General features: G+C 49.6%; 3 protein-coding genes and 1 non-coding gene across 5 annotated transcripts in view; 1 reads left to right on the forward strand and 3 right to left on the reverse strand.

Annotated features, from left to right (window-relative positions):
• LOC133351896 (uncharacterized) overlaps window positions 1–13,055 on the reverse strand; it is a 14,835-nt gene extending 1,780 nt beyond the window's left edge. The window contains exons 1-4 of the mRNA XM_061567475.1: window positions 12,913–13,055; window positions 8,045–8,566; window positions 6,343–6,618; window positions 5,677–5,833 (exon numbers count right to left, since the gene is read on the reverse strand). Coding sequence (XP_061423459.1) covers window positions 5,677–5,833; window positions 6,343–6,618; window positions 8,045–8,479 — 868 coding nt within the window. The 5' untranslated portion in view covers window positions 8,480–8,566; window positions 12,913–13,055. The remainder of the gene's footprint in view (window positions 1–5,676; window positions 5,834–6,342; window positions 6,619–8,044; window positions 8,567–12,912) is intronic.
• Window positions 13,056–34,415: 21,360 nt separating this feature from the next.
• Window positions 34,416–43,262, reverse strand: LOC133351952 (mucin-3B-like). 2 transcript variants are annotated; one of them, XM_061567573.1, is made up of 4 exons: window positions 42,965–43,262; window positions 38,099–38,620; window positions 36,397–36,672; window positions 34,416–35,888 (listed from the first exon to the last, which is right to left on the reverse strand). In XM_061567573.1, the coding sequence occupies exons 2-4, from the start codon at window positions 38,531–38,533 to the stop codon at window positions 34,821–34,823; spliced, it is 1,779 nt and encodes a 592-aa protein (XP_061423557.1). In that variant the 5' UTR covers window positions 38,534–38,620; window positions 42,965–43,262; the 3' UTR covers window positions 34,416–34,820. The 2 variants fall into 2 exon arrangements, with proteins under 2 accessions (XP_061423557.1, XP_061423558.1); XM_061567574.1 differs by having other exon boundaries at window positions 43,190–43,239.
• A 2,733-nt stretch (window positions 43,263–45,995) lies between these two features.
• On the reverse strand, window positions 45,996–46,068 carry TRNAR-CCU (transfer RNA arginine (anticodon CCU)). The gene has a single exon. It is a non-coding gene; the product is annotated as a tRNA-Arg (tRNA).
• Window positions 46,069–47,735: 1,667 nt separating this feature from the next.
• Window positions 47,736–52,411, forward strand: LOC133351897 (dual specificity tyrosine-phosphorylation-regulated kinase 2-like). The gene is made up of 6 exons (XM_061567477.1): window positions 47,736–47,838; window positions 50,069–50,217; window positions 50,428–50,561; window positions 50,811–50,957; window positions 51,462–51,600; window positions 52,403–52,411. Exons 1-6 carry the CDS (start codon window positions 47,736–47,738, stop codon window positions 52,409–52,411), a joined length of 681 nt encoding a protein of 226 aa, XP_061423461.1.
• The last annotated feature ends 19,470 nt before the right edge of the window (window positions 52,412–71,881 follow it).

The following is a 71,881-nucleotide window of genomic DNA, read 5'->3' on the forward strand; positions in this document are numbered from 1 at the left end:
CAATGAACCGAGTACTCATTTAAGGCCGAACTGACCTAAGGGAGGCTCCCAAGAATGGTTTATATTTCGAGTTGCCGCTGTTTCTCCCCGTCAGAAATTAAATTACCTTCACGCATCTTCATGTGGCGTCTCCTTGAGACGACTGTAACTGCACGAGCTAAGGCGTGTCTTTCTGTAAGCGCCACACTGCCTTACGCGAGACTTCAGTTTTACATTTTCCATCATCTACTCCTTTAACGGATGTAGAAATTTAAACTAACTTCTTTCGCACCGTACGTAGCCAATGGTGCTAATCTGATGTGCGGAGCAAGAACAAACACTAAAACACAAAACGCACGCGCATGTAGGCCGTGCTATAAACAATTACCTTTGATTTCCTGTGCGGGCAAGGACGATACAGTCCACTAAAACTACGAGCACGCGGCACACCACCAGCGGCCACGTCTCCTGCCGCGTGTGCAGGCGGTTGCAACTGCACGGGCCCACACGGGCGGGGAGTTGCTGCAGTGCCATGCCACGTGGAGCAGAGGGGGGCATTGGCAGGCTTCATTCTTGTGTTTCTTGCACCAGAACCAGACTCTCACACAGAGACCCAGATACTCTCACACAGAGACCCTCACACAGAGACTCTCACACAGAGACCCAGAGACTCTCACACAGAGACCCTCACACAGAGACCCAGAGACTCTCACACAGAGATTCTCACACAGAGACCCAGAGACTTACACAGAGACCCAGAGACTCTTACATAGAGACCCAGAGACTCTCAACAGAGATTCTCACACAGAGACCCAGAGACTCTCACACCGAGACCCAGAGACTCTGACACAGAGACCCTCACACAGAGACCCAGAGACTCTGACACAGAGACCCTCACACAGAGACCCAGAGACTCTTACACAGAGACCCTCACACAGAGACCCAGAGACTCTCACACAGAGACCCATAGACTCTCACACAGAGACCCAGAGACTCTCACACCGAGACCCTCACACAGAGACTCTCACACAGAGACCCAGAGACTCTCACACAGAGACACAGAGACTCGCATACAGAGACCCTCACACAGAGACCCAGAGACTCTCACACAGAGACCCAGAGACCCTCACACAGAGACCCAGAGACTCTCACCCAGAGACTCAGAGACTCTCACCCAGAGACTCAGAGACTCTCACCCAGAGACTCAGAGACTCTCACACAGAGACCCAGAGACTCTCACACAGAGACCCAGAGACCCTCACACAGAGACCCAGAGACTCTCACCCAGAGACTCTCACCCAGAGACTCAGAGACTCTCACCCAGAGACTCTCACACAGAGACCCAGAGACTCTCACCCAGAGACTCAGAGACTCTCACCCAGAGAATCAGAGACTCTCACCAGAGACTCTCACACAGAGACCCAGAGACTCTCACCCAGAGACTCAGAGACTCTCACCCAGAGACTCTCACACAGAGACCCAGAGACTCTCACACAGAGACCCAGAGACTCTCACCCAGAGACTCAGAGACTCTCACACAGAGACTCTCACACAGAGACCCAGAGACTCTCACACAGAGACCCAGAGACTCTCACCCAGAGACTCTCACACAGAGACCCAGAGACCCTCACACAGAGACTCTCACACAGAGACCCAGAGACTCTCACACAGAGACCCTCACACAGAGACCCAGAGACTCTCACACAGAGACTCTCACACAGAGACCCAGAGACCCTCACACAGAGACTCTCACACAGAGACCCAGAGACTCTCACACAGAGATCCTCACACAGAGACCCAGAGACTCTTACATAGAGACCCAGAGACTCTCAACAGAGATTCTCACACAGAGACCCAGAGACTCTCACACCGAGACCCAGAGACTCTTAGACAGAGACCCTCACACAGAGACCCAGAGACTTACACAGAGACCCAGAGACTCTTACATAGAGACCCAGAGACTCTCAACAGAGATTCTCACACAGAGACCCAGAGACTCTCACACCGAGACCCAGAGACTCTGACACAGAGACCCTCACACAGAGACCCAGAGACTCTGACACAGAGACCCTCACACAGAGACCCAGAGACTCTTACACAGAGACCCTCACACAGAGACCCAGAGACTCTCACACAGAGACCCATAGACTCTCACACAGAGACCCAGAGACTCTCACACCGAGACCCTCACACAGAGACTCTCACACAGAGACCCAGAGACTCTCACACAGAGACACAGAGACTCGCATACAGAGACCCTCACACAGAGACCCAGAGACTCTCACACAGAGACCCAGAGACCCTCACACAGAGACCCAGAGACTCTCACCCAGAGACTCAGAGACTCTCACCCAGAGACTCAGAGACTCTCACCCAGAGACTCAGAGACTCTCACACAGAGACCCAGAGACTCTCACACAGAGACCCAGAGACCCTCACACAGAGACCCAGAGACTCTCACCCAGAGACTCTCACCCAGAGACTCAGAGACTCTCACACAGAGACTCTCACACAGAGACCCAGAGACTCTCACACAGAGACCCTCACACAGAGACCCAGAGACTCTCACACAGAGATTCTCACACAGAGACCCAGAGACTTACACAGAGACCCAGAGACTCTTACATAGAGACCCAGAGACTCTCAACAGAGATTCTCACACAGAGACCCAGAGACTCTCACACCGAGACCCAGAGACTCTGACACAGAGACCCTCACACAGAGACCCAGAGACTCTGACACAGAGACCCTCACACAGAGACCCAGAGACTCTTACACAGAGACCCTCACACAGAGACCCAGAGACTCTCACACAGAGACCCATAGACTCTCACACAGAGACCCAGAGACTCTCACACCGAGACCCTCACACAGAGACTCTCACACAGAGACCCAGAGACTCTCACACAGAGACACAGAGACTCGCATACAGAGACCCTCACACAGAGACCCAGAGACTCTCACACAGAGACCCAGAGACCCTCACACAGAGACCCAGAGACTCTCACCCAGAGACTCAGAGACTCTCACCCAGAGACTCAGAGACTCTCACCCAGAGACTCAGAGACTCTCACACAGAGACCCAGAGACTCTCACACAGAGACCCAGAGACCCTCACACAGAGACCCAGAGACTCTCACCCAGAGACTCTCACCCAGAGACTCAGAGACTCTCACCCAGAGACTCTCACACAGAGACCCAGAGACTCTCACCCAGAGACTCAGAGACTCTCACCCAGAGAATCAGAGACTCTCACCCAGAGACTCTCACACAGAGACCCAGAGACTCTCACCCAGAGACTCAGAGACTCTCACCCAGAGACTCTCACACAGAGACCCAGAGACTCTCACACAGAGACCCAGAGACTCTCACCCAGAGACTCAGAGACTCTCACACAGAGACTCTCACACAGAGACCCAGAGACTCTCACACAGAGACCCAGAGACTCTCACCCAGAGACTCTCACACAGAGACCCAGAGACCCTCACACAGAGACTCTCACACAGAGACCCAGAGACTCTCACACAGAGACCCTCACACAGAGACCCAGAGACTCTCACACAGAGACCCAGAGACCCTCACACAGAGACTCTCACACAGAGACCCAGAGACTCTCACACAGAGATCCTCACACAGAGACCCAGAGACTCTTACATAGAGACCCAGAGACTCTCAACAGAGATTCTCACACAGAGACCCAGAGACTCTCACACCGAGACCCAGAGACTCTTAGACAGAGACCCTCACACAGAGACCCAGAGACTTACACAGAGACCCAGAGACTCTTACATAGAGACCCAGAGACTCTCAACAGAGATTCTCACACAGAGACCCAGAGACTCTCACACCGAGACCCAGAGACTCTGACACAGAGACCCTCACACAGAGACCCAGAGACTCTGACACAGAGACCCTCACACAGAGACCCAGAGACTCTTACACAGAGACCCTCACACAGAGACCCAGAGACTCTCACACAGAGACCCATAGACTCTCACACAGAGACCCAGAGACTCTCACACCGAGACCCTCACACAGAGACTCTCACACAGAGACCCAGAGACTCTCACACAGAGACACAGAGACTCGCATACAGAGACCCTCACACAGAGACCCAGAGACTCTCACACAGAGACCCAGAGACCCTCACACAGAGACCCAGAGACTCTCACCCAGACTCAGAGACTCTCACCCAGAGACTCAGAGACTCTCACCCAGAGACTCAGAGACTCTCACACAGAGACCCAGAGACTCTCACACAGAGACCCAGAGACCCTCACACAGAGACCCAGAGACTCTCACCCAGAGACTCTCACCCAGAGACTCAGAGACTCTCACCCAGAGACTCTCACACAGAGACCCAGAGACTCTCACCCAGAGACTCAGAGACTCTCACCCAGAGAATCAGAGACTCTCACCCAGAGACTCTCACACAGAGACCCAGAGACTCTCACCCAGAGACTCAGAGACTCTCACCCAGAGACTCTCACACAGAGACCCAGAGACTCTCACACAGAGACCCAGAGACTCTCACCCAGAGACTCAGAGACTCTCACACAGAGACTCTCACACAGAGACCCAGAGACTCTCACACAGAGACCCAGAGACTCTCACCCAGAGACTCTCACACAGAGACCCAGAGACCCTCACACAGAGACTCTCACACAGAGACCCAGAGACTCTCACACAGAGACTCTCACACAGAGACCCAGAGACCCTCACACAGAGACTCTCACACAGAGACCCAGAGACTCTCACACAGAGATCCTCACACAGAGACCCAGAGACTCTTACATAGAGACCCAGAGACTCTCAACAGAGATTCTCACACAGAGACCCAGAGACTCTCACACCGAGACCCAGAGACTCTTAGACAGAGACCCTCACACAGAGACCCAGAGACTCTCACACAGAGACCCAGAGACTCTCACACAGAGACCCAGAGACTCTCACACAGAGACCCTCACACAGAGACTCTCACACAGAGACCCAGAGACTCTCACACAGAGACACAGAGACTCGCATACAGAGACCCTCACACAGAGACCCAGAGACTCTCACACAGAGACCCAGAGACTCTCACCCAGAGACTCAGAGACTCTCACCCAGAGACTCAGAGACTCTCACCCAGAGACTCTAACACAGAGACCCAGAGACTCTCACACAGAGCCCCAGAGACCCTCACACAGAGACCCAGAGACTCTCACCCAGAGACTCAGAGATTCTCACCCAGAGACTCTCACACAGAGACCCAGAGACTCTCACCCAGAGACTCAGAGACTCTCACCCAGAGAATCAGAGACTCTCACCCAGAGACTCTCACACAGAGACCCAGAGACTCTCACCCAGAGACTCTCACCCAGAGACTCAGAGACTCTCACCCAGAGAATCAGAGACTCTCACCCAGAGACTCTCACACAGAGACCCAGAGACTCTCACACAGAGACCCAGAGACTCTCACCCAGAGACTCAGAGAATCTCACCCAGAGACTCAGAGACTCTCACCCAGAGACCCTCAAACAGAGACCCAGAGACTCTCACCCAGAGACTCTCACCCAGAGACTCAGAGACTCTCACACAGAGACCCAGAGACTCTCACCCAGAGACTCTCACACAGAGACCCAGAGACTCTCACCCAGAGACTCAGAGACTCTCACACAGAGACTCTCACACAGAGACCCTCACCCAGAGACTCACACAGAGAGCTATTCATCATGGAGCAGCCATCCAGCCGAGTCTTGAGGGATCTGTGGGTCCTCTTGATTTTCATGGGGTGGCGCTTGCCCCGAGCCAATTTCCACATGGATCCTCTCATGTGGCGGCTTCGGTAAACTCGTCCACGTTGCGATGACTTCTGTTTAAAACCGGAAACAAAATCAGTATGAGAGGCAAGAGATTGCAGTCTCCTTCTTCCCCTGTTGGTCACATCCACTCAAATATTTTTTTTCACTTGCCATCTACCACACCACCACCATTGATTGAACACGGGTGTTGTACTTGCCTTTCAGTCGCAAATATCGGACAACTATTTGTAATCCACAGCATGAACAATGTGTGTGCTTGTAATAAATGTGTGCGACTTTGTCGAGGGTGTGAGTGTGATTTTTTATTGTTTGGTGTTGTAACGTTCTAACCTGCCTCTCCTTGACATCTGTGAAAAATAGCTTAATAGCTCATCGGATTCCTCCAGTATAAATATTCTTATTCTGATTTGTGTCATCTATGCATGTGAGATTATGACATTTGCCTGAGTGATCTATATCCACGATGCCTCTCTGGGTGTGGTGTCTCTGTGTGTGTCTGTTGTGGTGTCCTGCTGATTCTCTATGTGACAGTGAAGCCAGCACACTCTCTCTCTCTTACCAGTTGATTCTTCCGCCAGACTCTTAGGCTGGTAATGGTGATCCCCGTGCTCTCCACGTGGTAAGTGATGGCCACCGGCCCACTGTGCAGCATCTTCATCAAGGTCGTCCACCTTGAGGGAGACGGGTATTCTCCATCTTGCGGAACCGTCATCCAACAGCCTAAAGAAGAAGCTGCTTGAGGTACCATTTCGGCCAAGTTCGACCGAGCCTTTTGTTTCGGGAGGTTGGTGGTGTGGACGGCCATCGCTGGCATGGCAGGAGGTCGCGGACGCCACTGTTGAAAACATTGCACAAGTATTTGTAATGTACAGCACGACAACAAGTATCTTTCCCTCTCTTTAGTTCAGCCTTGACTAACAGCTGGATTCTCGGCAATAAACAAAAGTCATTGGTCACGTGCCATGGCCCTGCGTAGTTTGATCCTCTGGTTTTTCCCTCCACATTTAGAAACATTTATTTCGATAATTTAGATTATTTTGCTGCTATGAATGTCCAAATGATGTCACTTTGTTGATCTATCATTTGTGACCAGGTTCCGTCTGAAAAATAAGTTAGTACCTCAGTGGGCTTTGTATGATGGGGATGGTTTAGTTTTATTTGTTTGTTTTTGGGTGATTTGTTAACCTTTCATGTACTTTGCACTATTATCATGTTTTTGTAGTATTTGTTATTGTAATGTTCTTACCAGCCCCGACTGGACATCTGTGAAAAAGAGCTTCATAGCTCATCGGATTCCTCAACCATAAATAAATAGTATTATTCTGACTCTACTGGCTGGGGAAATAGTTCTGTCCGCACCAGGGCAACTCACCAACGCCGCACAAGGACAGCTGAGTCCAGCACATGTCCCAAATGCCACGCTGCCAGTAACAAAAAACACCCTTAAAGTTGCAGTGGATAATATTTAAGCATAATTAATTGAGCAAGGTGTTTGCGACTTTGTCTAGGATGTGTGTGTGGATGTCATATATACTTGTGTGTGTGGTGTATGTGTAGGGGTGTTACGGGAGGGTGAACAAACACACGAGGGGTGGTTATGCCCGCACGCGGAAGGATGCTTATATTCACGTCCGCATCGGTTAGCCCTGGGGGGCTGTAACGGCGCTGTGATCTCCCACGGCCCCACCCCTCGTGGGGGAGTTGCTATATAAGGCGGTGAGCCGGTGGGCACGGGGTTCAGTATTCAGCCTAACTAGTGAAGAGTGAAGACCGGCTAGATAGGCCCTGGGACTCCCCTGGATCGCTGTCCTTCTAAGGACCGACCAGGGCAAGCCAGTGGCGTGGCCCCGAGAGCCCAGAGCCGATGCTCTTGTAAGAGCTGGTCTGGTGGCTAAGGGTGCCGTGATCCTAGCTTGGCCAGAGCTGGATCAGCTAGCCTCCCCTAGCTCTCGAGTGGAGGACCTGGGAGTAGGCTAGCCGGGCTAGAGTTAATGGGGTCTCCCTGTTAGACGGGTGAAGGGACCGTTACCCCTTCGAGTGTTGTATACATTGGCCTGTGCTGAGTGAAACATTATAATAAATAAGTGTGCCTCCGACTACGTCGTCTACGTCTCATTGAACCTACTACATATGCGAGTGAGATTCTTATATCTACGTGAGTGATCTGTACGCGTGATACGTCTCTGCGTGTGGTGGCTCTGCGTGTGTTGTCTGTTGCGGTGCCACGCTATGGTCTGTGTAATCGTGAAGCTGGCACTCACCACTGCATTCTTCAGCCACACTCCGAGGCTGAGGAGGGCGATCCCTGCACTCGCCACCTCGTAGGCGATGGCCACCGGCCTGCTGTGCAGCATCTCCATGAAGGTCTTCCACCCTAAGGGAGCTGGGTCGTCGTCTTCTCCTCCTCCTCCTTGGGGAACCTCCACGCCATGGCTGGGAGAGGAAGCGACTCGAGGCTCCCTCTTGGCTTCGTGATCTGCGAGCCGGTCGCTGATGTGGACAGCCACGGTCGCTTTGGCGAGAGGTAGAGGCTGCCCGGCCTGTGGCGGTTGGACCTCCCAGGCTCCCCCCAGGTTAACCAGCCAGTTCGGGGAGAAATTCTTCTCCTCCGTGGGCCCAGACGTGAGGAACGCGTAGCTCGTCACGAGCAGCGCCACGAGGGTGCGTGAGGTACTGCGCAGCCCATGAGCCTCCATGGTGACTGCTCCGGGAGAGGCTCCAGGAGGCTTCGTGCAGAGAGGCGCTCCTCAGCACGCAGCTCGCAGCGTGGCTCCAGCGGCACACTGGGCGGAAGCGGATATGACGTCACGGCCCGAGGACGGATATATGTTGTGTCTCATCTGTGTGTCTGTATGTCTGTGTGTGTGTGTGCGGTACCGATCCAGCTCCTGACAAAGGAGTGGCAGCCTCTCCTCCGCAGTGAGCGTTCGAACATTCCACGTGGCCATCCATAGTGGCTTTCGTTGTTTCTGGAGGAGCCCCGAGGGTGAAGATTTAATCTCCTGGCTCCGCCAATTGGGGTTTGGCCAGGAGATGTTATAGACGCCTGTCCCCCCGGGGCCTCCGGCACAAGCTTATTAGTTACATATTTATGTTTAATTCGTAGTTTCGTGGTAATAAATTGAAGGTGGAGGGGTTACCAGCCCATCGCACCCGTCCAGAGCCCCCGTTTAGCCACTGTGGTGGTCACAGACGCCATGAGGGGAGAGGCCAATGGGCATTGGCTCTCCCCCCACAGCACTGTCCACGACAGTGTTGCCCATTCAGGCACCGCGAGGAGGTAGGGGGTTGTTTTGCCGGACAGTGATGGGGCAGTAGTGGAGAGAGTGGAGAGTTTCCCACACCTGGGCAGTATGCTTATGACCCGCTCCAGTGTAACAGCAGAGGTCTCACTCCGAATCAGTCAAGTGGCAATATCTTTTCATCGGTTGCGTAATGCTGTGTGGAAGCTACCTGGTCTGTCGCTCCGCACGAAGCTTCAGGTTTTCTCGGCCACAGTCATTCCCTCCCTTCTCTACGCTTGCGAAACGTGGACCCCCCTAATGGAGCATCTTTGCCGGTTGGAAACATTTAGGCTGGCCTGCCTACGATCCATCCTGGGTTTAACCAGGCTGGATTGTGTGAGGAGCTCACAAATCCTTGAAAGATCTGGGTAAAGTCCCATTGGTGAGCTCCTCCGGCAGGCAAGGCTGCGTTGGCTGGGTCATGTAGCCCGCATGCCCAGCCACCGCATGCCTAAACAGCTTTTGTTTGGCCGGATTGAGGGGGCTAAACGGGCACAGCACGGGCTAGAGAAGAGATAGGGTGATGTGGTACAGGAGGACGTGGAGCTGAGTGGACTTGCCGATGACTGGTACCAGCAGTGTCAAGATCGGCCTCTGTAGAGGAGGCTCGTGAAGGACACTACTGGGCAGTTGGAGGCAGTCGCCCTCCAACAACAACGGAGGGCGGAGGAGCGACGCTCACAACAACGAGCGGAGCACCGTGTGGCTAAAGCACAGCAAGTTAGTACAGTAGGGGGCACAGGTGGTGCATTAGCCAGTCATCTCGGTCATCTCAGTCAGTCAACCCGTGGCACCTGGGTCTGCCCCGTGACCTCCTGCCAGCGGGCGTTCGACACTTCACGTGGCCTCAAGGTGCACATGGCCTGGCACAAGCGTCGTGGTGACGTCACCGCCACTTAGTGGCGAATGGCGGTTGTTGTTGTGTGTCTGCACCTGGTCTGTAGTGATTGAAAGGCATGGGCCAGATCAGTTCAATAACAACGGTAGGAGGCTGCTAGATTTTTGTGCAGCCAATGATCTTGTAATTACCAACACGCTGTTCCGGCATCGGCGCATCAACACAACATCACGGATGCATGCTGGATCCAAGCAAGAACATCTGCTAGACTACATAGTGACGGATCAGTGGATGCGAGCCCATGTCCTTGACACCAGGACCTACCGTGGAGCTGATCTGCCCTCTGACCATCGACTGACTAGTCATCTGTAAGATGCGCCTGCCATTCTTCCACTCCGGTGGTGGATGTACATCCAAGACCCCATTCCAACCTAAGGTGGCCTGGTCTCAGTTAGCTTATGAAAGTTGCAAGCGAGAATTTCATCAACGCTTGCGGCTGGGGTTGGCATCGTCCCCCACTCCTGATGTCGAGAGTAAATGGGCAAGGTTTAGGACTGTGACTCATGCAGCTGCAATGGCTGCTTTGGGAACGTGGTCCAGACCTCCCCAAAGACCCTGGATGACAGAGGAGGTGTTCAGGATGGTTGAGAAAAAGCGAAAGGCCCACTCTAATCGTCTACAGCATCCCACATCAGAGAATGAGGAGGCTTACCGCAGCCTTCGCTCGGAGGTTCGGAGAGCCGTGAAGCGCTGCAAGGATGGGTGGTGGTCACGGGTTGCTGAGGAGATAGGAGTCTGCCTCAGTGGCCCGCAAGAACAAATCGCTCTTTAATTTCATGACAAAAGTAACCTGCAGCGCCACACCTATTACCATCATTAGGGGAAAGAATGGTGATCCAATCTCCGACCCCCAGGAACAAGTTTGCAGATTTTCTGAGCATTTCTGTGAGGTCCTAGGGTAGGGGAAATCCCTTACCCAGGAAAACAACGTGGGACAAAGTGGGGATGACCCTGCTGAGGCTGCGGTGCCTCAAATATTGGAAGTCACCCCCTGTGAGTGGCTGGCTGAGGTGCCATTGGTTGAGGAAGTACGGAAGGCGATCCAGAGTCTGAGACCAGGAAAGGCACCGGGCAGAGATGATCTCCCAAGCAAAATGCTGAGGGAGGGTGGCGTTTGTGCACAGACTGCCCTACATGACATCATAACAACAGTCTGGACCACTGGACGGGTTCCATAGGACTAGAAATATGCCCTGGTGGTCCCCCTCTTTAAGAAGGGGGACCGCACAGACTGTAACAACTACAGGGGCATCTCACTCCTCAGTATGCCGGGAAAGGTCCTGGCAAGGATTATTCAACATCGCCTTGCTAGGCACGCTGAGAGGCTTGCGGAGCCCCAATGCGGTTTCAGGAAAGGGAGGTCTTTCACATATGCCATATTTTCTGTCTGTCTGCTACAGCAGAGGTGTAGGGAATTCCAACAAGACCTACATCTCTGCTTTATTGATCTGGTCAAGGCCTATGATACCATCAGTAGGCCTGGGCTCTGGGTTGTTCTTCGTGCTTTCATAGTCCCTGACCCTCTGCTCACGATCATTAAGGACCTTCATGTTGGTGAGTGGGCCCGGGTAAAACTACGTTGCCGGGAGTCAGAGCCATTCCCTATACACCTTGGGGTGCGACGGGGATGTCCTCTGGCTCCCACATTATTTAACATCTATTTTGACCACGTAGTTCGTGAAGCCTTCAATAGCTGTACCGGGGGAATTTCCATTTGGTACAGATATAATGGGAGACTGATTGATGCCCGGGGGCGGTCAAGGGATTGCTCCCTATTGGTCAACCACGTTATGTATGCCGATGATTTGGTAATTGCTGCTCATTCAGAGGAGGAGTTAGAGACGCTTCTGCTGAAACTGGAATGTGCCACTAAGAGGTGGGGCATTACCATTAGCCCCACCAAAATTAAGCACCTGCCTGGGTATTTTGTACCATCAGACACTCCACCCCCACAACTCTCAATCGGTGATGGGGCAGTTGTGGAGAGAGTGGAAAGTTTCCCATACCTGGGCAGTGTGCTCATGACCGGCTCCGGTTTGGCAGCGGAGGTCTCACTCCGAATCAGTCGAACAGCAATATCTTTTCATCGGTTGCGTAACGCTGTGTGGAAGCTGCCTGGTCTGTCACTCCGCTCGAATTTTCAGGTCTTCTCGGCCACAGTCATTCCCTCCCTTCTCTACGCTTGCGAAACGTGGACCACCCTAATGGAGCATCTTCGCCGGTTAAAAACATTTAGGCTGGCCTGCCTACGATCCATCCTGGGTTTAACCAGGCTGGATTGTGTGAGGAGCTCACAAATCCTTGAAAGATCTGGGCAAAGTCCCATCGGTGAGCTCCTCCGGCAGGCAAGGCTGCGTTGGCTGGGTCATGTAGCCTGCATACCCAGCCACCGCATGCCTAAACAGCTTTTGTTCGGCCGGATCGAGGGGGCTAAATAGGCGCAGCACGGGCTAGAGAAAAGATGGAGTGATGTGGTACAGGAGGACGTGGAGCTGAGTGGACTTGTCGATGACTGGTACCAGCGGTGTCAAGATCGGCCTCAGTGGAGGAGGCTCGTGAAGGACGCTACTGGGCAGTTGGAGGCAGTTGCCCTCCAACACCAACGAAGGACGGAGGAGCGACGCTCACAACAACGAGCGGAGTGCCGGGTGGCTAAAGCACAGCAAGTTGGCACAGTAGGGGGCACAGGTGGTGCATCAGGCAGCCATCTCAGTCATCTCAGTCAGTCGACCCGTGGCACCTGGGTCTGCCCCGTGACCTCCTGCCAGCGGGCGTTCGACACTTCACGTGGCCTCAAGGTGCACATGGCCTGGCACAAGCGTCGTGGTGATGTCACCGCCACTTAGTGGCGAATGGCGGTTGTTGTTGTGTGTCTGTGTGTGTCTGTGTGTTTGTGTGTGTCTGTGTGTGTGCGGTAGTGTAGTGATTAGCGCGCTTCGCTAGGAACCTTGCCACCCAGGGTTCGATTCCCGCTCACGGCCACCAACACTGGTGTCGCGTGCCGTGCCGGCCTTCATCGGTGCTGCTCGCTACGGCTACACGGGGAGGCCCAGGAGCGGCTGAGGTAATCGTCAGCAGTGTTGGTGGCCGTGAGCGGGAGTCGAACTTGGAGGGCAGCGTGGTGTTCACCACAATAATACTGCCCGCTCCCCGACTGGTACACGGTACGTACAGTGCAGGGTGCACAGAACTCGCGGCGTCTCTCACACGGTCCGGGTCTCTGCGTGGAGAGCGGGAGACGAAGGCGAGGGTCACACAGGGTCTCAACACGAGTCACGTCACATCACAGACTCATCCTCACCGTTAACCAACATCATCAACACAAACCCACATCATTAACACGGACCCACATCATTAACAAGAAACTCACATCATCAACACGAGCTTACATCATAACCATTCACCCACAACACTGCACATCTGTGAGAAAAAGCTGTATAGCTCATCAGACTCCTCCAGTATAAGTATTCTGATTCTGACATGAACTCACATTGTCACCACTCACAACACACCACCACTATCAGTAACACCACTAACACCACCATTCCTCCTGCCAGTACACTACACAGACACACACACGTCCTCACCACTCACATCACCACTCACTCACAGGTTTTTTTTCCGGTAAAGTCACGTAGGTAAAACATCAAAATTAATAAAAATAAAACAAAAATCACGACGTTTCGGAGGCAACACAAGTCTCCGTCATCAGGTGGGACCGTCACAGCCGGATTAGCTGCATCAAGTGAGGCAATGATTCAAGATGTAATCCCTTAAAAGCAAGTTGAGGGGGAGGAGAGGGGGGGGGAGCTCATCAGAATGTGGTAGCCAATGAATGGAACGTATCGGGAGGGAGGGGGGCGGGGCTCAAAGACGGCACGGAGTGCCACGTACAACGCATCGGGAGGGGGAGGTGAGCGGGGCCAAAAGAATGGACGACGGCGTGGACGCGGTTGCTGTTGCACAACGCCAACGCATTGGACAGAGAGGGGGAGGGGAGGCCTGATACACATGATAGAAAAAGAACGAAAATGCCCATGTTTATACCAATGCTGGCTGTTCAAGGAAGAGAGTACTGTTAAACACTGGGGATGTTAACACTCGGTAAAGTAAAGTAAAATAGTGCCTGTCAGATAAGATGGTCAAAAAAAGTGTAATTAAGTCTTTTTTGCGTGGTTGATCACATCTTTCCAATGATTACTAAGTTTGTACCCATCATCACGGTTGAAATTATGTCTGTGTTTGTATATTTGTATGGCTTCGTGTACAAACCTTTGATGGTAGCCGGGAGGTTTGCAGAGAACCTTGGTCTCGGAAAAGACAATTTCATGAGAGACATTTCCTCCAGAGTCGCCGCCTGTGACAAATAAAAATCGCCAGAAGTGGGGGCGGGGCCCGGTGAGCACGCCCTCGTGACGCAACAGCCCGTAAGCCCCTCCCCCCCAGTACCTTCCCCACCCCGACGCCCCCCTCCCCCCACGAACACCACCAAAGACAAAGCTCCCCCGTAATAGCCTTAACAGACCACCACTAACACCACCACTAACAACAATCCCACCATTAACCACCACCACTAACACCCCCACCACCAATAACAACCCCACCACCACTAACACCCCCACCACCACTAACACCACTACTACCACACCACCACTAATACACAGCTCGGATCCACTCCTCTCGGCTGATCTCCACACGCGATGCTGCTGCTGCTGCTTCTGCTGCTGCTCTCTCCGCGCTTTTCGACCGCCGCCTTTCGTCCAAACCTATGGGTGAGTACATGTGTTTGTATACATGTTTTTTCGTGCCTGTGTGTTGCTGTTAAAGGTTATATTGGTTATGTTTGTATTTTGTAATTCACAGGTTCACAGATTTTTGGTTCGCCTGCGTACCTTGCCCCAGAGGCATACCTGGGCCACATGTCATCTTTCCCGGTTGACATGTGGGGGCTGGGGTGTACAGTGGCCGAGTTGGCTACCGGGCGCATCCTCTTTCCGGCCATCAACAAACACGACCAGCTCCCGTGTTATATGGAGGTATTGCCCACACAGCAGTAACACTGACAATTCCGTTATTGAGTGATCAATTTCATGACCAATTTGCTCTTGAAATCGCGCAACTCAGTCATTGCTTCTAACCATATTTTTCACTTCTCATCGAGTATTTCCGCATCAAGGGTATTAAAATAATATTCAGAATTGGTATGACCAATTGAACATGCGACAGGAAATACTTCCTTACAATTCCCTGAGCAGACCACTTGAGTCGTCTCTTCTGTGAGAAAGAGGCGTACGACTGCTCGCGACTGGTTGCATGGTTGTCCACACACAAGCTACTGAGTTGGATACAACCGCATGACAGAACCAATTACTCAGGCGTAGACCTGTCAAGGTAACTGTGAGCGGAACGCATAGATTTTTAGAGCTGGTGTTATGACTCGTGATAGATTATTGCATGAGGCCACGGATTGGCCAAATGTAACCCTACACCACCTGCAAATAATTTGAATTGTCAGATGAACGAGCATTTATCGCGCCAATTATTGTTGTTTCATCTCAACTGCTTGTAATGAAGAAAATTCTCACAACCATATAAGCAATTTCAAATGACGCCACGGGACCCATTACCTCCGCTGTGAATGAGGCAGATGGTGCATAGTATTTTGTGGTTTAATACCGCAGTAAAGACCAGGGCAGTCACTGGGATTGATCCGTGAACTTCTGCAACGTGCGGCGTTCGCGGTTTTGCTGGGCCATGCCAATAACACTGCCCCGTGCCTGCATGCGAGAACCATCGGGAGCGGTAGCCGAGTGGTTAGCACCCTGACCGTGTGGTGTTGAATGTTGGACCAGTCCTTGGCCTCTCAAATATCGACTCAGCATTAAATCAATACCTGGAGTGATTTGTAAAATAGTTGCTGTGGTGTGGCCTTGGGTGCTGTGCCATCATCAGTAGGTGCTCACAAACAGAACTTTCCACACAAGTGTGTCAATACTGTATGGGTGATCATTGTCTCTGTGTGAATTGTGTGTAGATCCTCGGGATGCCGCCTCAGAATTTGATTGATGACGCGCCTGAGAGAAACAAGTACTTTGGTGAGTGAAGGGGCGTGCGGGGGAATCGCGTTAAGTTTGAGGGGGAGCTGGGTCCGTTAAGAGTCTAGTGGGGCATTACTTTGTATATTCAACTACTTCCACATGTGTTTTGGCAGTCAATATGATTCGTAATGCATTTTGCATTTTTGGGGATGTCTGTGTGAGGCTGTGTGTCTGTGTGAGATTCTATGGGTCTATTTGCAAGTATATTGTCCCTGTGCGAGTCTTTGGGTTTCTGTGTCAGTCAATGTCTGTGTGTGATTCTATGGGTCTTAGTGCAAGTATATTGTCTGTGTGTTTCGATGGGTATTTGTGTGAGTCAATGGGTGTCTGTGTCTCTGTGCGAGTCTGTGTCTCTGTGTTTGCCAATGTGTCTTCCTGTGATTCTATGGGTCTTTGGGCAAATATAGTCTTTGTGTGAGCTATGGGTCTCTGTGTGAGTCTATGGGTCTATGTGTGTGTCTATGGATATATGTTTGAGTCTATGGGTCTCTGTGTGGGTGTATGGGTCTATGTGTGGGTGTATGGGTCTATGTGTGAGGTTATGGGTCTCTGTGTGAGTCTATGGGTATCTGTGTGAGTCTATGGGTGTCTGTGTGAGGCTGTGTGTCTGTGTGATATTTTGTGGGTCTAATTGCAAGTATATTGTCCCAGTGAGTGAGTATTTGGGTTTCTGTGTGAGTCAATGGGTGTCTGTGTGAGGCTGTGTGTCTGTGTGTGAGTCTATGGGTCTTAGTGCAAGTATATTGTCTTTGTGTGAGTTTATGGGTCTCTGTGAGTCTATGGGTCTCTATGTGATTATATGGGTCTATTTGCAAGTATATTGTCCCTGTGTGAGTCTTTGGGTATTTGTGTGAGTCAATGGGTGTCTGTGTCTCTGTGCGAGTCTGTGTCTCTGTGTTTGCCAATGTGTCTTCCTGTGATTCTATGGGTCTTTGGGCAAGTATAGTCTTTGTGTGAGTTTATGGGTCTCTGTGTGAGTCTATGGGTCTCTGTGTGTGTCTATGGGTATATGTTTGAGTCTATAGGTCTCTGTGTGGGTGTATGGGTCTATGTGTGGGTGTATGGGTCTATGTGTGAGGTTATGGGTCTCTGTGTGAGTCTATGGGTATCTGTGTGAGTCTATGGGTCTCTGTGGGATTTTTTTCTCTGTGTGTGTCATTGGGTCTCGGTGTCTATGGGTCTGTGTGCAAGTATATTGTCCCTATGTGGGTGTATGGGTCTCTGTGTGAGTCTATGGGTCGCTGTGTTAGTCTATGGGTCTTTGTGCAAGTATATTGTTTCTGTGCGAGTCTTTGGGTTTCTGTGCGAGTCAATGGGTGTCTGTGTGAGGCTGTGTGTCTGTGTGAGATTCTATGGGTCATTGTGCAAGTATATTGTTCCTGCGTGAGTCTTTGGGTTTCTGTGTGAGTCAATGGGTGTCTGTGTGAGGCTGTGTGTCTGTGTATGATTCTATGGGTCTTAGTGCAGCCGTCCTCCCCTAATTAGCGCGAATAATCGAGAGTCTACTGTACTTGGCTCCCATTGCCACTGCTTTGCAGCACTGAGTAATGAGCGAAAGCCCACGAGCACAAGGGGACAACATTCACAGGGCCGCACAGACAAGTCACGTGCCCCAACTTTCTATACTGCCATCTTTCAGCCCCATGAGTTTACAGGCACGTGCCACCACCTCGGTCAGATCAGTAAATGCAATCACGTAAAATTGTCCATTGCAATGATTGATGTTGATTGACGTGGCTCTGTTGCTGTCCCCTTTGTGGGCCGAGTCGTCTGCGCGGGAGCAGGAAATTGTTATCATTGAGCACGCGCATCGATCTATCGTGAGTTCTACAATTTTAGTTTAATTCATTAACAACTCAATTTTCTTAACTTAAACATAACTTATACCACTATACTTTAGTGGTTTTTGGCATAGAGATCCACGGAAGATGAAAATTTGGGATTATCCACGATTTTGAATTATCCGTGGCCATCCTCCCGGTCATTAGTGTGGAAAATGGAGAGTCTACTGTAATCAACAATCCTTTTTTGGCCCAATATTGAATAATCCTTTGATAAACACATGCTTGGTTTTGTTTTTCCAAGGTAAGTCCCAAATAGCAATAGGATTCATACCAACCCCTCTTGTACATTTGATCACCTTTTCAAGTTGCTGCGATCCCCAGTCGGTCGCACAGAGGTGATGCGTAAAGTAAAGGCCGACCGAAATTCGGTTTCGGTGCCGAAAGTTGGCAAATGGCCGCTTTCGACATACGTTCGGTTTCGGCCGAAAGTAAATTTTTTACTTTCGGTTTACTTTCGGTTACGGCCGAAACTGATATTGACTTTCGGTCAACCGAAGATCTATTTTTAGAATATAACGCTAGTGCTACGTTTATCTCTCTGCCTATCGGCCGGTCAGTCGGCGCTAGGCAATCCTGCGATAGGCTGCAAAAACACATCAGCAGCAGCTTGGGAGCGAGGTTACAGCCGCAACGATGGTCTGTTAATGTCAACAGACGGCAGCCTGCTTTTGCATCCGTGGGTGGAGTCTCTTTGGCGGGACGACAACAAAGTGCCGTTGTTGTCTGTTCCCAGCCGCCTGCCCGCCTTGGCTTATGTGTTGCGTTCTCTTCAGTCTATACGCGTGTTGATACCGAGATTCGAAGTCTGACAATATTCTTCTTGGTTCTTTCGGTAAAGTCACTTAGAAGGGAAGTAATAAAATAATAAAAATAAAACATAATAAAAAAATGAATTCTTCACCTGAGGACAGCTGCTTGCGTTGTGGCCGAAACGTCGTGAGAATTGTTTTATTATGTTTTATTTTTATTATTTTATTATTTCCCTTCTATGTGACTTTACCGAAAGAACCAAGAAGATGAATCCCTGCAGTCACGAAAGCTTTAAATCGAAATCTGACAATATTGTTATTCAGTTAGTTAATAGTTACGTAGCGAATTAGTGATAACAAAATTACGAATCTGAGTGAAGTAGAAAATTAAACTTAATAAACGGAGCAGTTAATCACTAAAGTCGATTCTGATGCAAGAAACAGCAACCTGCTGGGCGAGAATGCGGAAAAACTGGTATTTCTTAACTACAACATTCGTTTGTTTAGATATAATCACTAAGTAACACCTAAAGATTTGATATTTAACGACTCTTACTGCAGGCTCTGAATGATTAGTTCTAGATACATATTTTATTAAAGTAGCATTGCATCATGACCTATATATAAAAAATGAAAATTTGTGAATGTGTCTGTTCAAAATGTTTAGCGTACTTCCTGACATGCAACAAACTTTAAATTTGCCATGTGGGTACTTTCCATACTGTACACCATGCATACACTTTGGTATTATTTTTTGGGGGGGGGGGGGGTGCAATAATGCATATATTTTGCACGGCAAGCGAGCTGTGACGTCACATCTGTCATGTCACCCGCGCATGTGTAGCGCTTAGCGCTACGAACATGGCGTGGTGCTGGCCACCCACCCCCTCGTGTGCCATGCCGGCCTTCATAGGTACTCGCTAACAGCACTTGCCCCCTACAGTCTCACAGGCTACATGGTGGATTTTTGTCCTTATCCTGTGTGTATGTAGGGGGGGGCAGCGACTGCGTAGCGATTCGCGCGCTGCGCTACAAACCCGACGACCAAAGTTCAATTCCCACTCATGGCCACCGCCGGTGACGATTATTTGAACTGGTCCTGGGCCTCCCCTAGGTCGACTCAGCCTCAAACGAGTAAGTGGTGTGTCAACATCGCCACTGGGGAGACAAAGGCAGCCGGCCGTGGTGAATCCAAGTCCCGGGCGAAGCCGGGTAGTAAAGCTAGTATTTCATAAATCTTGTGTTCGGTAACTTTGGTTATAAACCTTTCTGTTTTGGTCTCGGTCGAAAGTGTAGTTAAACTTTCGGTTTTGGCCGAAAGTGAAGTTCAACTTTCGGTTTCGGCTTCGGTTTCGGCCAAAAGCCAATATTTAACTTTCGGTCTGGTTTCGGTTTGGGCCGAAACCAGAAATTCAGTTTCGGTCATCCTCTAGCGTCAATGCTTCAGCCTACAACACGCCATGGCAACGTAACTGGTACTGGGCAACTATCTGAACGCTGGAATAAAAAAAACCCGTCTTTCTTGCAACCAAAAACGGCAGGATGGATATGCATGGTGTGCATGCATAATGTGAATGTATGTCTGTTGATTATCCTATGAATAACCCAACCGATATTGGATATCCATTGTAATTTATATGCATTTATAACCTCCCCCCCCCCCGGCCTTCGGCCTAATTGCGCCACAAGTGAGACATCACATTTATCTCTTGAGAAATCCTCCTGCTTCGCTCTTAACAACCCTGGCTATCGCCTGTTGATGTGAGTTGGAATTACTGACAAAACGTCGTACTCGAATTGTAAATTTTATTTTATACCTACGTGACTTTACCAAAAGAACCAAAGAGTATTGAATTGTAAATGTTGGGGGTTTACTCTCGAACACACCAGTGTGCTGAACTAGTAACGAATTAGCACGTTTTGATTACGTGACAAACCTCACTACAGTAATTGGCTGTGTTGGCGGTGGCGGGTTGAACGACACATTCATATTTACGTCGTCTAACCCAAAACCTCGATTTGGATAATGGTCGTGAAAGCTTGAGGTCTTCTTGGGGTAAACAAACTTATGAATATTTATGTTGAACTTCTTTCGCACCGTACACAGCCAACTGTGCTAATCGGAGGTGTGGAAATAGAAAAAGCCTTGGTTGGGAACGCAGCTAAAAGGCCTGGTGACAGAAGTGACCTGTCTGCTATTTTACATCTCTAGGTTTCAATCAACTCATTGCCCAGCATAAATTTAAACATGAACTCGACTACGGGAACAGACCTGAATCTGACCGTCAGAACGGAGGCTTTGGATTCGGGCCGTGGCCCAGGTGCAGTGGTTTGTGCTGTACAGAGCCCTCGATAAGATCGGTGCCAGACGCCAGCGCCGCGGCCGCCCTGCGCGAGCGACCGCTCGGGGTAGAGCGGCCGAGGCTTCCCACCAAATCGCTCCTCCAGCATTTCCTTCAGCCTGCACGCCCCGCACACACAGGCCGCAACGCGATGTCCACACACAATAACAAAAAATGCCACACTCCAAGTGCTATGAGGCTCCATCCACACGGTGGCGCTGCTACACAAAGCAATGAAGCACGGCTGTTACGAAGACTTAGGGAGTTTAGTCATTTGTGGAATTGTTTTTTTAACTTGTCATGGGACCTTGTTGTCAGCATCGAAGTATAAAGAATAACAATAAGTTTTACCCTTTCTGGCAATAAAACATGTCTTAAGATGTTCAAACACCAAATAGATCACGTTACATTTTTCATGAATGGAAAACTTGTTTCTCTAGTCCAGCGGTCGGGAACCTATGGCTCGCGAGCCATATATGGCTCGCGAGCCATATATGGCTCTTCCGGTGACGGCATATGGCTCCCAGACAATTTTGAGTTGGAAAAAATAATAATAATAAAAAATCAGTTTGGAACTGATTTTAAAATACTTGTGATATTGTTTAATAATACTGTGTCATTTTAAAGTAAACAGAAATTAGTTTTGAAGATAAATTTCACGGGTCACGCCTGCATGAAGCTCAACCTCACCACGTATGAACCAGACTACAAGGCCATCAGCAAAACCATGCAGCACCAGAAGTCGCATTAAAAGTAAGACATATTTAATTTATTATACGTTAAAAATACTATATGGCTCTCAATGAAATATATTTAGAAATATTTGGCTTTTATGGCTCTCCCAGTCAAAAAGGTTCCCGACCCCTGCTCTAGTCCATACCACGAGCCACTGGTCCAACATTCCTCGTAACATTCAGCAATTCCCTTTCTGCCACGCAACATGCTGCAGGTCAACGTTTTGGAGGGCGTTGGCTCTGCATAGGCTATTGAGGCCCAGAGTCCTGGGCTGGGCAACAGTCGAGACCGCCGCGGGTCATTGACACGGAGCGGCCCCAACGAGTCACAACGCCGCTAGAGTGAAAGCTCGCGATCGAGAGTCGCCGCGCCATCTGAACGAGCCATGTTCCACATGGTCAGGGCTGTCAACGTTCTTGCCCAACTCACGGCGGCTCGCTTTGACGCTGCTGAGCACGCTTCCACGCATGCTCGGAATGGAGGCGGGCCGTTAACGCTCCGTGTAGAGCAAACTCTAGCGCTTCCATGTAACTCGGCTGTCTGCGCCGCGATCTACAATGTTAGCTGGAGTGCAGACTTACTGAGGATCTGATAAAGCAATCTTGAGCAATGCCACTATGTATTGGGCCTGCCTTCATTGCACCTGTGCACGTTGCGCCCACGCGAGTGGTGCCTGTATGCTTGTGGGTAGGGGATGGGTGAGGTTTGTGGGTAGGGAGTAGGGAAGGGTGAGGATTGTGATAAGGGAGTGGTGAGGGACGAGGCTTGTGGGTAGGGAAGGGTGAGGCTTGTGGGTAGGGGGTGGACACTGGGAACTGTGGGTACTCTGTGCCCGCCCTATATAACTTTATCTGCAGCGTGTTCCGCAGGCCGCGAAGGGAATTTCTGAACCTTGTGAATGTTGGACGGTGGCTGGCAGTATAGTGTCATGGTGGCGTGGTATACAGGAGGGCGTGGGTTCCATCCCGACCCTGACGCCTGCTGTAAATTTGGAGTTTGCATGTTCCCTCCGCAGTCGCGTGGATTTTTCTCTGGGTCCTCTGGTTTTCCCCTCTACATTTAGATTCAAGATGCCTTAATAGTATTTGGCTAATTAAAATTTGCACATAAGCCCCTTCGTTGAACTATTATTTGTAGTGAAATGAGAGCGTAAATGGGGTTTGCTGCTGGGCTCTGGCCCAATCACACGGCCCGGGTTATTGGGGGGCGGAGCCCGGTATGGGGGGCGTGTGGGAGGGGCCGCCGTTCACCTCGGCTCCAATTGGAAGCGAGGTGAATGGGGGTGGAGCCAGCAGGGCAGTATGGGAAGGCCGTATCTGACGATCCGGAAGGGGAGGAGTCAGGGTCACGTGGGGGAGAGGATAGAAGTGGGAGCTCGGAAGAGATCGGGGGAGTTGCGGAGTAAAGAGGCTGAGCCACGTTGGGTGGTGAGAGGAGATCCGCGCCATCGGCCACGTGGCCGAAGGACCTTCAGCACGCCGTCGGCCAGCGGAGTGCGGGAGTGGAGGAGCTAACGGAGGAGCGTGCGTGGGCGCGCGCGAGGAGACGCTGGTCCCCTGTCAGGACTAGCGGGGTGTGAGGAAGAGTGGAGGAGCCGATGAGGTCGCGCGTGCGGGGCGCGCGCTAGACGACGCTGGTCCGCGGACAGGACCAGCGGGGTGCGGAGAAAGAAACTAAATAAAAGGCCAAAGGAGACCAACAGTGACCAACGAAGTCTTTTATTACAGTAGCCAGGTCACTTCTGAAAAATAGCTATATAGTTCAGTAGGCACTTAAAATAAAAAAGTTTAGTTTATAGCAGTTAGTATAAAAAAAAGAGAAATGCAATAAACATGTCACCACGCATTATCGCGCACACGGAGATGAGCCGAGCGGCCGCAGAGGCGAGGGGGAGAGCGGTCATGCTCACGTGGGTAGGAAATTTCCAAGCGCTTCGTCGGGCTGCAGGTAGAAGGAGGCCGGGGACCTGACGAAGGAGACGAAGGTGTGAGTAGGCGTCATCGCAAAACACCAATACCGCCCCTAGCCACGGGGCTAGACACAACACAGATACCCCCCCCTAGCCACGGGGCTGGACACAACACAGATACCCCCCTTGCCACGGGCCTGGACACAACACAGATACCCCCCTTGCCACGGGGCTGGACACAACACAGATACCCCCCTTGCCACGGGGCTGGACACAACACAGATACCCCCTTGCCACGGGGCTGGACACAACACCAATACCCCCCCTTGCCACGGGGCTGGACACAACACAGATACCCCCCTTGCCACGGGGCTGGACACAACACCAATACCCCCCCTTGCCACAGGGCTGGACACAACACAGATACCCCCCTTGCCACGGGGCTGGACACAACACAGATACCCCCCTTGCCACGGGGCTGGACACAACACAGATACCCCCTTGCCACGGGGCTGGACACAACACAGATACCCCCCGTGCCACGGGGCTGGACACAACACAGATACCCCCCTTGCCACGGGGCTGGACACAACACAGATACCCCCCTTGCCACGGGGCTGGACACAACACAGATACCCCCTTGCCACGGGGCTGGACACAACACAGATACCCCCCTTGCCACGGGGCTGGACACAACACAGATACCCCCCCTTGCCAGGGGGCTGGACAAAACACAGATACCCCCCCCCCCCTTGCCATGGGGCTGGACACAACACAGATATCCTCCTTGATACTGGGCTGAGTGCATAAGCAACTGAAGTAGAATTTTGTTAAATAAAGTACATACAGTAAAAAACTCATGAAATAAACTTAAATGAAGAAAACTAGCAATAGAAACATGGGGAAAAACAAGCTCTCAGAATATAAAACAAGCAATGACATAATGCTACGAAATGAAAGATTTACATAAGACGACAATAAATGCCTTAACCCTCGTGGAGCTCAAGCGAGGCGTAAGGTTGCCCCTCGCCTTACGTCTCGCTCCACGGTATTCATCCGCAAACCTCACTGTGCTGCAATATTTGCGCTTATGTAATTAACGCAAGAATGTCTGCATATCGATGTTTTATTGTTACATGATTTATGGAAGCATTCCCATTAGGTTAGATTTCCTCAAGTCAGATATTTCGCAACCTGTGGACTGTCTGTACATGAAGGAAGATTCGCATTGCCGTTTACGACAGATGCTGGTTAGTGAAGAGCATTCCAGATTGTAGAATGCCGGATAACAATATATTTTCCTGTATTTTAATACATCTTTACTTTCCAACGATGAGCTGTACTAGTCATGAATTGGCATGTTTTGGTTACGTGACAAACCTTACTAATTGACCGTATTGGGTGGTGCCGGGATTAACGACATTTATTATATTTACGCAATCTAACCCAAAAACCTCGATTATGGACATTGGTCGCGAAAGCCTGCTACATATTCAACTGACAGCTTGGTAGTGTACCATTAAAATGTCAAGCAGCAACATTTTCAAAAAGAGAAAGCGTACAAAAAAGATGGCATCACCGTTTGTCCCTCTCCGATTGCTTGCCAAATACAAGGAAACTATTGCAAACGTGGCAGAGTGAGTAAAACTCGTAACTGCAAATCACAGACAGAAGCAAGCGACATCTTGTGTCGTTGACTCGGATTCATCCATTCTGGTCCCTTGCAAAATGTTTTTGACAATGCCTGAAAAACTTCGCTTTCACTGTTAACAAATAAATCTTTGGCTCATATTTGCAGGTTGTTTTATCCACTGCAGTAGCACCCAGTTACACCACTGGGGACTTCACACGAAACCAGCCGAGAGGCGTTTTGATAACACGTTCACATACAAAAGACAAAGATCCCCCGTGTAGCCTTAACAGACTGTTGGGGCAAGTGCCGATAGTGAGTAGCATCCATGAAGGCCGGCACGGCACGAGAGGGTGTTTGGCCAACATCAAGCCCAGCCGCCTTTGTCTCCCCAGTGGCGTTGTTTACACACTGTACCAGGTACTCATTTGACGCCGAGTCAACTTTAGGGGAGGTCCAGGACTGGTTCATATAATCGTCACCAGTGTTGGCGGCCATGAGCGGGAATCGAACTCGTGTCGCCGGGTTCGTAGCGCAGCGTAGCGCTAACCGCTGCACTATTGTGCACATGCAGGCAGATACAAACACCCTGACATACACACTCGTACACAACGTGGCCATACGACTGTCGTAGCTGTACCTTGCAGGTCGGGCACACAAACTCGCAGCCCGCGCGTGCCTTTGTCCTGCAGGCATGCTCCACACAAGACGCGTGTCCGCACACCGGCAGCAGGTAGGGGCGGCTGCGTGACGCGTCCCAGGCTCCACTGGGAAACAGACATTTTTTAAAATCCCAACCAAGGCATGGGATCAGAACAAGTGCTAAGGCAGCACCTGACGCGCAAAGACAGCGTCGACTTTTCCCATTTGAAAGCGGCCACTCCTCGTCATCATCACAGATTAAGGGGTCTGTAATTATGACGATAGACCTGATTTTCATTCAATCAGGTCTATAATTGAATGACAATCGTAGACCTGATTTTCATTCATTTAGGATTTTCTTTGGACGTCAGCTAATAAAGTAGATTATCGATTATTCGTGCTGACAGGGAGGACAGCCGCGGATAATTCAAAATCGCGGACATTAGATTACTTTTATTTAAACTATGAACTTCATACATTAACAGTACATCTAGCAACTAATTTACCTGGTGGTATTGAAACAATTCTTACATGCTTGTGTTGAACCAATGCCGCTTGAAATGATACAACAGCAGGCGTTGACGATGAAAAGCGTAAAAAACTATTCTGAGTTTATTGTCCCTTATTTTATGGCCTGCTCAGATCTTCTTTCGGGGACTCAATTCGCTACTTTTAGCTCTGAACATCAAGCGTAGCGAGTGAGCCTCTATGAAGGCCAGCAGCGTGCTGTTAGTGGTCGTGTAAGCAGAATCACAGCCGTCTTTGTCTCCCGAATCTACACTCGCAATGAACCGAGTACTCATTTAAGGCCGAACTGACCTAAGGGAGGCTCCCAAGAATGGTTTATATTTCGAGTTGCCGCTGTTTCTCCCCGTCAGAAATTAAATTACCTTCACGCATCTTCATGTGGCGTCTCCTTGAGACGACTGTAACTGCACGAGCTAAAGGCGTGTCTTTCTGTAAGCGCCACACTGCCTTACGCGAGACTTCAGTTTTACATTTTCCATCATCTACTCCTTTAACGGATGTAGAAATTTAAACTAACTTCTTTCGCACCGTACGTAGCCAATGGTGCTAATCTGATGTGCGGAGCAAGAACAAACACTAAAACACAAAACGCACGCGCATGTAGGCCGTGCTATAAACAATTACCTTTGATTTCCTGTGCGGGCAAGGACGATACAGTCCACTAAAACTACGAGCACGCGGCACACCACCAGCGGCCACGTCTCCTGCCGCGTGTGCAGGCGGTGCAACTGCACGGGCCCACACGGGCGGGGAGTTGCTGCAGTGCCATGCCACGTGGAGCAGAGGGGGGCATTGGCAGGCTTCATTCTTGTGTTTCTTGCACCAGAACCAGACTCTCACACAGAGACCCAGATACTCTCACACAGAGACCCTCACACAGAGACCCAGAGACTTACACAGAGACCCAGAGACTCTTACATAGAGACCCAGAGACCCTCAACAGAGATTCTCACACAGAGACCCAGAGACTCTCACACCGAGACCCAGAGACTCTGACACAGAGACCCTCACACAGAGACCCAGAGACTCTGACACAGAGACCCTCACACAGAGACCCAGAGACTCTTACACAGAGACCCTCACACAGAGACCCAGAGACTCTCACACAGAGACCCATAGACTCTCACACAGAGACCCAGAGACTCTCACACAGAGACCCTCACACAGAGACTGTCACACAGAGACCCAGAGACTCTCACACAGAGACACAGAGACTCGCATACAGAGACCCTCACACAGAGACCCAGAGACTCTCACACAGAGACCCAGAGACCCTCACACAGAGACCCAGAGACTCTCACCCAGAGACTCAGAGACTCTCACCCAGAGACTCAGAGACTCTCACCCAGAGACTCTCACACAGAGACCCAGAGACCCTCACACAGAGACCCAGAGACTCTCACCCAGAGACTCTCACACAGAGACCCAGAGACTCTCACCCAGAGACTCAGAGACTCTCACCCAGAGACTCAGATACTCTCACCCAGAGACTCTCACACAGAGACCCAGAGACTCTCACCCAGAGACTCAGAGACTCTCACCCAGAGAATCAGAGACTCTCACCCAGAGACTCTCACACAGAGACCCAGAGACTCTCACCCAGAGACTCAGAGAATCTCACCCAGAGACTCTCACACAGAGACCCAGAGACTCTCACACAGAGACCCAGAGACTCTCACCCAGAGACTCTCACCCAGAGACTCAGAGACTCTCACCCAGAGACACTCACACAGAGACCCAGAGACTCTCACCCAGAGACTCAGAGACTCTCACCCAGAGAATCAGAGACTCTCACCCAGAGACTCTCACACAGAGACCCAGAGACTCTCACCCAGAGACTCAGAGACTCTCACCCAGAGACTCTCACACAGAGACCCAGAGACTCTCACACAGAGACCCAGAGACTCTCACCCAGACTCAGAGACTCTCACCCAGAGACTCAGAGACTCTCACCCAGAGACACTCACACAGAGACCCAGAGACTCTCACCCAGAGACTCTCACACAGAGACCCAGAGACTCTCACCCAGAGACTCTCACACAGAGACTCAGAGACTCTCACACAGAGACCCAGAGAATCTCACCCAGAGACTCTCACACAGAGACCCAGAGACTCTCACACAGAGACCCAGAGACTCTCACCCAGAGACTCAGAGACTCTCACACAGAGACTCACACAGACTCTCACACAGAGACTCTCACCCAGAGACTCAGAGACTCTCACACAGAGACCCAGAGACTCTCACCCAGAGACTCTCACACAGAGACCCAGAGACTCTCACACAGAGATCCAGATACTCTCACCCAGAGACTCAGAGACTCTCACACAGAGACTCACACAGACTCTCACACAGAGACTCAGAGACTCTCACCCATAGACTCAGAGACTCTCACACAGAGACCCAGAGACTCTCACCCAGAGACTCTCACACAGAGACCCAGAGACTCTCACACAGAGACTCAGAGACTCTCACACAGAGACTCAGAGACTCTCACACAGAGACCCAGAGACTCTCACCCAGAGACTCTCACACAGAGACCCAGAGACTCTCACACAGAGACCCAGAGACTCTCACACAGAGACCCAGAGACTCTCACACAGAGACTCAGAGACTCTCACCCAGAGACTCTCACACAGAGACTCAGAGACTCTCACCCAGAGACTCGGAGACTCTCACCCAGAGACTCTCACCCAGAGACTCTCACAGAGACTCACACAGAGACTCTCACAGAGACTCTCACAGAGAGACTCACACAGAGGCCCAGAGACTCACGCGGCAGCGACTCCGTGAGCAGTGATGGCGGCGCGAGACCGCGCGCGCTGGGTGACACCACGTGGTGCTGACACCACGTGCCGAGTGCGCACGCCGAGTCACGTGGGGGCGGGCGGCCATCTTACCTGGGGACAGTGCTGCACTGTAACAGTGGGGAGCGGCGGTGCAGCGGTTAGCGCGGCGCTTTGTGTAAACATCGTCACTAGGGAGACAAAGGCGGCCGGGCGTGGTCCTGGCTACCCACTCCCTCGTGTGCCGTGCATAGGTGCTCGCTAACAGCACTTGCCCCAACAGTCTGTTCAGGATATACGGGGGATCTTTGTGAGTGAGTGAGTCTGTGTGAGTGAGTGAGTCTGTGTGAGTGTGTGAGTCTGTGTGAGTGTGTGAGTCTGTGTCAGTGAGTGAGTCTGTGTGAGTGAGTGAGTCTGTGTGAGTGAGTGAGTCTGTGTGAGTCTGTGTGAGTGAGTGATTCTGTGTGAGTGTGTGAGTCTGTGTGAGTGTGTGAGTCTGTGTGAGTGAGTCTGTGTGAGTGAGTGAGTCTGTGTGAGTGAGTCTGTGTGAGTATGTGAGTCTGTGTGAGTGAGTGAGTCTGTGTCAGTGAGTGAGTCTGTGTGAGTCTGTGTGAGTGAGTCTGTGTGAGTGTGTGAGTCTGTGTGAGTGTGTGAGTCTGTGTGAGTCTGTGTGAGTGAGTGAATCTGTGTGAGTGTGTGAGTCTGTGTGAGTGAGTGAGTCTGTGTGAGTGAGTGAGTCTGTGTGAGTATGTGAGTCTGTGTGAGTGAGTGAGTCTGTGTCAGTGAGTGAGTCTGTGTGAGTGAGTGAGTCTGTGTGAGTGAGTGAGTCTGTGTGAGTCTGTGTGAGTGAGTGATTCTGTGTGAGTGTGTGAGTCTGTGTGAGTGTGTGAGTCTGTGTGAGTGAGTCTGTGTGAGTGAGTGAGTCTGTGTGAGTGAGTGAGTCTGTGTGAGTCTGTGTGAGTGTGTGAGTCTGTGTGAGTGAGTGAGTCTGTGTGAGTGAGTGAGTCTGTGTGAGTGAGTGAGTCTGTGTGAGTGTGTGAGTCTGTGTGAGTGAGTGAATCTGTGTGAGTGTGTGAGTCTGTGTGAGTGAGTGAGTCTGTGTGAGTGAGTCTGTGTGAGTATGTGAGTCTGTGTGAGTGAGTGAGTCTGTGTGAGTGAGTGAGTCTGTGTGAGTGAGTCTGTGTGAGTGTGTGAGTCTGTGTGAGTGTGTGAGTCTGTGTGAGTCTGTGTGAGTGAGTGAATCTGTGTGAGTGTGTGAGTCTGTGTGAGTGAGTGAGTCTGTGTGAGTGAGTGAGTCTGTGTGAGTATGTGAGTCTGTGTGAGTGAGTGAGTCTGTGTCAGTGAGTGAGTCTGTGTGAGTGAGTGAGTCTGTGTGAGTGAGTGAGTCTGTGTGAGTGAGTGAGTCTGTGTGAGTCTGTGTGAGTGTGTGAGTCTGTGTGAGTGTGAGTCTGTGTCAGTGAGTGAGTCTGTGTGAGTGTGTGAGTCTGTGTGAGTGAGTGAGTCTGTGTGAGTGAGTGAGTCTGTGTGAGTGAGTGAGTCTGTGTGAGTGTGTGAGTCTGTGTGAATGAGTGAGTCTGTGTGAGTGAGTAAGTCTGTGTGTGAGTGTGTGTGAGTGAGTCTGTGTGAGTGTGTGAGTCTGTGTGAGTGTGTGAGTCTGTGTGAGTGAGTGAGTCTGTGTGAGTGTGTGAGTCTGTGTGAGCGAGTGAGTCTGTGTGAGTGAGTCTGTGTGAGTGTGTGAGTCTGTGTGAGTGAGTGAGTCTGTGTGAGTGAGTGAGTCTGTGTGAGTGTGTGTGAGTTTGTGTGAGTGAGTCTGTGTGAGTGTGTGAGTCTGTGTGAGTGAGTGAGTCTGTGTGAGTGTGTGAGTCTGTGTGAGCGAGTGAGTCTGTGTGAGTGAGTGAGTCTGTGTGAGTGTGTGAGTCTGTGTGAGTGAGTCTGTGTGAGTGTGTGAGTCTGTGTGAGTCTGTGTGAGTGAGTGAGTCTGTGTGAGTGAGTGAGTCTGTGTGAGTGTGTGAGTCTGTGTGAGTGAGTGAGTCTGTGTGAGTGAGTGAGTCTGTGTGAGTGTGTGAGTCTGTGTGTATGTGCACGTGTGGATCACCACACAAATGTTGTGAAACTCCCCGTGGTCGCTAAGGTCGCCATCTCCTGGCCTATCCAGGGTCTGGAAGCGCAGCAAGCGGAGACATTTCCATCTCGAGGGGATTTAATGTTTCCCCCTCGCACGCGTTGGTTCTCTCCCCTCACATGCATACTCGCTCTTGAATGGAACTGGGCAAACATATGCCATGCAATGGGGCCCATTGCTTCAAACATCGCCCATGATATATTTTCCTCTTAAGGCAGCCGTGGTATTAACGAATGTGTTCATTGAGTTTTATTTGTGCACCATTGCCAACGCGTTATCGACAAATTATCCCAATGTAGGACCACAGAGCTTGGGGATATTGTTGGTCGCGCCGGTTTCTGGCTGGCTGCAACACCAATGCACAACATACAGCACTAACATACAACATGTATGTTGAACTTCTATCGCACCGTACGTAGCCAACCGCGATAATCGGAGGTGCTGGCTGCTGGTGAAGAACAACAAACTAAACACAAAAAGCAGTTCTAAAGAAATGGGTTGTCAAAGACATTTAAAAGTGCAGAGCTCCAATGGCTTCCAAATATCGGAAGGAAGAGCGATGGCCGCAGAAGCGCATCTGAAAGCGGCACGCGATGAGGTGCCCGCACCCCTCCTGACCCCCCCGGGATGCACCCCAGAGCCCCCCCCCAACCCCCCTCGGACCCCCTCGGCGAAGACAGCGCAGAGTGCCGCAGCTGCCTCGCCCGCACTGTGGCACTGCAGTTGTACCACGTGGCCACACGGCGGCGGTGGAGATTACTGATCGGGCGTCCGTGTTGGTGAGCTCATTGAGACGAGCAGGGGTCCCCAACCCCCGGGCCGCTGACCAGTACCGGTCCGTGGCCTGTTAGGAACCGAGCCGCACAGCAAGAGGTGAGCGCCTCTTTCCCGCACTGCGCACTTGTCTCAGTCAGCTTCTTTGAAAAGGGGGAAAGACCCAATCATGACCCCCCCCCCCGTCCGTGAAAAAATTGTCTTCCATGACACCGGTCCCTGGTGCCAAAAAGGTTGGGGAGCACTGATTTAGAGGACGTCCATGTTGGTTAGGTTATTTAGAGGACGTCCATGTTGGTTAGGTTATTTAGAGGACGTCCATGTTGGTTAGGTTATTGAGAGGACGTCCATGTTGGTTAGGTTATTGAGAGGACGTCCATGTTGGTTAGGTTATTTAGAGGACGTCCATGTTGGTTAGGTTATTTAGAGGACGCCCTTGAATTACGTCACGCACCTAGGGGGGGGGGGGAGTCAGACATTTGTGACGATGTGTGACGAGGGGGGGGGGGTTGAGAAATGTGACGTCACATCAAAATGCGTAACTTTAAATAAATATAGTCAACACGTTCTACTTAATTAAATATACTTTGAATAAATGTTTTATCCTACAACATCATAGTGCAGCGGCACATTAAATACGCACTACAATGACAATACTTTAAAGCTATTTGAAGCGTGTTTTATTTTTTGTGGGGGGATGGGGGGCAGAGCTTTGTGACGTCATATTTGAGGGGGGGGGTCTGACTTTTCGTGACGCCGTGTGACGAGGGAGGGTGGGGTCAAAAGTCGTCCAAAATCGCGTGACGTCATTTATGGACAGCCCCTTAGGTAATTTAGCTCATGAGGTTTTGGTCTCATTGCCACCTCCACCATGAGCAGAGGCCGCGGGTAGAGGCCACGCACCGACACTCGGGGCAGTCGTCCCAACTGTTGAAGTGGCGAGCTGCCGGCTTGGACAGGAAGGCCATTGTCCGAAGCGTCGCCTGTATGTGTTCTTCTTTAAAGGCCGCCGGGTTATTAACGAATGTGTTGATTTTGTTTAATTCGGGATTGTGTTCGTGCGCCACTGCCATCGCAGCCAGAGATTCACCCAGGAGAGGGTGCCGTGTATCCGTGCACTCCAGTGACATCCGCAGGGCCAGGCTCGAGCCAGTGCGTGACAGAGTTATTTGCTGAACTTGATCCATGTCTATCAGAGTGGGTCCCTGCCAAGAGGACCTGGCAATTCATCAGTGTTGGTTCAAGCAAGCCTGACTGCTGATTAGTCACCAAGTGTCCAATCCTCACCAGGATGCTGCTTGTGTTGAATCAATGATGCTGCTGAGATCTACTCTCAGAAGGCTGACGGGATGAGTAGAACCACTCGCATTGTTTATGTGGAGATACGGCTATGAGGAGGCAGTTATTGAGAGATGTCAACTACCTCGCCTGGTATACAGGGAGACGTGGGTTCGATTCCGACCCCGACACCTGTATATTTGGAGTTTGCGTGTTTTCTCCGTGGTCGCGTAGATTCTTCTACGGCTCCTCTGGTTTTCCCCTCCACATTGAGAAACATACGTTTCTAGTATTTGACATATATTTTCAGATGATGAGCCACTTCATTGAGATATTATTTGTGACCAGGTAGCTTCTGAAAAAGAGCTATTGGACCAGTGGGCCTTACCTGGTAAATAAAAAGTTTAGTTCGGGCCACCTCCCGCACCACGCTTGTGAGCACAGGGACACCGCGTGCTCACCTCCAGACCGCATCACCAGCTTATACCTCGAGCTCACACCTTGAGCTCACGCCTTGAGCTCGAACTTTCAGTTCACACCTCCGGCTCATCACCTTCTGCTGAGCTCCACCAAGCACGCTCGGCTCAGGTTCTTTAATCACGAATACAGCAGCCGCGTTGTACAGACTCCACCAATATTCAGGGACATCTCCACCGCCACTCAGGGACATCACCACTGCTCAAGGACATCTCCACCACTCACAGCAGGGGCAACGGACACCACCGTTGACATTTCACAGATGTGATTGAGATGGTCAGCTGTGATTTCAGGTGCATTTTGATGACTCCATGAGAACCGTTCTTGATCTGCTGAAGTAGCAGCGATAATCCTCGTGCCACTTTTTTATTTCGTCCCAGAGCACCCTGCACCGACCGGGTCGTGACAGTGACAGCAGCAGTAGCGACATCGTGGCGCGTCACTGACACGGCTAAACACACATGAGCGGAGATGTAGTGGCGGCTGCAGGCAAAGCGCATCCCTCACATGAACAATAAATCAAGCTACACTCTAGCCCACAGATATGTCAAAGACAAAGATCCCCCGTAAAGATTTAACAGACTGGCATGCGAGGTAGCCTCAGCTAAATGAGTACCAGGCACTAATTTGAGACTGAGTCGATCACTGGTGTTGGCCATGAGCGGAAATTTAACTCCGGTCGCCGGCTTCGTAGCGCAGCACGCTAACATGCAAAGGGTGCAGCGATGTTGTAATGTTATTTATTTTGTATTATTTCTTATTTGGGGTGGTGGTGGTGTTGGTAGGGGTCAAGGTGTTTATAGAGTTGGCGTTTGTAGGATAGGTAACGTTGATAGGACTGTTGTTGGGAAGAGTGATGGTGTCGGTTGGGGTGGTCGTATTGGTAGGAGTCATTGTGTTGGTAGGATTGGTGCTGGTAGGGTTGGTGTTGGTAGGGGTAGTATTAAGAATAATGGTGTTGGTAGGGTTGGTGTTGATAGGGTTGGCGTTGATAGGGTTGGTTTTGGTAGGAGTGGTGGTGTTCGTCGGAGTAGTTGCGTTTGGTCAGGGTAGCGGTGTTGGGAGGGGTGGTAGTGTTGGTAGGTGTGCGGATTCTAAAGGTGGTGGAGTTGGGAGGAGTGGTGGAGCAGGCATTGATCCGGGCCATGAAGAGTGGTCTCTTTGCCCTCATGATCACGAGGCGGGACTCACGCTCAGCTGGGGTGATGATGTGGGAAGGAGTGGTGGTGAGGGTAGAGGAAGTGATGTTGGTCAGGGTTGGGTTAGTAGAGGAGGTAGTGTTAGTAGGTGTGTGGTTGGTAGAGGTGGTGGAGTTGGTAGGAGTGGTGGAGCAGGCATTGATCCGGGCCATGAAGAGTGATCTCTTTTCCCTCATGATCATGAGGCTGGACACATGCTCAGCTGGGGTGATGTGGCTGGGAGTGGTAGTGAGGGTAGAAGAGGTAATGTTGGTAGGCGTGGGATTGGTCGAGGTGGTGGAGTTGGTAGGAGCGGGGGAGTTGGTGGTTGAGCTGGTAGGGATAATTGAGCTTATTGTAGTGCAGCGGGCATTGGTGCGGGCCATGATCATGAGGTGACACCACTCACGCTCAGCTGGGGTAATGGTGTCGGTCCTGGTGGTGGTGAAGGTGGAGAAGATGTTGTTGGTAGGGTTTGTAGGGGTGGAAGAGGTGGTGGTGTTAGTCAGGATAGTATTGGTAGAGGTGGTGGTATTTGAAAGTGTGATGGTGTTAGTCGAGATAGCAATGTTGGTCGGGGTGGGGTTTGTCATGGTGGTGTTGGTAGGAGTGGTGCTGTTGGTAGGAGTGCTGGTGTTGGTAGGAGTGGTGCTGTTGGTGGGTGCGCTGTTAAGTGTTGGTGAGCTATTCATCATGGAGCAGCCATCCAGCTGAGTCTTGAGGGATCTGTGGGTCCTCTTGATTTTCATGGGGTGGCGCTTGCCCCGAGCCAATTTCCACATGGATCCTCTCATGTGGCGGCTTCGGTAAACTCGTCCACGTTGCGATGACTTCTGTTTAAAACCGGAAACAAAATCAGTATGAGAGGCAAGAGATTGCAGTCTCCTTCTTCCCCTGTTGGTCACATCCACTCAAATATTTTTTTTCACTTGCCATCTACCACACCACCACCATTGATTGAACACGGGTGTTGTACTTGCCTTTCAGTCGCAAATATCGGACAACTATTTGTAATCCACAGCATGAACAATGTGTGTGCTTGTAATAAATGTGTGCGACTTTGTCGAGGGTGTGAGTGTGATTTTTTTTTTTTGGTGTTGTAACGTTCTAACCTGCCTCTCCTGGACATCTGTGAAAAATAGCTTAATAGCTCATCGGATTCCTCCAGTATAAATATTCTGATTCTGATTTGTGTCATCTATGCATGTGAGATTATGACATTTGCCTGAGTGATCTATATCCACGATGCCTCTCTGGGTGTGGTGTCTCTGTGTGTGTCTGTTGTGGTGTCCTGCTGATTCTCTATGTGACAGTGAAGCCAGCACACTCTCTCTCTCTTACCAGTTGATTCTTCCGCCAGACTCTTAGGCTGGTAATGGTGATCCCCGTGCTCTCCACGTGGTAAGTGATGGCCACCGGCCCACTGTGCAGCATCTTCATCAAGGTCGTCCACCTTGAGGGAGACGGGTATTCTCCATCTTGCGGAACCGTCATCCAACAGCCTAAAGAAGAAGCTGCTTGAGGTACCATTTCGGCCAAGTTCGACCGAGCCTTTTGTTTCGGGAGGTTGGTGGTGTGGACGGCCATCGCTGGCATGGCAGGAGGACGCGGACGCCACTGTTGAAAACATTGCACAAGTATTTGTAATGTACAGCACGACAACAAGTATCTTTCCCTCTCTTTAGTTCAGCCTTGACTAATAGCTGGATTCTCGGCAATAAACAAAAGTCATTGGTCACGTGCCATGGCCCTGCGTAGTTTGATCCTCTGGGTTTTCCCTCCACATTTAGAAACATTTATTTCGATAATTTAGATTATTTTGCTGCTATGAATGTCCAAATGATGTCACTTTGTTGATCTATCATTTGTGACCAGGTTCCGTCTGAAAAATAAGTTAGTACCTCAGTGGGCTTTGTATGATGGGGGTGGTTTAGTTTTATTTGTTTGTTTTTGGGTGATTTGTTAACCTTTCATGTACTTTGCACTATTATCATGTTTTTGTAGTATTTGTTATTGTAATGTTCTTACCAGCCCCGACTGGACATCTGTGAAAAAGAGCTTCATAGCTCATCGGATTCCTCAACCATAAATAAATAGTATTATTCTGACTCTACTGGCTGGGGAAATAGTTCTGTCCGCACCAGGGCAACTCACCAACGCCGCACAAGGACAGCTGAGTCCAGCACATGTCCCAAATGCCACGCTGCCAGTAACAAAAAACACCCTTAAAGTTGCAGTGGATAATATTTAAGCATAAATAATTGAGCAAGGTGTTTGCGACTTTGTCTAGGATGTGTGTGTGGATGTCATATATACTTGTGTGTGTGGTGTATGTGTAGGGGTGTTACGGGAGGGTGAACAAACACACGAGGGGTGGTTATGCCCGCACGCGGAAGGATGCTTATATTCACGTCCGCATCGGTTAGCCCTGGGGGGCTGTAACGGCGCTGTGATCTCCCACGGCCCCACCCCTCGTGGGGGAGTTGCTATATAAGGCGGTGAGCCGGTGGGCACGGGGTTCAGTATTCAGCCTAACTAGTGAAGAGTGAAGACCGGCTAGATAGGCCCTGGGACTCCCCTGGATCGCTGTCCTTCTAAGGACCGACCAGGGCAAGCCAGTGGCGTGGCCCCGAGAGCCCAGAGCAGATGCTCTTGTAAGAGCTGGTCTGGTGGCTAAGGGTGCCGTGATCCTAGCTTGGCCAGAGCTGGATCAGCTAGCCTCCCCTAGCTCTCGAGTGGAGGACCTGGGAGTAGGCTAGCCGGGCTAGAGTTAATGGGGTCTCCCTGTTAGACGGGTGAAGGGGCCGTTACCCCTTCGAGTGTTGTATACATTGGCCTGTGCTGAGTGAAACATTATAATAAATAAGTGTGCCTCCGACTACGTCGTCTACGTCTCATTGAACCTACTACATATGCGAGTGAGATTCTTATATCTACGCGAGTGATCTGTATGCGTGATACGTCTCTGCGTGTGGTGGCTCTGCGTGTGGTGTCTGTTGCGGTGCCACGCTATGGTCTGTGTAATCGTGAAGCTGGCACTCACCACTGCATTCTTCAGCCACACTCCGAGGCTGAGGAGGGCGATCCCTGTACTCGCCACCTCGCAGGCGATGGCCACCGGCCTGCTGTGCAGTATCTCCATGAAGGTCTTCCACCCTAAGGGAGCTGGGTCGTCGTCTTCTCCTCCTCCTCCTTGGGGAACCTCCACGCCATGGCTGGGAGAGGAAGCGACTCGAGGCTCCCTCTTGGCTTCGTGATCTGCGAGCCGGTCGCTGATGTGGACAGCCACGGTCGCTTTGGCGAGAGGTAGAGGCTGCCCGGCCTGTGGCGGTTGGACCTCCCAGGCTCCCCCCAGGTTAACCAGCCAGTTCGGGGAGAAATTCTTCTCCTCCGTGGGCCCAGACGTGAGGAACGCGTAGCTCGTCACGAGCAGCGCCACGAGGGTGCGTGAGGTACTGCGCAGCCCATGAGCCTCCATGGTGACTGCTCCGGGAGAGGCTCCAGGAGGCTTCGTGCAGAGAGGCGCTCCTCAGCACGCAGCTCGCAGCGTGGCTCCAGCGGCACACTGGGCGGAAGCGGATATGACGTCACGGCCCGAGGACGGATGTATGTTGTGTCTCATCTGTGTGTCTGTATGTCTGTGTGTGTGTGTGCGGTACCGATCCAGCTCCTGACAAAGGAGTGGCAGCCTCTCCTCCGCAGTGAGCGTTCGAACATTCCACGTGGCCATCCATAGTGGCTTTCGTTGTTTCTGGAGGAGCCCCGAGGGTGAAGATTTAATCTCCTGGCTCCGCCAATTGGGGTTTGGCCAGGAGATGTTATAGACGCCTGTCCCCCCGGGGCCTCCGGCACAAGCTTATTAGTTACATATTTATGTTTAATTTGTAGTTTCGTGGTAATAAATTGAAGGTGGAGGGGTTACCAGCCCATCGCACCCGTCCAGAGCCCCCGTTTAGCCACTGTGGTGGTCACAGACGCCATGAGGGGAGAGGCCAATGGGCATTGGCTCTCCCCCCACAGCACTGTCCACGACAGTGTTGCCCATCCGGCACCGCGAGGAGGTAGGGGGTTGTTTTGCCGGACAGTGATGGGGCAGTAGTGGAGAGAGTGGAGAGTTTCCCACACCTGGGCAGTATGCTTATGACCGGCTCCAGTGTAACAGCAGAGGTCTCACTCCGAATCAGTCAAGTGGCAATATCTTTTCATCGGTTGCGTAATGTTGTGTGGAAGCTACCTGGTCTGTCGCTCCGCACGAAGCTTCAGGTTTTCTCGGCCACAGTCATTCCCTCCCTTCTCTACGCTTGCGAAACGTACACCCCCCTAATGGAGCATCTTTGCCGATTGGAAACATTTAGGCTGGCCTGCCTACGATCCATCCTGGGTTTAACCAGGCTGGATTGTGTGAGGAGCTCACAAATCCTTGAAAGATCTGGGTAAAGTCCCATTGGTGAGCTCCTCCGGCAGGCAAGGCTGCGTTGGCTGGGTCATGTAGCCCGCATGCCCAGCCACCGCATGCCTAAACAGCTTTTGTTTGGCCGGATTGAGGGGGCTAAACGGGCACAGCACGGGCTAGAGAAGAGATAGGGTGATGTGGTACAGGAGGACGTGGAGCTGAGTGGACTTGCCGATGACTGGTACCAGCAGTGTCAAGATCGGCCTCTGTAGAGGAGGCTCGTGAAGGACGCTACTGGGCAGTTGGAGGCAGTCGCCCTCCAACAACAACGGAGGGCGGAGGAGCGACGCTCACAACAACGAGCGGAGCACCGTGTGGCTAAAGCACAGCAAGTTAGTACAGTAGGGGGCACAGGTGGTGCATTAGCCAGTCATCTCGGTCATCTCAGTCAGTCAACCCGTGGCACCTGGGTCTGCCCCGTGACCTCCTGCCAGCGGGCGTTCGACACTTCACGTGGCCTCAAGGTGCACATGGCCTGGCACAAGCGTCGTGGTGACGTCACCGCCACTTAGTGGCGAATGGCGGTTGTTGTTGTGTGTCTGCACCTGGTCTGTAGTGATTGAAAGGCATGGGCCAGATCAGTTCAATAACAACGGTAGGAGGCTGCTAGATTTTTGTGCAGCCAATGATCTTGTAATTACCAACACGCTGTTCCGGCATCGGCGCATCAACACAACATCACGGATGCATGCTGGATCCAAGCAAGAACATCTGCTGGACTACATAGTGACGGATCAGTGGATGCGAGCCCATGTCCTTGACACCAGGACCTACCGTGGAGCTGATCTGCCCTCTGACCATCGACTGACTAGTCATCTGTAAGATGCGCCTGCCATTCTTCCACTCCGGTGGTGGATGTACACCCAAGACCCCATTCCAACCTAAGGTGGCCTGGTCTCAGCTTATGAAAGTTGCAAGCGAGAATTTCATCAACGCTTGCGGCTGGGGTTGGCATCGTCCCCCACTCCTGATGTCGAGAGTAAATGGGCAAGGTTTAGGACTGTGACTCATGCAGCTGCAATGGCTGCTTTGGGAACATGGTCCAGACCTCCCCAAAGACCCTGGATGACAGAGGAGGTGTTCAGGATGGTTGAGAAAAAGCGAAAGGCCCACTCTAATCGTCTACAGCATCCCACATCAGAGAATGAGGAGGCTTACCGCAGCCTTCGCTCGGAGGTTCGGAGAGCCGTGAGGCGCTGCAAGGATGGGTGGTGGTCACGGGTTGCTGAGGAGATAGGAGTCTGCCTCAGTGGCCCGCAAGAACAAATCGCTCTTTAATTTCATGACAAAAGTAACCTGCAGCGCCACACCTATTACCATCATTAGGGGAAAGAATGGTGATCCAATCTCCGACCCCCAGGAACAAGTTTGCAGATTTTCTGAGCATTTCTGTGAGGTCCTAGGGTAGGGGAAATCCCTTACCCAGGAAAACAACGTGGGACAAAGTGGGGATGACCCTGCTGAGGCTGCGGTGCCTCAAATATTGGAAGTCACCCCCTGTGAGTGGCTGGCTGAGGTGCCATTGGTTGAGGAAGTACGGAAGGCGATCCAGAGTCTGAGACCAGGAAAGGCACCGGGCAGAGATGATCTCCCAAGCAAAATGCTGAGGGAGGGTGGCGTTTGTGCACAGACTGCCCTACATGACATCATAACAACAGTCTGGACCACTGGACAGGTTCCATAGGACTAGAAATATGCCCTGGTGGTCCCCCTCTTTAAGAAGGGGGACCGCACAGACTGTAACAACTACAGGGGCATCTCACTCCTCAGTATGCCGGGAAAGGTCCTGGCAAGGATTATTCAACATCGCCTTGCTAGGCACGCTGAGGAGAGGCTTGCGGAGCCCCAATGCGGTTTCAGGAAAGGGAGGTCTTTCACATATGCCATATTTTCTGTCTGTCTGCTACAGCAGAGGTGTAGGGAATTCCAACAAGACCTACATCTCTGCTTTATTGATCTGGTCAAGGCCTATGATACCATCAGTAGGCCTGGGCTCTGGGTTGTTCTTCGTGCTTTCATAGTCCCTGACCCTCTGCTCACGATCATTAAGGACCTTCATGTTGGTGAGTGGGCCCGGGTAAAACTACGTTGCCGGGAGTCAGAGCCATTCCCTATACACCTTGGGGTGCGACGGGGATGTCCTCTGGCTCCCACATTATTTAACATCTATTTTGACCACGTAGTTCGTGAAGCCTTCAATAGCTGTACCGGGGGAATTTCCATTTGGTACAGATATAATGGGAGACTGATTGATGCCCGGGGGCGGTCAAGGGATTGCTCCCTATTGGTCAACCACGTTATGTATGCCGATGATTTGGTAATTGCTGCTCATTCAGAGGAGGAGTTAGAGACGCTTCTGCTGAAACTGGAATGTGCCACTAAGAGGTGGGGCATTACCATTAGCCCCACCAAAATTAAGCACCTGCCTGGGTATTTTGTACCATCAGACACTCCACCCCCACAACTCTCAATCGGTGATGGGGCAGTTGTGGAGAGAGTGGAAAGTTTCCCATACCTGGGCAGTGTGCTCATGACCGGCTCCGGTTTGGCAGCGGAGGTCTCACTCCGAATCAGTCGAGCAGCAATATCTTTTCATCGGTTGCGTAACGCTGTGTGGAAGCTGCCTGGTCTGTCACTCCGCTCGAATTTTCAGGTCTTCTCGGCCACAGTCATTCCCTCCCTTCTCTACGCTTGCGAAACGTGGACCACCCTAATGGAGCATCTTCGCCGGTTAAAAACATTTAGGCTGGCCTGCCTACGATCCATCCTGGGTTTAACCAGGCTGGATTGTGTGAGGAGCTCACAAATCCTTGAAAGATCTGGGCAAAGTCCCATCGGTGAGCTCCTCCGGCAGGCAAGGCTGCGTTGGCTGGGTCATGTAGCCTGCATACCCAGCCACCGCATGCCTAAACAGCTTTTGTTCGGCCGGATCGAGGGGGCTAAACAGGCGCAGCACGGGCTAGAGAAAAGATGGAGTGATGTGGTACAGGAGGACGTGGAGCTGAGTGGACTTGTCGATGACTGGTACCAGCGGTGTCAAGATCGGCCTCAGTGGAGGAGGCTCGTGAAGGACGCTACTGGGCAGTTGGAGGCAGTTGCCCTCCAACACCAACGAAGGACGGAGGAGCGACGCTCACAACAACGAGCGGAGTGCCGGGTGGCTAAAGCACAGCAAGTTGGCACAGTAGGGGGCACAGGTGGTGCATCAGGCAGCCATCTCAGTCATCTCAGTCAGTCGACCCGTGGCACCTGGGTCTGCCCCATGACCTCCTGCCAGCGGGCGTTCGACACTTCACGTGGCCTCAAGGTGCACATGGCCTGGCACAAGCGTCGTGGTGACGTCACCGCCACTTAGTGGCGAATGGCGGTTGTTGTTGTGTGTCTGTGTGTGTCTGTGTGTTTGTGTGTGTCTGTGTGTGTGCGGTAGTGTAGTGATTAGCGCGCTTCGCTAGGAACCTTGCCACCCAGGGTTCGATTCCCGCTCACGGCCACCAACACTGGTGTCGCGTGCCGTGCCGGCCTTCATCGGTGCTGCTCGCTACGGCTACACGGGGAGGCCCAGGAGCGGCTGAGGTAATCGTCAGCAGTGTTGGTGGCCGTGAGCGGGAGTCGAACTTGGAGGGCAGCGTGGTGTTCACCGCAATAATACTGCCCGCTCCCCGACTGGTACACGGTACGTACAGTGCAGGGTGCACAGAACTCGCGGCGTCTCTCACACGGTCCGGGTCTCTGCGTGGAGAGCGGGAGACGAAGGCGAGGGTCACACAGGGTCTCAACACGAGTCACGTCACATCACAGACTCATCCTCACCGTTAACCAACATCATCAACACAAACCCACATCATTAACACGGACCCACATCATTAACAAGAAACTCACATCATCAACACGAGCTTACATCATAACCATTCACCCACAACACTGCACATCTGTGAGAAAAAGCTGTATAGCTCATCAGACTCCTCCAGTATAAGTATTCTGATTCTGACATGAACTCACATTGTCACCACTCACAACACACCACCACTATCAGTAACACCACTAACACCACCATTCCTCCTGCCAGTACACTACACAGACACACACACGTCCTCACCACTCACATCACCATTCACCCACAGCTCCTCACCTCCTCCAGAGTCGCCGCCTGTGACAAATAAAAATCGCCAGAAGTGGGGGCGGGGCCCGGTGAGCACGCCCTCGTGACGCAACAGCCCGTAAGCCCCTCCCCCCCATACCCCCCCCCCCATACCCCCCGCCCCCCCCATACCCCCTCCCCCTCCCATACCCCCCGCCCCCCCCATACCCCCCGCACCCCCCATACCCCCCGCCCCCCCCATACCCCCGCCCCCCCATACCCCCCGCCCCCCCATACCCCCGCCCCCCCATACCCCCGCCCCCCCCATACCCCCCGCCCCCCCCTACCCCCTCCCCCCCCTACCCCCCGCCCCCCCCATACCCCCCCCCCACCCATACCCCCCGCCCCCCCCATACCCCCCGCCCCCCCCATACCCCCCGCACCCCCCATACCCCCGCCCCCCCATACCCCCCGCCCCCCCATACCCCCCGCCCCCCCCATACCCCCCGCCCCCCCATACCCCCTCCCCCCCCATACCCCCCGCCCCCCCATACCCCCCGCCCCCCCCATACCCCCCCCCCCCCCCCATACCCCCCGCTCCCCCCATACCCCCCCCCCCCCATACCCCCCGCCCCCCCCATAACCCCCGCCCCCCCCATACCCCCCGCCCCCCCATACCCCCCGCCCCTCCATACCCCCTCCCCGCCCCCCCCATACCCCCCGCCCCCCCCATACCCCCCGCCCCCCCCCATACCCCCCGCCCCCCCCATACCCCCCGCCCCCCCCATACCCCCCGCCCCCCCCATACCCCCTCCCCCCCCATACCCCCGCCCCCCCATACCCCCGCCCCCCCCCATACCCCCTCCCCCCCATACCCCCTCCCCCCCCATACAGCAGCCGTCTTCACCTGAAGACGGCTGCTTGCATTGTAGCCGAAACGTCGTGAGAATTATTTTATTTTAATTTGTTTTATTTTTATTATTTTATTACTTCCCTTCTACGTGACTTTACCGAAAGAACCAAGAAGATGGATCCCTGCAGTCACGAAAGCTTTAAATCGATACTCACTCTCACTCAATGTCACTCTTTCACTAAAACACTCACTAACTCTTACACTCACTCATACTCACTCTCCCATTTACTCTGACGCTTACTCAAATTCACGAACTTTTTCACTCAAGTCTCACCAGTCACACCACAAATCGTTGGGGGGTCACGTGGCCACTCGTTGAGCGGGAGGGGTCTGAGGGTCTGACGCAACAGAGATAGGGGCGTGGCCATAGCCGTGGAGGTGTGACGTCACTGCACGCGTGTACGGAGAAGGTGCAGAGGAGGTAACTGCAGTAGCAGCACAAAGAGCCGAGCTCTTGTTGCGATTATTTACAGGGATTGGAAAAGAGCAGGAGGCACGGTGAGACTCCATATCACACTCACCCTCTCACTAACTCACTCGCACACTCTTAAAGGCACTCTCACATTCACTGTCTCTTTCACTCACACTCACTCTTTCACTAAAACACTCACCAACTCTCACACTCAATCACTCTCACTCATACTCACTCTCACTCATACTCACTCTCATACTGACTCTGACATTCACAAACTTTTTTGCTCAAGTCTGACACGCACAGCACGAACCGTTGAGCGGTCACGTGGTCACTCGTTGAGTGGGAGGAGTTTGAGTGTCTGACGTAACAGAGATAAGGGCGTGGCCATAGCCGTGGAGGTGAGTGACGTCACTGCACGCGTGTAGTGAGACGTGCAGAGGAGAAATTGGCAGCAGTAGCAGCAAAAAATTAACCCGTAAAAACAAAGTTTTTCACTATAAATCCTTTATATGCGTGGCATCGGTTTTATTTTATTATTCATTTCTGTTTTTCTTGAGTAAGAGTTTCATTTTTATTACATTGGTATTTTAAATGAAATATAAGGAAAGTCGTATATAAGGATTATAAGGTTTTCAGTTTTTGTATGATTGTTTATATTGTACATTTTTGTTGTTTTCTTGAATAATTTTCTGTGTTTAGGAAAAATATATGATTGTGTTAGTGAAATATTTTTTTTCCTAAAAAGTGGAAAATTTTGGAAAAATATTTTCACAAAAATAAATTGTCACGCACAACGAGTCTGTGCAAAATGTCAGCTCGATTGGATCACGGGAAGTGGATTAAAAAACGACCGAAAGATTTGCACGGTCGTAAGCGTGCAAGCAAGCAAGTGAACTTAATATGAAGGATTTAAAAATGGATACGTATTTCCCCCTTTCGTCCCCTCTGCTTTATCAATGTTGATTCCTGTCACCAAAGTACACTGATTTCACACTCTCTTCGATCGGCACAGTACCACCTTCGCTTATCATCGTCAGATTCATAAACTTGACGTCTACAAAATGAACAACTTTTTCTCAGCTACCCCAGGTGGGACTCGAACCCACAATCCCTGGCTTAGGAGGCCAGTGCCTTATCCATTAGGCCACTGGGGCTACATGTAGCATGATGAAAGGGTAAAAACCTATTACTATATTTTGCCACTGGTAAAGAGGTCTCATAGTGTAAATGCTTACCCCGAGCTCTCAATACTCTGATAGTGCACTGTCTTTGAGTTGTACGCCTTTTGGCGTCATCTGGTCCAACACCAATGGAGACTAGGCTCTAAGAAAAGCTGTCTCGGGTGTGGACCAATCAACTTCAAGGACAGTGCATATCATTATCATCAGAGTTGTTTATTTTTGTTCGCATTTTGACTGCTTGTGTTGTGGTTATTGCAAACATGATGCCTTGTATAAAGGTGCCAGTTTTTGTACCATTTGAAAGGGTAAAAACCTATTACTATATTTTGCCACTGGTAAAGGAGGTCTCATTCTTTACGGGGAGTGGAGACGAGGAGGAGGGAGCACAGTGAGACTCACGCTCACTCACTCGCACGCTGTCAGACTCGCTGTTTCACTCTCAAACTCTGTCTCACCCTCACTGTAATCACTCTCACATACTCTCTCATTCACTCACTCATTCTCTGTCACATGCACTCTCTCACTCTCCCACTCACTCTCACACTAACTCACTATCACACTCACTCTCTTACACTCCCGCTCAATAACTCACGAGTATTTACTCTCACGCTCACATTCACTATCTTACTCATACTCATTGTCTCACTCGCTCACCCACATGCACTCTCACACACACTCTTACTCTCCCGCTCAATAACTCTTACATGCATTCACATTCACACTCACTAACTCACACTCACTCTCTCACTCACTTTATCATGCTCCCACTCACTCTCATTAACTCCCCCACTCACTCATTCTCACATTCTTTCATGCTCACTCACTCTCTCACTCACTCTGTCTCACTCGCACTTACTTACCATCACACTTACTGTAACTCTCTCATTCACGTTCACACACATTCACTCTAACACTAACTCTCTCACTCTCCCATGCACTCTTACAACATCAATCTCACACTAACTTTCACACTCATTCTCACTTTCACACTCCCTCACACACTGAATCTCACACTCACTAACTCTCAAATTCACTCACATTTACTCTCAATCACTCATGCTCACACACTAACTCTGACACTCATCTTCACACTATCTCACTCTCAAACTCATGCACTCTCACACTCACTCTCACTATCTCACTAACTCTAAAACTCATGCAGTCTTACACTCACTCTAATACTTACAAACTCTCACACTCACGCTCACTCACTCTCTCATAATCACTTTATACTTTCATGCAATCAGTCACACAGGGTTGGCATCGTACCCACAACTTCCTGCATCCAGGCGAGGGAGATAACATCTTAGTCTACATTATTGGAGGACTAGTCAACTGGTAGACTAATAGTCAACTGGTAGACTAACAGTCCACTGGTAGACTAATAGTCCACTGGTAGACTAACAGTCCACTGGTAGACTAACAGTCCACTGGTAGACTAATGCACAGGGACAAATGCCACTGGGAGTTCCCAATGGCTGGACCACGTAGCAACTTCGCCCCATATTGCCAAAGCCTGGTCTTCCTCACTATGGAACCCAGGGCCCTCAGCGATGTTGGCTCATTGCTCACTTGCTGCACTTTCCCCAAAAGATTGCTGAAGGTTATACCGGGTGACCTGCATCTTTGTCTGTGTGTAGATGGCCAAGGCTGAAGAGAAGGTGGGCTCCAGGAGCAGCATGCAATGGAGTGCGCTGCCCACATCGGACAGCATTGCCATCGCCAGTAGTAAAACCCCACGAGGTGATAGATATGATCAGAGAAGTCATGGTGGGGGACGTCATGGTGGTCACAGTTGAAAACAAAAACAAGCATGTGAATGGCTATGGAATAAAAATGTCGCGAGGCAGGGTGGCACAGCAGGAACACTCCTCGTGCATTTCTCTTTGGAGTCGGGATGATTTCCCCCTGCTCTGCATGGGATTCCTCCGGGTTCGCCATTTTCCTCCCACAGCTAAAGAAAATTATTCAAACATCCCAATGCAAAAAAAAATTAGTGTTAGTGATTATATGCAGTCCAGGGACTCAGTGGAGCTTTCTTTGGTAAACAAGCATCGTATATTTTATTATCATTTCAGCAGGAAGGGCCCAATAAGTGGATAGGCTATGTTTCTTGGGTGTCCTACGATCGTATGGATGTTAAACAAGTCTTCATGACAAAAGCGCGGTTTCATACAGTGAGGGAAATAGTATTTGATCACCTGCTGATTTTGTACGTTTGCCCACTGACAAAGAAATGATCAGTCTATAATTTTAATGGTAGGTTTATTTGAATAGTGAGAGAGAGAATAACAACAACAAAATCCAGAAAAACGCATGTCAAAAATGTTACAAATTGATTTGCATTTTAATGAGGGAAATCATTATTTGACCCTCTCTCAATAAGAACGATTTCTGGCTCCCAGGTGTCTTTTATACAGGTAACGAGCTGAGATTAGGAGCACACTCTTAAAGGGAGTGCTCCTAATCTCAGCTTGTTACCTGTATAAAAGACACCTGTTCACAGAAGCAATCAATCAATCAGATTCCAAACTCTCCACCATGGCCAAGACCAAAGAGCTCTCCAAGGATGTCAGGGACAAGATTGTAGACCTACACAAGGCTGGAATGGGCTACAAGACCATCGCCAAGCAGCTTGGTGAGAAGGTAACAACAGTTGGTGCGATTATTCGCAAATGGAAGAAACACAAAAGAACTGTCAATCTCCCTCGGCCTGGGGCTCCATGCAAGATCTCACCTCGTGGAGTTGCAATGATCATGAGAATGGTGAGGAATCAGCCCAGAACTACACGGGAGGATCTTGTCAATGATCTCAAGGCAGCTGGGACCATAGTCACCAAGAAAACAGTTGGTAACACACTACGCAGTGAAGGACTGAAATCCTGCAGCGCTCGCAAGGTCCCCCTGCTCAAGAAAGCACATATACATGCCCGTCTGAAGTTTGCCAATGAACATCTGAATGATTCAGAGGACAACTGGGTGAAAGTGTTGTGGTCAGATGAGACCAAATTGGAGCTCTTAGGCATCAACTCAACTCGCCGTGTTTGGAGGAGGAGGAATGCTGCCTATGACCCCAAGAACACCATCCCCACCGTCAAATATGGAGGTGGAAATATTATGCTTTGGGGGTGTTTTTCTGCTAAGGTGACAGGACAACTTCACCGCATCAAAGGGATGATGGACGGGGCCATGTACCGTCAAATCTTGGGTGAGAACCTCCTTCCCTCAGCCAGGGAATTGAAAATAGGTCGTGGATGGGTATTCCAGCATGACAATGACCCAAAACACGGCCAAGGCAACAAAGGAGTGGCTCAAGAAGAAGCACATTAAGATCCTGGAGTGGCCTAGCCAGTCTCCAGACCTTAATCCCATAGAAAATTTGTGGAGGGAGCTGAAGGTTCGAGTTGCCAAACGTAAGCCTCGAAACCTTAATGACTTGGAGAAGATCTGCAAAGAGGAGTGGGACAAAATCCCTCCTGAGATGTGTGCAAACCTGGTGGCCAACTACAAGAAACGTCTGACCTCTGTGATTGCCAACAAGGGGTTTGCCACCAAGTACTAAGTCATGTTTTGCAGAGGGGTCATGTACTTATTTCCCTCATTAAAATGCAAATCAATTTATAACATTTTTGACATGCGTTTTTCTGGATTTTGTTGTTGTTATTCTGTCTTTCACTGTTCAAATAAACCTACCATTAAAATTATAGACTGATCATTTCTTTGTCAGTGGGCAAACGTACATAATCAGCAGGGGATCAAATACTTTTTTTCCCTCACTGTAGGTGGTGATACCAAATTCGTTATCAGTCTGTTCTTCACATGTTACAGGAATACGGAACTGGTTAAAAATGCAATTAAAAAAAAAACACGACCACATTGCTTAGTGAACAAATTAAAGAAACGAAAATGTTTTATTTGACAAAGCAATATTATAATATGACAATATTAATCATCATTGTTCTTATGTTTGCAGAAATCTTGAAGCTCTTTGGGGATTTCCTGACCCCCACCGAGAGAAGCGAGGTCCTCAACGTGAATAACGTCTGGTATTTCGGAGTCCATAACAAAGGCTTTGGCACTCAAAACCATGGCTACGATGATGTCTTCAACCATTATGTCTCGGTACGACTCTCCTCAGGTCACGTAACACGTGGAGAACACACAAAGTCTGCACACTGACAAACACCATAATAATCTGCAGAACAGGCGGACAACATACCCTACACATTCACACTAACTCTTACACATGCCACACATATATTGCATCCATACTCAGTGACTGAATGAGCAGTGATTGGATCAGTATACTTAGTTGATGTGATTGCACCGCAGGTCGAGCATGAGCATCTCCATTTCCGATATGAGGTGCTGAAGAAGGTGGTCGGACCTTACAGCCAGATCTTCAAATGCCGTGACCACAAGACCAACACCCGAGTGGCTGTGAAGATGTGGAGACAGTCATTCAGGTAAGACTTCACAATGTCTTGCATGGAGAAGGCAGGACAGTAAATCAATTCCATATTTACGTGGGTAGTGTTATGGTGCTCATATGTGTGGGTTTTCTCTGGATTTATGTTTAACTTCTTTCGCGCCGTACGTAGCCCACTGTTAATCGCAGATGCGGTGAAGGACAACTGTCTTTGAGAGCGAGCGACAAACTGTTACAAGGGTCAATTATTGTAATTAATATGAAGCTGTGGATTTCCGCTGTTTAGTGCCGAGGAAGACCACAGCCAGTGGATGGAGTACCACATCTTGCTCCAACTTCAGGGCTGGGCCAATGATGATGTCAACGTTGACAGAATCCTCGACTTTTTCACCTTCAGGGGTCACAACTGCCTCGTCATGCAGCTCATACCGAAGTACGTACCCTGCTGTCTGAGCAGAGATATGTAAAGCTGGCTGCTCCACTCCATTTTCTTCTCCAGCCTTGCTAATTTTTCGATAGCCACACCGACAACCGTCAGTGTGACGGCAGTGGTAACACTCGTGCATCATTCCAAGAGCTTGGGTTTGATTGCTGACTCGGATAAGTGTCTGTGTGGAGTTTGTTCTCCACTTGTTCTGCATGGAATTTATCCCCATTCTCCGCATTCCTCCAATAGCGAAACACTCGCACATAATTTAATTGGCATCGGCCAAATTTGCCAGTGCTGAGAAAATACCTTAAAAATAACTCAGTTGGGATTACACATAGGAACAATGTCACCCCGAGAGGAGAAACTTGGCAGGACCCTCAGGAAAAAAGTGTTTACATTTAGTGAGGCTTCCATGGATAAACGAGTATAATAATTGTTGATAATTTTTATTGCTTACTCAGCCCTTTAAAGGATGGCACTGACTTTGTGTTGTTGTCTCCTTAACAGAAGACGTCTGTTAAGTGCCATTGATTGCACGGCACCCCAGCACATTGAGATGACAATGGTGAAACTCTTCACCAAGTCGATCCTCAAATTCCTCATTCATCTCCATGCCAAGGGAATCGTGCATGGGGATATCCAGCCGGTGAGTGGACACCAGGTTCCGCACAACTGCAGCATTAATTTGAGTTCCCGTTCGGGGCTCGTCTTCGTAGAACCTATACCCATTGATCAAAGCGTTAATGCATCTGCTCTGTCCAACTGTCAGTAGCTGCGGGTCATGATAACTGTCGTACAGAGGGTTATATATGGGTGAAACTTGAGTTTAAAGTTTTGTTGCTATTAGGGACTCGCACTAGAGAAAAGCAGACATGTCGAAACAAAGCATTGCCCAAATCATGGAGACACAAACCAGTGCAAGTAAAAGGACGCTTTGAAATTAAGCAACTGTGCTTTAACCTGACAGCTGCCCACCTGTTTCCATGCTGCTCATGCGCATGAGAATGCGTTACCAACTTCATGCATGTGCATGCTTCTGCCTAACTAACACTCACAGCTACAAGCTCCGTTCGGCCCTCTTGTAACAATCGTCATACAGGTATGATAAGAGCGCCCTCCTTTACGCCGGGCACCCCAGAGTGCTCTATATGAGATTAGAGATTGGAATAATCTCATCTAAATACATTTGAAAGGGCACCCCAGTGGCATCCATCAGAAAACATTCTCTTGAGTTGCGATGAATAACCTTGGCAAAAGCGTGTCATCTCAGATTCCCCTTTTAATATTTATTGTGGTATTTTGCTACATGACCAATCTGCTGCAGGCTGAATAGTTGTGCATGCCTGTAATCCAGCACTGTAGAGCCGCAGGTTGGTGGATCACACCAATGGTGTGAAACATCATCTGTGACCCCTCCTCGTGCCTCGGAGTGGTTCTCTCTCTTCCAGATAGAGTGAATACTGCATGGCATTGGCGTATTACAAGTTGACATTATTTATCATGACCTCTGAATGTGAATATCTTCTGCTGCCTATCGTCTAGAGGAACATGTCGATTAAAGAGCCTGGGGCAAGGACCATCCGGATGATGAGTTTTGAAAACAGCTTTTTGGTGGGACGCCAACGTGAGTCGTGAGTGTGTGGCTGAGTATGAGAATGTGTGTGTATGCAGTTCAAGGAGCGGTAGTGTAGTGGTTAGCACACTGCATTTCGAAACTGGTGACCCAGGTGAGAGTGGCGATTTTCTGAACTGGTTGTGAGCCTCCCCTAGGTAGACTCAGTCTCAAATGAGTACCTGGTGTGGTGTGTAAACAATGCCACTCAGGAGACAAAGGCATGGTGCAGGCCACCCACCCCCCTCAAGTGTCGTTTTGGACTTCATAGGTGGTCACTAATTGCACCTGCCCCAACAATGTCTAAGGCTACACGGGGGAACTTTTCTTTGTTTATGCAGTGAGGAACCGTAGTGTTGGGGTTAGTCGACAGCACTACAATCCTGGTGACTGTAGTAAAATTTGCGTTCATGAATATCTGAACCAGTCCTGGGCCTCCCCTAGGTCGACTCAGCCATAAATGAGTACCATGTGCGGTGTCTAGGCACCACCAGTTTAGAAGACAAAGGTGGCTGGGCGTGGTGCTGGCCACCCATCTTCGTGTGTGTTGTTCAGGCCTTCATTAGGTGCTCGCTAAAAGCAAATGCCAGATAAATTTGTTAAAGCCTATATGGGGACGTTTTGTGTGTGTGCACACGTGTTTGCGTCTCTTCACCTGTGTGTGCATGGTTCTAGACCTATGGGTGAGTACATGTGTTTGTATACATGTTTTTTCGTGCCTGTGTGTTGCTGTTAAAGGCTATATTGGTTATGTTTGTATTTTGTAATTCACAGGTTCACAGATTTTTGGTTCCCCTGCGTACCTTGCCCCAGAGGCATACCTGGGCCACATGTCATCTTTCCCGGTTGACATGTGGGGGCTGGGGTGTACAGTGGCCGAGTTGGCTACCGGGCGCATCCTCTTTCCGGCCATCAACAAACACGACCAGCTCCCGTGTTATATGGAGGTATTGCCCACACAGCAGTAACACTGACAATTCCGTTATTGAGTGATCAATTTCATGACCAATTTGCTCTTGAAATCGCGCAACTCAGTCATTGCTTCTAACCATGTTTTTCACTTCTCATCGAGTATTTCCGCATCAAGGGTATTAAAATAATATTCAGAATTGGTATGACCAATTGAACATGCGACAGGAAATACTTCCTTACAATTCCCTGAGCAGACCACTTGAGTCGTCTCTTCTGTGAGAAAGAGGCGTACGACTGCTCGCGACTGGTTGCATGGTTGTCCACACACAAGCTACTGAGTTGCATACAACCGCATGATAGAACCAATTACTCAGGCGTAGACCTGTCAAGGTAACTGTGAGCGGAACGCATAGATTTTTAGAGCTGGTGTTATGACTCGTGATAGATTATTGCATGAGGCCACGGATTGGCCAAATGTAACCCTACACCACCTGCAAATAATTTGAATTGTCAGATGAACGAGCATTTATCGCGCCAATTATTGTTGTTTCATCTCAACTGCTTGTAATGAAGAAAATTCTCACAACCATATAAGCAATTTCAAATGACGCCACGGGACCCATTACCTCCGCTGTGAATGAGGCAGATGGTGCATAGTATTTTGTGGTTTAATACCGCAGTAAAGACCAGGGCAGTCACTGGGATTGATCCGTGAACTTCTGCAACGTGCGGCGTTCGCGGTTTTGCTGGGCCATGCCAATAACACTGCCCCGTGCCTGCATGCGAGAACCATCGGGAGCGGTAGCCGAGTGGTTAGCACCCTGACCGTGTGGTGTTGAATGTTGGACCAGTCCTTGGCCTCTCAAATATCGACTCAGCATTAAATCAATACCTGGAGTGATTTGTAAAATAGTTGCTGTGGTGTGGCCTTGGGTGCTGTGCCATCATCAGTAGGTGCTCACAAACAGAACTTTCCACACAAGTGTGTCAATACTGTATGGGTGATCATTGTCTCTGTGTGAATTGTGTGTAGATCCTCGGGATGCCGCCTCAGAATTTGATTGATGACGCGCCTGAGAGAAACAAGTACTTTGGTGAGTGAAGGGGCGTGCGGGGGAATCGCGTTAAGTTTGAGGGGGAGCTGGGTCCGTTAAGAGTCTAGTGGGGCATTACTTTGTATATTCAACTACTTCCACATGTGTTTTGGCAGTCAATATGATTCGTAATGCATTTTTGGGGAAGGGTTAGGCCTCATGGTGATCTGCCCAAATTTGTGTCATTAAGGTTCTCCAACCACCCGACAAAGGCAAGCAAATTAAAGTACCATGAGTGCAAGCGATTAAAGAGACGCCAGTTGTGATTATAATCATAATTATTTTTGTTGAATCACCTGTAATGTGAAGGGTAATGTTCAAAACCACGTTTAACAATGAGATCAGACGTTTTTGGGATGCTGCAGAGGCGAGGAAACGTTACCTCCCTCACCTGCAATGCAGAAGATCGTAGCGTAGATCCCCAGCCTGGTTGCTGTACATTGCGGGAACTTATCTTCTCCCTTTTGCCTGGTCGCCTCTTAAAAAGAGGCAATAGTTCAGTGGGCTTTACCTGGTAAAAAACAATGTTTTGCTTGAAAGAGGTTAAATCAAAGTTAAAAGAGCTTTTCTTTTTTACCTCTAGGATCTATCATAGTTAATACTTATTGAATGCACTTGGTATTTGCACTATCATTCTTAGAACGCAAAGCTATCACAAAGGATGGTGCCTGCTGTGTTTCACAGACACCGTCTGCAGTCATTTTTCAGTAGCGGGCGTAACACCAGCATGATAATCTTATGACTTCACAAGGTCTGTAACGTTCTACTTTAAACCAAACAGCGCAAAGCATCGTATGGTTATTACTGAAGTAATTACTGAAGTAATAACCATGGCGGCTTGCAGAATTTGAACCATGAACTTCTGCAACAAGCGGTCAAAGTACTCCCACTGGTCTATGTCATAGCACTATAAGATTGTGTTTCTGCGCTGTGGGTGTACAAGGGTGCTGTGGTTTGTAATGATGTTTTACCTGGTCTGCATCATCCCTGCAGATGGTTCGGGGATGCCTTTGATGTCTGGACAAAGCAGGGTCCCAGGCAGTCACTCCCTATACCTGGCACTCGGGAGCCAGGACTCGGAGTTCCACGACTTCATTAGCCGCTGCCTGGAGTAAGAACCCCCCCCCCCCCCCACAGAGTGGTTTTTCCCAGTCAGTCACCTGGTAAAAAGAAAAGAGTTTAATAGTATAGCATCACTGGCGAATTCTCCTCTTTGATCACTAGCTCCACTCTCTATTCTGATTATTCTTTATCTTCCAAGCCATATATCCCATTAGACAACCTTGTCCATAGACTTGCATGTAAAAACATGCACTTGCATAGAGACCCACAGACTCACATACACTGACATGGTCCATACACGTGTAGTGACTCAGTCGGAGACAGGGTTCTTAAGGGACCTTCCTTATTCCACACGTCAGGAAACCACATGTGCCCCGCGTGTCTACGCGCTAGTCACACATCCATGTCCTTGACGGCACTACCTAGATGGAGCAGTCTGCAGGCTGTCTAGCTAGCGGCGTCAAAGGTGGTCGGAGACTGCGGCGACGAAGGTGACGATTGGCGACAGAGCGTGGGGATCCACTTCCAGCAACAGCCCCGAGCTCTCGTCCCGGGCCCCCTTTTATCCCCCTGGCGTGGCCTCGCCCCGCCTCGCTACGCCCTCTTTCTCGAACCTACTAGTGGGTTCTCAGGCTTCCAGATCGATTTCTTCCTGGGCTTCTTTTTAGATCTCCCGCTGCTGACGTGTGTACTGCCCCCTGCTGCCAGTACCGCTTTCTTGTCAGCAGCCCGCGTTATTACACTACACGTGCATAGAGAGACCCATAGACTCTCATACACTCACATGGTCCATACCAATACCGCCATTTGCCCCTAAGTGATGGTGATGTGACCATGACGCTTGTGCCAGGCTAGGTGCACTTTGAGACGTGGAGTGCCTAAGGCTCGCTGACTGTAGGTCATGGGACATACCCAGCGGGTGCCATGGTTTGGCTGACTGAGATGACTGACACATGCACCACTGTACCTCCTACTGTGCCAACTTACTGAATTTTAGCCGCCTGGCGCTCCACTAAGTGTTGTGAGCATCATTCCTCTGCCCGCCGAGGGCGGCTGTCTCCACCTGCCCAGTAGCGTCCTTCATGAGCCTCCTCCAGAGGCCGATCTTGACACTGCAGGTAGCAGTCTTCGGCAAGTCAACTCAGCTCCACATCCTCTCGTACCGCATCAGTCCATCTCTTCTCCAGCCCGTGTCGTGCCAATTTATCCCCCTCGATGCAACCAAACAGAAGCTGCTTGGGTATGCGGTGGCTGGGCATGCGGGCTACATGACCGAGCCAATCCAGCCTTACCTGTCGGAGGAGCTCACTGATGGGAATGTGTCCAAATCTTTCAAGAATTTGTGAGCTCCTCACACAATCCAGCCTGGATAAACCTAGGATGGATCGAAGGAAGGCCAGCCTAAACGTTTATAACAGGCACAGATATTCCTTTAGAGGGGTCCACGTTTCACAAGCATAGAGAAGAGAGGGCATGACTGTGCCCGGGAAGATCTGAAGCTTCGTGTGGAGCGACAAACCAGATAGCTTCCACACAGCATTGCTCAGCCGATAAAAAAACGACGCCCAACTGCTGATTCAGTAAGACCTCTGCTGTCGAACCGGAGCTGGTCATAAGCACACTGGCCAGGTATGGGAAACTCTCCACTCTCTCCACAACTGCTCCATGACCAACGGGGAGCTGAGGGGGTGGAGTGTTTGATGGTACAAAATACCCATGCAGGTGCTTAGTGTTGGTGGGGCTGATGGTGAGGCCCCACCTCTGAGTGGCAATCTCCAGGTTCAGCAGTAGTGCTTCCAACTCCTCCTCTGAGTGAGCAGCAATCACCAGATCAGCATACATTACATGGTTGACCAATAGCGAGCCATTACTCGACCCCACCCAGTCTCCCATTTTCTCTGTACCAGATGGAAATTTCTCCGGTACAGCCATCAAAGGCTCGACAAACTACATGGACGAAAAGATGTTAAATAATGTGGGATGCAGAGGACATCCCTTTCGCCAGGGGCGGTTTCTTCATTAGGGCGATTGGGCGACGCACCACCAATGTCATTCAACCACAGAGTCACGCTAGCCGTCACTGCAGCCTCTGGATATAGTCCAATCAGCGTCATGTCACGTTCTGTGGAGTACCGCCTCTTTTGGGGCGATTTCACTACGGCTGAGAATCGCCCCGAGTGGCCCCATAGACTTACATTGAAAGATGTTTTTTTTCGAACGGGGGCGCTCCAATGCATTATCTATGGCTTCCGGGAGGGCGAGCCCTAACGTGCTTACGTCATCATACGTGCTTACGTCATCATACGTAAGCACGTTTCATCCAACAATATAATGTATCGCTACCTAGTGGAATCTTTAATAAAATAAACTTGAGTGGTTTGTTTTAATAGTGAGTATATAAACAAACAAGATGTATTGTAAGAGTCACTTTATTTTTCATTAATATTAAAGAAGTGAAGTTGCTGTTAATTTATTCATTGCATGGGTGGACCTTATCCTTATCAATCATCCAGACATTTGCCCCCCCTGAGAGATTTTGCAGGAGCCGCCACTGCCTTTCGCACCCCAAGGTAAACAGGGAATGGCTCTGACTTCTGGCCACGTAGCTTTACCTGAGGTTGGCCACCATCATGAAGGCCCTTAATGTCCACACACTTACATAGAGACCCACAAACTTGCATACACTTACATCAGCCATACATTTACAAATAGACCAATAGACTCACATGTACTGACATGGTCCATACACATATAAAGACCCAGACTCATACACTTATATGGTCTCTACACTTATAGAGACCCATAGACTCACATACCCTTACAGAAAAGCCCTTAAAAGGAACATATATCGATATATGTATATCATGTATGTGGAGGTGGGCTCGTGAAGTATGCCACTGGGCAACGCCAGGCTACTGGGCAGTTGGAAGCATTGGCCCTCCAACAACAATTGAGGGTGGTGGAGCGATGTTCACAATGAGTGGAGCACCAGGGGGACAAATACATCAAGGTGGCACAGTGGGGAGAACAGAAGGTTCATCTGACAGTCATCACCAATAGTGGAGGATTTCTGCTTCTCTTTTTTTAATATATATAGTCAGGTCCTGCAATTTTTTAAAATCAGGGCTCTATGACACAATCAGCCACTATTGAGTCATGACATAGCCAACATCGTGGTGTATTTGATTATTGCAACTCACTAGTCTAAGGGACGTCTGGAAAAAGCATTAGGAAGCTGCAGCATGTACAGTACAACATTCTTTGCAAGATTCAACCATGTCCGTCCAGTGTTCACGGAGCTGCATTAGATTACATTTGCTGAACGAATATATTTTAAGGTCGCACTCATTACACACAAAATGCTTACTACAAATGAGCCACAATATCACTGGGAAATTCACTTTTAACTCTAGATTGAAAATTACATCTTTTTATAACTCAGTATTGAATGTAGTTTGTTGTCCTTCACCCGCACCTACAATTGGCTATGTACGGTGCGAAAGAAGTTTAACATACACACTTAAGTTAATGGACACAGTGAGAGAAAGAAATGCACATAAATCCTTACATCATTATCACCCTTACCACGTGTGCCACATATTTCTGTGTCTCAACAGATGGGATCCAGCTCTGCGGATGACACCAGCAGAGGCACTGGCGCATAGCTGGCTGAGGGATGAGGAAATGCCGAGGGATGAGGAAATGCCGAGGGATGAGGAAATGCCGAGGGATGAGGAAATGCCGAGGGATGAGGAAATGCCGAGGGATGAGGAAATGCCGAGGGATGAGGAAGTGCCGAGTCAGTGTGTGCCTCTTGTGGACACATCAATCCACGCAGAGGCATCCGCCAAGGAGGAGACGAGACAGTGGGGTGAGCCCCTGCAGAAAGAGAAGAAGCAGTCACGTCTGGTTAGTGCGTACAGGGCCGTATGCTCATTCTTCCGTGGCTTTAAGAAATGCACCGCATGCGACCGTAATGCTCATCCTGGGCGTGTACACATTCCACACACCGTATACACACGCTCGCCTAAGCGAATGCATGGGCAACTTCCGGTGCTAGCGTCAATATCAGATCCCATCTACTGAGTTTTTTAACCCCACATAAATACAGTAAAACCGCTCTTAACGACGGTAATTGGTTCCATGAATATGGTTAGTAAGTAATTTGGTAATTAAGCAAGTACAGTCGACCCTTACACATCGCGGGGATTAGGGGTGCAGGCCCCTCGCGATCTGGAAAAACCGCATAAAATGTTTGGTCCCCTTGGCGAGCGAAGCGAGCACCTCCAGTTACTAAACTTTTTAAGTTATCTCTACATGTTCAGTCTTTGCGTGTCGTCTGATGGCTTTTGCGTTCTTTTAGAAAACTTTAACTTTTTACAAAATGTAACGTAAAAAAATTATTGTGTATATTTATGGTATTAAAAGATACAATAGATTAATGTTATACAGTACTGTACATATATTTTATGCATTTATGAGTTACTAAACTTTTTGTGTCGTCTGCTGACCTTCGCATGTCATCTGTGGCTTTCGCAAAACTCCCAAAAACTCCCCAAAAATTTCCATTTAATTTCTTATGCCGACCCCGCGATATATTGAAACCGCGATGGGGAATGTCGTGATGCAGAAGGGTTGACTGTAATTTAGTCATTAAGCAAGCATAGGAAAGACATGTTAAAGGCTTAATTTGTTTCCATAGCATCAAAAGTTACACCTTTTCCACCCAAAAAACGTACTTTATAATGTTTAAAAATTTTATATTAGCAAATAAAGTTACTAACAACATGATAAACACAGAATATTTGAAAGAAACTTGGTTAATTAATTCATTAATATTGCTTTGTAATAAAAAATCAACAAAGTTGCATGATAAAGCGAGACAAATACAGCAATACTGTATAGAGTAAAACACAGTCTGCGATGACACGCGAGATGCGTATGTAGGCTGAACAAAGACTGAGGTGCATGGGTAGCATCTAGAAGCGCCTTGCATCGTGATGTTATGCCGAGGCAGCCATACAACCGCTTATTTCTACTCGCATGGCGTAGTTCTGTTCCTCAATCGCGTTATTAAAAGAATGTGTTCCTTAATACATTATTAGCGTCATCAAAACACGTTATAGCAGAACTGACTGTACACACTATACACTACACACGCCATACACATGGGACTAGCTCATTAGTGTAGTTAGCCCTACGCTGGGCCCTGCCATCCTGGTTTTCATCCGGGCAGTCCTCAGAGGATGACCTCGCCACGGTTTCCAGGACATGGAAGGGCATAGCTGAACCAGCATTTGAGAGCTGAGGTGGCCTGGTGATATAACAGATGAAGCCAAAAAGGGCAAGTACCAAGGCCACCTGTTAACAGTTAAGATTCATCTTATTCATAGTTGTATAATTATCATTGTTGGTTTAAAAGACGTAATAAAAAAGAAAATATTGGTAACGTCGACTCAAACTCGTCTCTATGTCATGCAACTCGGAGTTCACATGAGGCGGGGGGAGCGGGGTTTGGGTCTGGGCTTCACCGACTCCCCGTTGATACCCACGGTGGGACTTGTGCCTCCTCATCATGCATAGAACAGTTCCACTCGGTGTGGACGCTGATGCGCAGTGGCCCCGATGAGTCACTATCGGGCATGGTCTGATTAAGGGCCCTTTCAATCAATCAACTCAGCCTCCCAACTTGACTACCACTGTGATGTGTTTCCACACACCACGTGGTGCAGTTTTCTCCTCTGGTCCAACAGTGTCCATTCCCTCTACCGCACCTTTAGGCCCCAGGTGCCTCTCAAGAACCTCTATCAGCTACACAATGCAATCATGAAGCCTAGAAGCCTCACGCAACGCCATGAACGTGTGGTTGAGATGGTGATGGCTTTTATGTCCACACGTGGACCTCCAATTAGTACGGTTCGCTACATATGCTGCAAAAGAAGTTCAACATACATACGTGGGCAGAGTCAACCGGCCCTTTATGTTCATGCAGGGCGATGGATACTCACTTTAGTTTGGTAAACTTAGCATTCCACCCACTCCGAAAAGGCAAATACGCACAGTCCCACATCTGATGCTCTGTAACACTCGGCTTGCTATCAAGGCCGATGAAGACAAAGCATCAGAGGGCCTCTCTGAATCACTTTAACCATTTGTTCTTACAAGTGTAGGACTCGTACTGACGCGACAGCTTTGTCTTTCTCGTTCTTTATTAACGCGTATAGTTCACATCTCCATCGGCATCACCCAATGTCCCTCCATTCTCTTCAACGCACAACTCCCCATCAACATCACTCAATGTCCCTCCGTTCGCTCCGCTGGCTTCGCTCGCTCTCCCTCTGCTCCTCTCCTCCAGCGACCTCCCTCTCTGCTCTCTCTCTCTCCAGCTCAGTCGCTCTTTGTTCTCTCTGCCGTCTCACTCCGTCGTAGCTTCTCCACCAAGGTCCGTTACTCCGCTGCTATCCTATACTGTATTCTCTTTATCCGCTGCTACCCTACTGTGTCTTCTCTTTGTCCACTGCTACCATACACTCTCTCTGTCCACTGCTACCTTATACTATACTCTCTTGTCCACTGCTATTGTATACTATACTCTCTTGGCTGCTGCTTCGTCTCTTCCTCTATCCGTCTCTTGTCCCAGGCACCAACCAATCCCCGTTTCTCCCCACGCTCTGCCTTTATCCCTGAACCAATTCCCTTAATCAATTAGACCATCCCCCGCTTCGCCCCTCGCCCCCAGCCTCACGTGATGTTGTTATTGTAGACATCGAGGCGCCAATTCCCAACACCCATCCCTCTCGTCCAATCACCGGCCTGTGTCCTCGATTACCCCCGAACACCTGTAGGCCCCCCTTAATTACCTTACCACCTTAATTGGTACAATAACAACAGTATGTCGCCCGCTCCCTGTGTCCCCGTTTGCCCTCACTGTCTGCCGCGTGCCCATATCACAATCCGACGCGTGTTTCTCAAGTCCTACACAAGTAAAACTCTGGACCGGTTTTAACATTCAGTGTCTCACCAAGAGTCAGGCTTGCTTGAACCATGTTTTCAGTGCCAACAACACTCGGGACCGGTTTTGACTTTCATTGTCTCATCAGCAGCATATTCACCTTCATCAGGCTCAATCGAGCCTGACTCTGCCGCTGATGAGAACCTGAACGTTCAAACTCGTGTGAAATGTGATTCTCATCGGGCCCCAGGCCCATGGTGTAAACCAATGCAGCCTCCAGTTCTTAGCATCCAATCTGCCTCTCTCCTGGCTTCTCTGTGCATGTGCTATGAAAAGAAGGCAAGTCCATTTCCCAAAACGTCGCCTATTGTGCCTATTGTATATTTTAATCCAGTCAAAGCCTCACATGCTACGCTATTATTGATGACATGGAGAAGGGTCATTGCCAAAAAAGTCACCTGCTGAGTTCATTGGTTGATTACGTCATCAGATTGAGAGGGGGTGGCTTCCCTCACGTGAAAAGATTGCAGAACACTCAGTGCAAGAGAGAGACACAGAAACAGACACAGCGACAGAAACACGAAGACACAGAAACAGAGACACAAACAATAACACAGTGACACAGAGACAAAGACAGAAACACAAAGGTACAGAAACACATACAGTCAAAGAAACACCGCAAAAAAAAAACACGAAGAAACAAAGATACAAACACTTAAACAGAGACACAAAATTAGACAGACAGAATCACAGACAGAAACACAGACATGCACAGAGACACAGATACACAGATGTAGTGGAGGTGTATGTCTCCTTCTATTCTACTAACATGGTCCATCCAGCACTCACCCTGGATGCAAACAGGACCCTGCGGGGTGGGCTGGTAGGAACGAATAATAAAGAATATAAACATAATGTATTATTACACTTGTTTAGCCAGGAAAGGCCCACTGAGTCTAAAGGTTTTTCTAGGGTCCTGCCAAGTGTTTGCAGTAGGGGGCGATGTTGCTACACCTAATCGGACGATACGAAGGGAGAGTTTGAGGCCTAGTTGTAGGCTTTAGGCCTAGCTGTAGGCTTTAGGCCGCTGTGAGTTAATTTAAATGATTTAATTATTTATGTAAAAGCTTTAAATGTAAATGTTTCTATTTAAAAACATCAGGGAATGTAACATTGTTAAACATTAACTCCCTTTCACACACGCGGGGGTACGATACGAAGGGAGAGTTTGAAGCCTAGTTGTAGGCTTTAGGCCTAGCTGTAGGCTTTAGGCCGCCGTGAGTTAATTTTTAATTTAAATGTTTTTATTATGAATGTAAAAGCTTTAAATTTAAATGTTTCTATTTAAAAGCATCAGGGAATGTAACATTGTTAAACATTAACTCCCTTGCACACACGCGGTGGTACGATACGGAGGGAGAGTTTGAGGCGTAGTTCGAGGCTTTAGGCCTAGCTGTAGGCTTTAGGCCGCTGTGAGTTAAATTTGTATTTAAAAGTTTTAATTAAAAGCTATCTCAGGGAATTATAAGGGAATGTTACACTTGTTTAGCCAGGAAAGCCTCATTAATTTAAATGTTTTAATTGAAAGCTATCTGATGGAATTATAAGGGAATGTTACACTTGTTTAGCCAGGAAAGCGTCACTGAGTCTAAAGGTTTTTGTAGGGTCATGCCAAATGTTTGCAGTAGGGGGCGATGTTGCTACACGGACGGACGGACAAACGGACGGACGATATAATCTATTGTAGGCTGGTTCACTTCGTTCCTACCAGTATAACCCATTTTTATTAACTCCAACACCACTCAGTCTGACAGTTGGGGCATCCCTAATCCTGAATGGCCAGGCGCATCGGAGTAACAAGGGGAAATAACACAACTAACTATTTACCACAAGACGCCCACACGGTTGTACGCACCTGCCATGCCAGTCCCACAGAGGTGCAGTCTGTGATTTTTCGCTCTGAAGAACACGAGTAGCCAGGGCACAGCGTGAGCAGAACAGGCCCAGGGTGGAAGGTCATGGATACGTGTGAGCAGGGGGTGTGTGGAATCTGCCAAGGGGAGTCACGATGTCTCAGCGCATACGACTGGGAGCACGCAGTGGCTACGAACGCCTGACAACCTGATATCTTAGGCCAAGTGTCTACCGTTATGCTGACAATGCAGAAACGTGTCAAGCGGCTTTGTATCAATATTCCTGGGATTCCCCGCTCCACGTCCCACAGGATCATGGTTCTGAGGTTAGCAGAGTTATTCTAATAAACATAATAAGCATTGTATACAGTTACTACGGATCGTTTTCACACTGGGACTCACTGTCACAAGTTCGAGTTCAATTTGATATCCTGGACCTTGCTGATCACTGTCCTTTGTTGCTCCTATATATCCTGTTACTGGGATCACGATCACTCTGTCTCTCCCCATATCCCTGTTTGTTTCTCTGTGTATCCTGGTGCTTCCCTGTGTGTGTCTGTTTCTCCATGTCTTCCTGTGGCTCTGCGTATTTACCTGTGTCTCTCCATGTCTTCCTGCGTGGCTTTGTCTCCCTGTTTGCTGTCTCTCTGTCTTTGTGTATCTGTATCACAACGTTGATGTGCCTCTCCGTCTCGCTGTCTCATTGTCTCCCTGTATCACTTTTTCTGTGTGTCTGATTCTATCTCGGTGTTTGTCTAACTCTGTATCTGCGTCTTTGTCACGGTCTCTGGGAGGGAGACAGCAACCTTCAACTGGTCTTCCTGTTAAATGAAGTTTCTCAATGGGAAAGCTAATGCGAGGGAAGCTGATCATCACACATTTTTACAAGCCACCAAATGACCTCTGGCCCGATATGCAATGCAGCCTTCAGTGCACCCAACCGTCAACATTGACGACTTCAACAGCCAACACTACATGTGGGGGTATTCTAACAACAACACTGCACAAGGACAACTGTCAGATTGGTTCTCCATGCACGACCTAAACATGGTGTACAATGCAAAGCAGTCCGGCACATTCAGTTTCATCAGCTAGAAAGACTACTCGCCTCATCTTTCATTCACGAACCACAATAGCAATGGCCGACTGCTGATGCGCTCCCGACAAGTGCTGCCCATCTTCTCCCAATCCCAATATCGCCCAAGTCAACCAGTTCTGCAGAAGGTGAGTGAGTGCAGTTTGTATGATCTCCCCCTGTTCTGCAGAGTGAGATTGAATGAGTAGAGTTTGTAACTTCTCTGTCTTATAAAGATTCACAGTGGAGAGTGTATGATCTTCCCCAGTTCTACAGAGTGAGTGGAGTTTATTTTCTCTCCCCATTTTGCAGAATATGATTGAGTGAATGGAGCTTGTACGATTTCCCCCTGTTCTGTAGTAAGAGTGTGTGAGTTGAGTTTGTATGATCTACCCCTGTTCTACATAGTAAGAGGAAGCGAGTGGAGTTTGTATATTCTACCCGTACGGGGTAGATCCGTGTGATGTAAGGAAAAAGTTTAGCTGGAGGCATATTATATTATTTGCGACAATTGTAATGCATGACTTACTGTTAGTAGCTCAGAATATTGGAGAGTATATTTAGTATACTGATGATATTGATGTAGTTTATATTTTAGTTTTTTTACGTGGTGGTCTGGCTGCTGCAGCACCTTACTATTGTAGTATGGTTCAAGGAGACTTGGACGACGTAGTCGGAGGCACACTTATTTATTAAACACAGTTGTATTACAGGCCGAGATATACAACACTCGAAGGGGTATCGGCCCCTTCACCCGTCTAACAGGGAGATCCCTCTATCTCTACCGCGGCTAGCCTACTCCCAGGTCCTCCACTACAGGGCTAGGGGAGGCTAGCTGACCCAGCTCTGGTTAAGCTGGGATCACGGCACCCTGAGTCACCAGACCGGCTCTTAGAAGAACATCAGCTCTGGGCTCTCGGGGCCATGCCACTGGCTTGCCCTGGTCGGTCCTGAGAAGGACAGCGATCCAGGGGAGTCCCAGGGCCTATCTAGCTGGTCTTCTTGCTTTACTGGTTTAAGCTGAACACTGAACCCCGAGCCCTCCGGCTCACCGCCTTATATAGCAATTCCCCCCCTGAGGGGTGGGGCCGTGGGGGATCCCAGCGCCGCGTTAGCCCCCCAGGCTAAACGGTGCGGACGTGGATGTAAGCATCTCCTCGCGTACGGGCATAACCACGCCCAGTGTGTTTGTTTGCCATCCGTAACACCTCTACACTATTAAAAATTCCTTCCCTTTATTACTGCTACTTCCTCCCTTTGTTGCTGCTAATCCTACATAATGCACGGGCATAATATGGCTTTGAGACCCCCCCCCCCACCTCCCACGCATTTCACAAGTAGTGACTAATCCCATATCTGCATTTACCATGAATATGCTAAATTCATCTTCATATGCAAATTCCTTTGTCAAGGCGCCCTTCCCCCTCTAACCCAGCTTAAATATACGCTCCCAAGCTTGGTGGTGCTCATTCAGACGCTGTCTTTCCGACAGACCTGTTCTTCACCTGAGGACGGCTGCTTGCGTTGTGGCCGAAACGTCGTGAGAATTGTATTTTATTATGTTTTATTTTTATTATTTTATTATTTCCCTTCTACGTGACTTTACCGAAAGAACCAAGAAGATATTCTACCCCTGTTCTACAGTGAGTGTAGTTTGTATGATCTCCCCTTGTTCTACAGTGAGAGTAAGTTAATGGATTTCGATTTAAAGCTTTCGTGACTGCAGGGATTCATCTTCTTGGTTCTTTCGGTAAAGTCACGTAGAAGGAAAATAATAAAATTATAAAAATAAAACAATAAAATAATTCTCACGACGTTTCGGCCACAACGCAAGCAGCCATCCTCAGGTGGAGAACAGGTCTGTCAAGTAGACAGAGTCTGAATGGCACGCCCCAGGCTTGGAGCGACTATTTATGCTGGGATGGAGGGGCGAAGAGCGTCTTGACAAAATAATTTGCATATCAAGAGGAATTTAGCATATTTATGGGAAATGCAGATATGCGATTAGTACTACTTGTGAAATGCGTAGGAGGTTTGGCGAGTGGTTTAAAGTAATTATGCCCATGCATTATGCAGGATTAGCAGTATCAAAGGGAGGGAATAAGGTTAGAATTAATAAAGGGAAGGAATATTAATAATATGGCGCCGCAGCAACTAATATGCTTATAGACTATACATTGTAATATTACACTATGTTTTATTCTACCCACCCAACTGTATACCACACTGCTATATATTCACTATAAAATTACGATACTATATATTACCTTATACATTGTATTAAACATTACACTTTAACACTATTTTTTTATTATACAATATGCTATATACTATACCATTGACCGTCGCGTGAAAGGTACTAAGAGTAAGCAACGAAATATGTCAATGGGAGAGTGGTGATAGGAAGCTTGCAGCGGAGCAAAGAATCCATTCTCTGCGGAGAATACAAGATATATATAGTCAACTAGCGGTTAGTACCCGGCGTTGCCTGGGCTAAAAAGGCATAAACATGTAGTTACACACGCAAATCCATTGATACACAAAAATAGAGTTACACGCACAAATGGACTCGCATATACATACATAGACTGAACAACAACAACCGCCATTCGTCACTAAGTGGCGGTGACTTCACAACAACGCTTGTGCCAGGCTATGTGCACCTTGAGGCCACGTGAAGTGTCGAACGCCCACTGGAAAGAGGTGATGGGGCAAACCCAGATGGCACAGGTCGACTGACTGAGAGAATTGGCTGATGCAGCACCTGTGGCCCCTACTGTGGCAACTTTCTGTGCTTTAGCCACCCAGCGCTCCGCTCGTTGTTGTGAGCGTCGCTCCTCTGCCCTCCGTTGTTGTTGGAGGGTGACTGCCTCCAACTGGCCAGTAGCGTCTTTCAGGAGCCTCCACAGTGGCCGATCTTGACACGGCTGGTACCAGTCATCCGCAAGTGGACTCAGCTCCAAGTCTTCCTGTAGCACATAACTCCATGTCTTCTCCAGCCCGTGCCGCACCCATTTAGTCCCCTCGATCCGGCGGAACAAAAGCTGTTTAGGCATGCGGTGGCTGGCCATGCGGGCTACATGACTCAGGCAATGCAGCCTTGCCTGCCGGAGGTCACCGATGGGACTTTGTGCACATCTTTCAAGGATTTGTGAGCTCCTCACACAATGCAGCCTGGTTAAAGCCAGGATGGATCGTAGGCAGGCCAGCCTAAATGTTTCTAACGTGCGAAGATGTTCCATTAGGGGGTCCAAGTTTCGCAAGCGTAGAGAAGGGAGGGAATTACCGTGTCCGAGAACACATGAAGCTTCGTACGGAGTGATAGACCAGGTAGCTTCCACACAGCGTTACGCAGCCAATGAAAAGATACTGCAGCTCGACTGATTCGAAGTGAGACCTCTGCTGTTAAACCGGAGCCGGTCATTAGCACACTGCCCAGGGAAACTCTCCACTGTTTCCACAATTGGCCCATCACCAATTGGGAGTTGTGGGGGTGGAGTGTCCGATGGTACAAAATAGCCAGGCAGGTGCTTACCTTTGGTTGGGCTGATGGTAAGGCCCCACCTGTTGGTGGCAAGCTCCAGGTTCAGCAGCAGCAACTCGAACTCCTCCTCCGAGTGAGCAGCCATTAGCAGATCATCGGCATACATAACGTGGTTGAGCAATAGGGAGCCATCCCTTGACCGCACCCGGGCATCGATCAGCCTCCCATTGTATCTGTAGCAGATGGGAATTCTTCCGGTACAGGCATTGAAGGCTCGACGAACTACGTGGTCCAATGTGGGAGCCAGAGGACATCCCTGTTGCACCCCACGGTGTAAAGGGAATAGCTCTGACTCACGGCCACATAGTTAAGACGCGGGGCCGCTCACCATCATGAAGATCCTTAAGGATGGTGATGAGTGGGTTCGGGACTCGGAAAGAACAAAGAGCAACTCAGAGGCCAGGCCTACTGATGGTATCATAGGCCTTGAGCAGGTCAATAAAGCACACGCATGGACTAAGATGCACACATGGACCTACAGATACGCAAAAAAATGGAGTTACACTGACTAACATGGAGGCATGCACACACAGCGACTAACACACATGCACATGGACTGAGACACACACACACACATATGGACTGACACACACAAACACATCGACTTACAGACACACACACATATGGACTGACACACACATAGACATGTACTTGAGATACGCACACATGGAGTTACACACACATATCGACGTACACACATACAGCGACACACACACATACATAGAGTGACACACACATTGCCGTACACATACATACACATGTGGACTGTCACACAGACATCCACTTGAGATATACACACATGGAGTTCCACACACATATATGGACGTACACACATACAGCGACTCACACACACACACACCGACTCGCACACAGCAATACGTGGACTAAAACACACATTGACATAAACACACATATGTAAATTTCGATTTAAAGCTTTCGTGACTGCAGGGATTCATCTTCTTGGTTCTTTCGGTAAAGTCACGTAGAAGGAAAATAATAAAATAATAAAAATAAAACATTATAAAATTATTCTCACGACGTTTCGGCCACAACGCAAGCAGCCGTCTTCAGGTGGAGAACAGGTCTGTCGAGAAGGCAGAGATTCAGACTCTGCCTTCTCGACAGACCTGTTCTCCACCTGAAGACGGCTGTTTGCGTTGTGGCCGAAACGTCATGAGAATTATTTGATTAAGTTTTATTTTTATTATTTTACTACTTTCCTTCTACGTGACTTTACCGAAAGAACCAAGAACACACATATGTACGTACACACACACACATATGGACTAAGACACACACACATGAACTTACACATACATAGACTGACATACACACATACACATATGGACTGTGACACACAGATATCTACTTTAGATACACAGACATGGATTAACACACACATATGGACTCACACACAGACGCATTGACTTACACACACACATTGAGTGACACACACATGTATAGACTTACACACACATGTGGACTAACACACACATATGGACTGACATACACATCGACGTACACGCACACAGATCGACTGACACACACATATGGACTAACACACACACATAAACACTTTGACGTTGTTCGTTCGAAAAAGACTCACATGGAGTTAAAGACACGCATGGCTCTACACGCACACACATATGGACTCAAAGACACAAACATGGACTCACACACACACATCGACGGGCACAGCAATCCCCGATGATGGCACAGCTATCAGTATCGCAGTACTACGTATGAGTAAATAGCGTGACGTGAGCGATGGAAACAATAATGCATTTAAGAAATAAGCAGAAATCACAGACTGGCAGTAGACAGTGGCAGCGTTATAAAAGCGCAGCAAAAAAATGGGAAATTGAGGAACCCAAAAATCCAAAAAGAGTTTTGTGTACACAAACATAATTATTGTAACATGTCAACTCGTTTCATAATGGTAAACAATGAACCTGAGTTGTTATCTTCACGCAAACATAATTATTGTAACATCTGTGAACTTGTTTCATAATGGTAAACAATGAAGCTGAGTTTTTATCTGCACACAAACATTATTATTGTAATGTTTGTCAACTAATGTGTTTAACAATAATAAACAATGGACTTGAGTTGTTAGCGTAAGAAGCAAGGAAAATTGTACTTAGCATAGGCGTGTTGAGGCCTTGTGCGATGCGTAGCCCCCGTCCTGGCCTACATTGGCGAGGCGCGGAGTTGGCACGTTGCCAGGCTAGGGGCTGGGCCGCTACCCCCTCTCCAACATCCGGCGCCCGTGCAAGAATAATGGTATGTAAGCAGTAAAATATTATCTACGGAGTCTGTAGTATAAACTGAACGCATTGTGTTGGTGGGGGGGGGGGGGTGAAGAGGACATGACACTGTGAATAAATATCCGCAGCGTTATGTGTGTACGTGTTGACTGTAAAACGCGTAAAAGAAAATGTCTCCCGTGAGCTGGAGCGAACGCGCATCACTTGGCAGGGTCTGCCCCCCCCCCCCACGCATTTGGCGTCACTTGGTACGGTCGATGTCGCGCAATAAGTAAATAATGAATAATAGAAACGGTACAAATGTGTTAATTAAACTACTTTAAAGTTTACGGATGGGAAAACGGAATAGCCTATTCCCACCACGGGGCTTAGGGCGTGCCGCCTGGGAAATGATTTCGGTCTTAAACCCCACCGTCCGAGAGCCAAATCCTCCGCAAGTGCGAGCGCGCGGAGACTTTTATATATAAAAAAGAAAAAGAAGAAGAAAAGAAGAAGA

This window comes from Lethenteron reissneri, chromosome 39, assembly GCF_015708825.2.
Source record: "Lethenteron reissneri isolate LAM-NWPU_2019-01 chromosome 39, ASM1570882v1, whole genome shotgun sequence".
Taxonomy (NCBI): Eukaryota; Metazoa; Chordata; class Hyperoartia; order Petromyzontiformes; family Petromyzontidae; genus Lethenteron; species Lethenteron reissneri.

What these genes read in the sequence shown, in the direction of transcription:
- LOC133351952 (XM_061567573.1), bottom strand. Translation starts at nt 38,533, where the DNA reads ATGGAGGCTCATGGGCTGCGCAGTACCTCACGCACCCTCGTGGCGCTG. An exon ending in TGTGGCTGAAGAATGCAGTG is followed by an intron (nt 36,673 to 38,098) that starts GTGAGTGCCAGC and finishes TGTTTTCAACAG; the next exon opens with TGGCGTCCGCGTCCTCCTGC. An exon ending in TCTGGCGGAAGAATCAACTG is followed by an intron (nt 35,889 to 36,396) that starts GTAAGAGAGAGA and finishes GGTTTTAAACAG; the next exon opens with AAGTCATCGCAACGTGGACG.
- LOC133351897 (XM_061567477.1), top strand. Translation starts at nt 47,736, where the DNA reads ATGGCCAAGGCTGAAGAGAAGGTGGGCTCCAGGAGCAGCATGCAATGG. An exon ending in CAGTAGTAAAACCCCACGAG is followed by an intron (nt 47,839 to 50,068) that starts GTGATAGATATG and finishes TTATGTTTGCAG; the next exon opens with AAATCTTGAAGCTCTTTGGG. An exon ending in GTCATGCAGCTCATACCGAA is followed by an intron (nt 50,958 to 51,461) that starts GTACGTACCCTG and finishes TCTCCTTAACAG; the next exon opens with AAGACGTCTGTTAAGTGCCA.